A 50903-nucleotide genomic window follows, 5' to 3' on the forward strand; every position below is an offset into this window, starting at 1 on the left:
TGTCTCCTTCAATCTAGAACTGTTTCCCAGTCATTCATTTGTTTAATTAATGGATTGATTTTGCCTTTCATGACATAGATCTGTTTGAAGAGTCCAGACCATTTTTTGTTTGTGTCTTTGTTTTATAAAGAATGTCCCTCCATCAGGATGTGTCTGGGTTTTTCCTAGTTATTAGATTCAGGTTAAACACTTTGGGCAGGACCAAGTTCTTTGAAAGTGATGTTGTGCCCTTCTCAGTAACACATCACAGCAGGGAACACAGTGAGGACAGCCTGTTCCAGCAGTGGTGAAGTTTTTTGATCACTTGGTTGAGGTGGTGACTGCCAGCTTTCTCCGCTGTGCCTTTTCCAAGGTACCTTTTCGCCATTGAAATTAACAAGTAATCTGTGGGCTGGTTCTTTGAGACTGAATATCCACTTCCCCATTGACAAAGCACTGCCTGAATCAATCATTCATCTGGTGGCTGCACAATGGTGCTTTTCTAACTCAAACTTGCCTTCTGTATGTATTAGCTGGCATTCCAGAACTCTCTCCCTCCATCCCCCAAAAGGGACAGAGGTAGCACTAAAATCTGAGCTCCTCACCAGCTGAGGCTTCCAGCCTCTGAGCTATAAAACCAAGTAGAAAGGAGACGTCCGGTGTTGCTCTGTGCCCTTGGGCAACCCCTCCCCCCTCCCTGGGCACGTCCTCATCAGTCAACAGGTGGATTCAGGTGGATTCTGCTCAGAACTCTGCTGTCCCCATGTCCCACATACTGTCCTCTCCAGGTGTGTAGGAGGCAGCTCAGACGCCAGGCACAAGCAGGGCAGTGGACACAGTCCCACAGAGGGCACTGGCCTAGCCAGAGGCAACCGATCACTCAGTGGGGGTGGCAGAGGTCAGCAGAACAGGAAGAGAAAGACAATAGCTGTGCCTGTTGCCACAGCAGTTTCAGTATTTGCCAGCTGGGTGGGGCCGGCCGGGCAGCCCTCAGCAACTAAGCCCAGGGCCCACTCTCCCCTCTCACTTTGTCCCTCTGCAAGCCCTAGCGAGGCCTGGAAAACGCAGCAGCTCACCCAGGGAACTGCAAAGACCCAATCGTTCATTGAGGTTTGAACAGTTAGAGGTCTCCAAGAACTACAATTCCCAGAACACACAGCGAACTCCTGGTCCGGCCCCAGCTGTCTGAGTGGCTGGCTTGTTCCTAGAACAAGGCAATCTCACCTGTCCTAGGAACTGAGCCTCTCCGCCTGGGCAAGGTGCGTTTGGGTCTTTGTTTCTTGGACCTGCTCCTGCCGGAGAAATCCCGGTTTCAAGCCAAACCTGGAGATGGTGAGATTACCTAGTTCTTTCATTCACACATGTGTACTGAGACCCTGCTCTGTGCCAGTCTCGGAAGTGGGACGGGAGCAGGGAGGTTGCGGGGAGCGGGAACAGAGATGTAATAGGCTCATGAAAGTCAGCTCCCTGAGGGCAGAGGCTTGGGTTGGCTGGGCACCCTTTGTAATCTAGCACTTAGTATGTGCTCAATAAATATTCGTTGGTCAGCCAGCAAGCGAACAGGCTATCTTGCCCTTGTTTTCCGTTCCATTGCACCCGAAAGGTGCTTTGCTAGCTGCTTTGCTAGTTCCTACGATATTGTACTCTCCTAAAGTGTGCTGTATCGCTCTGTCCGACCTCCAAGCCTTTAAACGCCCTGTTCCCTTTACCAGGAACACATTCAGTCAGCTTATTCGTCGATGTGTCTGTAGAGATAGGACAGAGCCTGGCACGGAGCAGGGGCACATTAAATATTTGATGAGCGAATGAATGAATGAATGCCCTTGTCCATTGTCCATCCAGGACGCAGGGACACTCGGGACCCTCCCTATTCATCTCAGTGCCCCGCCCGCCCAGAATGAATGCATCTTTTTACCGCCCCGAGGACGGCCGGGCTGGGGCATGTGCAGGCCAGGCAGAGGACTGGATTGGGGGCTGCCCTTGGCCCCCTCCAGGGTCTCCTAAAGGGTCCGTTTTTCTGGACTTTGGGAGTTTGCATCCCCTCCCCGAAACTCAAACTCGGTCAGCTGACTCCCACGACCAGCCTCCCGCCCTCTTACCACCCAGGGCACCCCACACGGACACCCAGCCAACAGCACGTGGTCAAGGGGCTCCAGCTTCCCATTGGCCGCTGGCCTCCTTCCTTCCCCGAGATTGGCCCGGCCCCAGCCGCAGCTCCCCCCTCCACAGCCTTGCGGTGGTACAGCCCGCCGCGGCTTAGGAGGGGCGGGAAGGTCCAACGCCCCGCGGCGCGGGGGAGGTGTCACGAAGAGCAGGGATCCCTCTGGAATGTTTCCTTCGGGTCCCCCGGGGCGGGGCGGCGCGGCTTGGAGCGGATTGGCCGCGAGCGCCGGGCGGCCGCTCCTGATTGACCGGACGCGGGCCCTGGCCCCGCCCCCCGGTCGTGGCTGAGGGAGAGGCCCCGGCCTGAGTTTGCGGAGGGCCGAACCCGGCGCTCACAGGGCGGTAGCGGCGGCGCCGCAGGTGAGTGTCATGCGCGGGCGGGGCGCATCGCGGCCGCTTGGGGGATCCCGGCGCGGACCCGCGGGATCGCGGACCCGCGGGGATCCGGCCGATTCTGCGGTATGGGGCCGGCCCCATGGACGCGGCTGGAAGTCTAGGCTGAGCGGGGGGATGCCCGAGGCCCCTTCCCAGAGGGCCGCCTGCCTTCCCGCTGGGGGCAGGGGTAAACGCCTCCCGCCGCCGGGATGGGGTCTCCAGCCGCACCTCAGCCCCCTGCACCTCTGGACAGTTCCCATCCCGGCGGGGACAGGCTCAGGATCGGTATTTCTGAGCCCTGCCCGGGCAACTCCCCGAAGCTGGCCCAGTCCCAATCCTCCAGGGCCTAGGGGGACCTTGGGAGGACCGAGGTTCCGAAGATAATAATGAAAAAATCACCCCGGCTAGCATTTATTGAACACTTCCGTGTCAGGTATTTACCACATATTTATCATTGATTCTCAATACCTCATGGAAGGTGCTGTTACTTCTTTCAGAGCTGAAGCAGCAGACCCAGAGAGGTGGAGTGACTTGCCCAAGGTCCCACAGCGAGTAAGTGGCAGATCTGGGACTCAAACCCATGCCTCAGAGTCCAGAACTGGAGTCTCCACCACTATACGAGATGCCCGGTGGCTCCAAACCTCAGGTGTTTCTGACCAGCTCCTTCCATTCCACTCCCTCCAGCCAGACACGCCATCTGGGGCACACCTGCTGGTCTTTGCTTTCACCAGCTGCTCAAACAGCAAGCTGTCCCCATGGCCCTTGTGCTCTGAGCTGGAAAGGCAAGGCCAGAATACCTGGGTCCTGAAAAGAGAGTGACATCTGCGGGAAAGATAGGCAGGGGTCCAGGTTCTGTGCCTCTTGGGCCCCCCTGGTAAGCCTGGGCCCAGGATGGTAGGCGTTCTCCCTGGAAACACCCAGGAGCCGGTTTTTCAAGACTGATTCAGAGGCCCTCCTGCCCTCCTCTCTCAAGCAATACCCTGCTGAAAGAGGAGCCTGGGCGTGGTGTCCCCCCACCAGCTTTTGTGAGCTCCCAGGAACCCCCTTCCCCACTTTTTGCTCCCCTCACTGCAACTCTGTATGGCTGTGAGCTTGTTGAGTTTCAGGCCCTTCCCAGGGAAGAGAGGGTGGGGATGCTGGGATTGTAGCCAACCTGCTCGATGCCCGGGGCTGAAACTCCGTTTCTCCGTACCTGTGTTCAGGTTTGAGGGGAGACTGGGAATGTGGTGGGGAGGTGGCAGTTAGCAGGTCTACAGTGGGCATGTTCTGAGGATAGGGGAACTCAGAGAGTAGTCAGAATGAGGGCATAAGACACATTCATTCATTCTACACATATTTATTAAGCACCAACTATGTGTCAGGTACTGTTCTTGGCACAGAGGATACAATAGTGAACACAACAAAAATCCCTGCTCTTGGGAAGCTGCCATTCTAATGGGGGGGGGGGGAAACAGGCAACAAACAAGTTAACAAGTAAATAAAGAAAATACTTGCAGAGGGTGATAAATGTTATGAATAGAATATGAAGGAGTGGCATGGTAGAATCTGTGGGCAAAGGGGGAATCTCAGAGGAGGTAACTTTGGAGCCGAGATCTGAATGACAGAAAGAAGCCAGCCTTGTAAAAATCAGGCAGGGGGCACAGCCAAGGCAAAGGCTCTGAGGATGGACCAATCTTGGCATGGTGTGCCTGGGGCAGGAGAGGACCCAAAGTGGTGATTCTGCAGGGGTCTGGGGGTTTCCTCCATCAGGTGGGAAACCGTTGTAAGATTTGAGGCTGGGGAGTGACGCTATCTGGTTTATGTTTTAAAATAGAGACATGAAGTTAACTAACAACCTAAGACTGGAAGACAAGAGTTCTGCCAGGGCAACATGTAATTAAGTTCATGGGCCTGAGTAGTTTGGACCACAGGGCCGGTTCCAACAGGCTGGGGCAAGCTGGGGAGGCTTCCTGGATGAGGTGGCCTGGAGTAGGCCTTGGCAGGCAGAGAGGACTGGGATGTTCCTGGGCAGGGCAAGGGAAGAAGCAATAATAACAATAATAATAACAGCTTCCTTAGATTGATGTAAGGCAAAGTGATAATTGAGTTACTTGCATAATCTCTTTGGATTCCCATAAGCACTCTGAGAGACAGGAATTCTGCCTGTTTTTCAGATGAGGAAACTGAGGCCCCATCAAGTGAAGTGACTTCCCCACAGCCACACAGCTGGTAAGTAACAGGGGTGGGAGTTGAACCCACACTACTGTGCTTCTTCTGGCCTGGAAAGCAAATTCATTAATCACCCACTTTCCTCACCACCATTATTACCCTCTCCCGGGTGAGGACACGAAGCCAGCATGAACCAGGGCATCAAGTGTAGGCAGAGTAAGGATGTTGGGAATTGGTGATCAGGATGTAGGGACCCTGGGGAAAGGAGGGAGTTTGAATCTTGGCAACTAACTGAAAGATGATACAGATGGAAATAGTAGTAATTGTCACCAGCATTTATGGAACTCCTATTGTGTGCCAGGAACTGTTCCAAGCACATGTATGATTTCCTTGGAACTCAGAGAGGTTAAGACACTTGCCCAAGGTCACACAGCTAGTAAGTGGCGAATCCAGGTTTCAGATTTATGTTCTTAGCATTCTGCTAAGATGTATGGGGGGTGGTTGGAGGGAAACCAGAGGAGGTGCTGATGTGGGGGAGTTTTTTTGGGTGTTTTTGGTTTTGTTTTGGTAGCATCATTGAGTGTAGTAAACTAACTTGACAGAGCAGTACTGGTTTATTCATTCAGAATTATTTTATTTCTAGTATCTAGAACATACAGATTGCATTGCAATTAAAAACAAATTCAGTCCCTGATCGGAGAACTAAGATTCCACAAGCCATGCAGCGTGGCAAAAAAAAACAAAAAAAACACGCAGTTTTTAAAAATGGGTAAAGACTTAAACAGGCAGTTCACAGAAGGGCAAATCCAAATGGCTAATACATGTATTAAAAGTCATTTAGCATCGTTGATTAGGAGGGGAGTGAGAAACAAAATGACAATATCTTCGTTGCTAAATGAAGCACTTATTCTGTCCAGAGTTATGCTGGGAAGCAAGGGATGAGGGACTACAGAGTTAGGACTCGTACTTTTGCCAGGGAGACAAGACCCTACTGAGGGCAGATGCTACAGCCTGTGCTTCTGTGGCTCCCCAGAGCTGCAGAGAAGCTGGGCACAGAGACTGGTGGGCTGGTGAATATTAGGATCATTCGTTCATCCATTCCACAAATATTTATTAAGCAGCTGCTATATGCCAAGCACTGTTTTCTGCACTAAGAAGAGAGGAATGAATAAGACAGGCAGAGTTCCCTGCCCTTTCAGAAAACAGACAATGAACAAGCTAAATGAATGAAATATGTTTTCCACCTGAAAGAGGTGAGAGAGTGAGTTGTGTGGATACCAGAGGGCACAGCCAGTGCAAAGGCCCTGAGGCTGAACTTCGCCTAGTGTGTTGAAGGAACAGGGAGGAGATCCATGTGGCTGGAGGGAATGAGCTGGGGGAAAGTGGGAGGAGATGAGGGCATGCAGGTCATGTGGGCAGATCATTTGGGGCCTGTGGGCCAAGGGGAGGACATTGACTTTTACTCCAGGTGAGGTAGGAGCCCTGGGAGGGGTTGGAGGAGAGGACAGATGTGATATGAGTTATGTTTTACAGTATCACTCTGGCTGCTGGATTGACAAGAGACTGTTGGGGGCAAGGGTGGAAGTTGGGAGACACAGAGAAGGCAACTGCACTGATCTAGGTGAGTGCTGATGGGGCTGGATCAGTGATATTAGAGGAGGTGTTGGAGAACAGATGAATGAATGAATGAATGAATGAGGAGAGGAGGTGTTGGAGAACAGATGAATGAATGAATAAATGAATGAGGATGGTGCAGCCCTGGGGCTCATCTGAATCCAGGACGGCCCCCTGGAAGAGGAGCAGAAAGTCCCCTTTACACAGAAAAAGGTAATTTGGCATAATTTGATCCTCATCACAACCAGGCGGATGGAACGTCCCCATTTGCAGACCAGGCATCTGAGGCGCAGAGAGATTGAGTCACTTATGGGACAGCGTCACAGTGACGAACTTGGGCTTGGGAATCAGACCTGAGGGTGCAGCCAGCTTCTGTGACTTTGGACATGTGTCTTAAAAATTAAATCTGGACTCTTTCCCAGCCTGCAAGCCCCCCCCACCCCACCCCGCCCCGACTCACCTCTTTTACCTGCCGTCTTCGTGTTCTCCCATTGCTCCCTTCACTCCGATCAACCACACTGGTCTCCAGCTTATCTGTGAGTCTGCTCAGAAACCCCCCTGACTGCCACCTCACTCAGACCAAAAGCCCAAGTTCTCCCTCTGGCCTACAGGGCCCTGCACAGTCTGCCTGTTACTTCTCTGCCCTCACCTTTTCCTGTTGTCCCCCTTACTCTGATCCAACCACATATGCCTCCTTGCTGCTCCTCAACCATGCCAAGCACATCCCCACCTCAGGGCCTTTGCACTGGCTGTTCTCTCTGCCCGAATGTTCTTGTCTCATATCCTCCTATGGATATTTCTTCCTGTCTCTCGAGTCTCAGATTCATCCTCACCTTCTCAGGGAGGCCCTCCCTGGCCTTGTCTGTAGAACTTGTCTTGTTTTATTGTCTTCATAGCATTCTTACAAATTATATTAGATATTTACATGTTTGCTTGCTCACTGTATATCTTCTCCTCTGGACTATGCTTCTGCACAGCATGGACAGAGCCCCAGCTAGCTAGCCTTCTGCAGCACCTTAGGCATGAATTAGAAAAATGCCATGCTTCCTCCCATCAGACACATCACCAGACCAGGGTCTGGTGCTTTTGCACAGTGAACAACCAGTGTAACTGCTCATGGTGGCCCTACTCAGGGACCTTGTTGCTTGTCTTTTTTTTTTTTTCTTTCTTTTTTTTAATAATAGAAGTTTTTAAAATATTGCCAGCATACATTTTGTGCAGTGGTTCAATAATAAGCTTGAGTTATTCAGAGATTTTTTTCTCACCTTCATAGGTACATTTGGTAGCACACTTTTATGAAATTATTAATTATAGCTTTGAATTATAGTTTTTTTAATTAATTGATTAATTAATTTATTTTTGGCTGTGTTGGGTCTTCGTTGCTGCGTGTGGGCTTTCTCTAGTTGTGGCGAGCAGGGCCTACTCTTCGTTACAGTGTGCAGGCTTCTCATTGTGGGCTCCAGTAGTTATAGCTCATGGGCTCTAGAGCACAGGCTCAGTAGCTGTGGCACACGGGCTTAGCTGCTCCGCGGGATGTGGGATCTTCCCAGCCCAGGGCTCGAATCCATGTCCCCTGCATTGGCAGGCAGATTCTTAACCACTGCGCCACCAGGGAAGTCTGAATTATAATTAATTAAAGTTTTTTTTTTTTTTTTGGCTGTGCCATGCAGCTTGCAGGATCTTAGTTCCCCAACCAGGGATTAAACCCAGGCCCGGCAGTGAAAGGGCTGAGTCCTAACCACTGGACTGCCAGGGAATTCCCTAATTAAAGCTTTTTAAAGCATATACACACACGTGTATGTATCTCCTTAAACACATACACATATTATATATATACACATACGTATGTATGTGTATTTGTAAACTCTCAGGATTTATCCATATAGGGTTGTTTTCTTCATCCATTAACCATTCATCAGAGGCTCCTTATTTACTCCGGGTAAGGAAATGTGGAACCTTGCTTGTCTTATTGAAGGCAATATCCATACTGGTGCATGGGATATAGTAAGTGCCCAAAACATTTGTTAGAAGGGAGGGAGGGAGAAAGAGAGAAAGAAAGAGAGTAGAGGGAGAGGAAAGAGAAAAGTGTGTCAGTCAGGACAGGTTTTGCTGCAATAACAAACATCTCCAAAATCTTAGTGGCCAAACTCAACAAAGGTTTATTTTTTTTTGTTCCTGCTACATGTCCATTGCAGCTCAGTGGGGGGTTCCATTCATTGTCATCACTCAGAGCCTGGCCTGATGAGGCCACCACCACATCAAATGAGGCTGGTCACCCTACCAGGAGAAAGGGACTTCTGGAGGCTCTTGCTCCAGTAATTAAATGCTTTAGCCTAGAAATGTCATGTGTCACTTCCTCTCACAACTCACTGGCCAGTACTGGTCACATGCCTGTCCAGTCACGAGGAGGCCAGTGCCATCTGCCTACATGCTTTGAAGGGGGGAGTCAGAAATTTTCAGCACACAGCATTAATGACTGTGACCAGTAGAACAAAAAAGAGAAAATGTAGGCTGTGAGTTTCCATTTTCGCATCTGTTAAATGGGCATAATCACATATTACGGTATATTACATAATCACATCGTGGGGGTGATAATATGGTCCCCATGATGTGGTGTGAGGGTTAAGATACAGAGCAGTTAGCATGGGGTTATGATAGATATTAGCTGATATTATTACTTCTGTGCAAGTGCTGGGACCGGATTTTTTTTTTTTTTTTTTTTTTTTTTTTTTTTGCGGTACGCGGGCTTCTCACTGTCGTGGCCTCTCCCGTTGCGGAGCACAGGCTCCGGACGCGCAGGCTCAGCGGCCATGGCTCACGGGCCCCAGCTGCTCCGTGGCATGTGGGATCTTCCCGGACCGGGGCACGAACCCGTGTCCCCTGCATCGGCAGGCAGACTCTCAACCTCTGCGCCACCAGGGAAGCCCCCGGATTTTTTTTTTTTTTTTTTTTAAGCGAAACAAGTAAAGTGTTTATTAGGAGGAAAAAGAGTACGTGTAAATAGGTACACACGGGCGGACTCAGAGAGAGTCGTGCCTTCGTGGTAGTTTGAATCGCTTATATGGGGCATTTCTTCTGGGTTTCCTTTGGCCAATCATCTTGCTTTGCCTGGCTCTGAGCTGGGACCGGATTTCGAACTGAGGCCAGTCTGTTCTCTAAATATTTCATTGGACCTGTAGGGGCGAGGCGGCCCGAGGCCACTGCCCAGGCCCTGAGCCCCTTTTCCTGTCCTGCAGATCTCCTGGGCGTGCCCTCTCTTCTCGCTGCTCATGCCGCTGGGACTGGGGCGGCGGAAAAAGGCGCCGCCTCTGGTGGAAAATGAGGAGGCAGAGCCAGGCCGTGGTGGGCTGGGTGTGGGGGAGCCGGGGCCCCTGGGCGGAGGTGGGGCAGGGGCCCCCCAAATGGGCTTGCCCCCCCCTCCCCCTGCCCTGCGGCCCCGCCTTGTGTTCCACACCCAGCTGGCCCATGGCAGCCCCACTGGCCGCATCGAGGGCTTCACCAACGTCAAGGAGCTGTACGGCAAGATTGCTGAGGCCTTCCGGCTGCCAGCTGCTGAGGTACCCACTAGGGAGCCGGGCACCAGGGTCCCTGATGGTGAGCGAGAGAGAAGCCTGAGCGCGCATCCTGTTTGTGAGCTGTGGCTCAGGTGGTGAAGCTGCAGATACTGAGGCCTTACCCCAGTGAATTATGGGGAACTGGAGGCCAGGGCTGGATGCTGAATTTCATCAGGCATTGGGAGGCCTGTACCCCATTGGTTTGTGGCGAACTGGAGGCCACAGGCGGAGGCGGCATTCCCATCAGGCATTGAGGGGCCTGTGCCGCAGGGGATTGTGGGGGCAGGTGGCCACAGCTGGATGCTGAGTTCCTATCAGGCATTAGGAGACCTGCAGCCCAATGTATTGTGGGGAACTGGAGATCAGGACTGGATGCTGAATCCCCATCAGGCACTGGGAGGCCTCTGCCCTGGTGGATTGTGAGAATGGATGGCCAGGGCTGGATGCTACATTCCCATCATACATTGAGAGGTTTGCAGCCCAGCGGATTGTGGGGACTGGAGGTCAGGTGCAACATTCACTTCTCCATGATTCACTGGGAGGTCCCACCCCAAGGACGTTGGGTGCCAAAGGAAGGGAAGCAAGGAAGGTGACAGTGGGACTGAGCAGGAAGTAGATGCAGGGGTCTCAGTAGGCAGGATGGGTATCTGTGCCCCTTCATTCATTCCACAAGCATTTTCTGAGCACCCACTGTGTGCCAGGCTCTGTACCCCAGAAACAGCAGGGAGTTTTTGCTAGGACAGAAACCCAGCCCTAGTGGGGCCCTGCCCTGGCTCTGGGGTGGTCAGACACTGTGATGGGGACCCCCAGGCCTTTCCCAACTCTCCTCGCTTCCCCCTCAGGTGGCGATTAGCAAAGGGCACAGGAAGGAGGCGAGGGTTGAATATCTCCCACCCCTGTAGGTGATGTTCTGCACCCTCAACACCCACAAAGTGGACATGGACAAGCTCCTGGGGGGCCAGATCGGGCTGGAGGACTTCATCTTCGCCCACGTCAAGGGGCAGCGCAAGGAAGTGGAGGTGTTCAAGTCGGAGGAAGCGTTGGGGCTCACCATCACAGACAACGGGGCTGGCTATGCCTTCATCAAGGTGCCTGGGGGTGGGGTACCCAGAGTCCTGAGGGTAAGGCCTACCCACGGGACCCAACGGCACAGCCACAGGGGCTGACAGCTCCTTTCCCCACAGCGCATTAAGGAGGGCAGCGTGATTGACCACATCCAGCTCATCAGCGTGGGTGACATGATCGAGGCCATCAACGGACAGAGCCTGCTGGGCTGCCGGCACTACGAGGTGGCCCGGCTGCTCAAGGAGCTGCCCCGAGGCCGCACCTTCACGCTGAAGCTCACAGAGCCCCGAAAGGCCTTTGGTGAGGAGCTGCCTCCTGCAGCCTGGATGGTCCCCTTCACTTGGGCCCTGGTTGCAGTGCCAAGGGCCACCAGCAGGTGGTGCTCAAGCCCAGCGGGTCACAGTGGAAAGGGGGTGGGGGCAGCTCCACCCTGCCCTGGGGAGGGGCTGCTGGCTCTCCGCCCAGCCTGGGAGGAGGATGGAGGCGAGGAGGAAGCTGCCCACACACCCAGCTTCCAGGAGCCATTAGCCCAGCCAAGCGCCCCCAACCCTGGCCAGTTCCCCACCCCGCAAGAAGCCAGGCTTGGCTGCCCAGTGCCAGTGCCCCCACTTCTTTGTCTGGCTTCATTAACTCTCAGGAATGGGCCCAAGGCCCCTGGGGTGGTGGTGGGGGACTCTGACACACTTCCCCAGGCAGATAGGGCTGGTCTGTGGCCCAGCAGCTATACCCCCTTGGCCTTGGGGAAAGCAGCTGGGGACCCAGGACCCACCCCGTTCCTGTCCCTCAGGCCCTGGGAAGAGAAGTGGCCCCCTCCAGTCTCCCCTCCAGCCTTTTCCATTCCTAGCCCCTGGCTGCACCTCCTATACCTATGCCAAGCCTGAGTCAGGAGTCATGCCCTCCTGGGGTCACCTCAGCCTCCAATTCCCCCAAAGCCTACAGAAGCTTGGAGAAGGTGGAGGATTGTCTGAGGCCGGGATGCCTGGGTTCCTGCCCAGAACATGCTGGAATTGGGCTTCTGCAGCCCTCACCCCTTCCCTGTCTCCCACAGACATGATCAGTGTGCGTTCAGGGGGTGGCCGCCCAGGCTCTGGTCCCCAGCTGGGCACTGGCCGAGGGACCCTCCGGCTCCGATCCCGGGGTCCTGCCACAGTAGAGGATCTGGTGAGTTGTTCCAGCTGGGCCCCAGCCCCGCTTCCCTGTGAAATTCATAGGCGGCCGCATCACCTCTTAGTTGAGGGGCTCTGGGCACTGGATGCAAACCCACCTCTGCCACGTCCCAGCTCTGGGACCTTTCTTGGGCAAGTGGACCTCAGTTTCCTAATCTGTAAAATGGGGATAGTGATACTGACACTTTCACGGTTGTCACGAGGATGAACTGTGTGTTTCTATACCGAAAGTGGTAAAAATTGTACAAGGCACTTAGTAAGTACAATTACAATTACATTCACATTATTCTGATGTTGTTGTCCCTCTTCCCGCCCCCCAGCCGTCAGCCTTTGAGGAGAAGGCCATTGAGAAGGTGGATGACCTGCTGGAGAGTTACATGGGCATCAGGGACACAGAGCTGGGTGAGTGGGCGGCGCCTGGGTCTGGGGATGGGTGGAGTTTAGGGGAAGGAGCTTCTAGGTCCTGTGGGGCTGGGTCCACCCTGAGCACCTCTGTCATCTGTGCCTCCATTCTGCTGCCCCCCCCCCCCCCCCCCCCGCAGCGGCCACCATGGTAGAGCTTGGAAAGGACAAGAGGAACCCGGACGAGCTGGCTGAGGCCCTGGATGAACGGCTTGGTGACTTCGCCTTCCCGGATGAGTTTGTCTTTGACGTCTGGGGAGCCATTGGGGATGCCAAGGTTGGCCGCTACTAGGCCTCCCGCTGGACCTTGAGATGACTTGGGCCAGGCCTGGTGGGAGCCTCTGTGGTGGAGACACCATGGGCTGGACCCCAGCGTCCAGCTCGGGCCCAGCTCAGTAGCCCGAAGATGATGCGGAGCGGAAGTGGGGCCCGACCTCTGCCCACCTCCAATCGGTACCACCCCCTCAACAGTTCCCAGTCTGGCTGGGGTCCCCAGCCCCCCACCCCACCCCCGCCCTGTTCCCCACCTACCTCAGCCGGGTCAGGCGCGGGGAGGGACCAGCCAGATTGGGCGGCCACCCCCGCCCCCAGTACTTTCCGCCTCAGCTGCCAAACTGGTCCCTCTGTCTCCCTGGGGCCTTGGGTTCTGTTTGGGGGGTCGTGACCTCCCTACTTTCCTGACGCAGGGCATGCAGAAGGGGGGGTGTCCCCCTCAGCAAACGCAATAATACCCTCCCCCTGCGCCACCTCCGTCCCCCCAAGGGAGCCCCCACTGTGGAGTCTGTTACCTCTGCATTTGAAACATGAGTCTGCTGTGAAGCCCCCAGACGCCCTCCCTCTCCTGCCCCCCTGTGTCTCCCTCCGCTCAGCCCCGGACAGAAGGGGCAAGAGGGATGATGGTGGTGGGCTTTCATATCTGAATTTGCCGTCTGGAAGATAAAGAATCTGCTGTTGGACCTGTGTGGCGGCTTCGGGATGGGAGAGGGGGGTGGGCCGGGGCTGGGAAAGAATGCAGCAGCTGAAATCCATCCTCTTTGGGCTCCAAACTGAATTAGGAGCTGGCCCCAGCCGCCCGCCCCCTCCCACCCGTTCCGCCTGAGGAAGCTCTTGGCCGCAAGCCACCAGGCTTCCAGGCAAGGCTGGAGCTTCTCGGCTTGCTGAGGGTGCAAATCTTGCTTCCTCTCCAACAAGGCTCTTGCCACCCCCGGCCTGATGGGAACGGTGGGCAGGAGGCTGTGGGTCCTTGCCTGCTCCAACCCAGGGCCCTGGAGAGCCCCAGGGCCTTGGAGAGCCCCAGGGCCAGGAGGCATGGACAAAGAAAGATGGGGTGGGCTGAAGATGGAGTCTCAGGCCTGCCCCGCTGTGTGTTGATGGAGAGGAACCCCACCCCGAGGCTGGGGGGGAGTCACGATGCACCCCGACCTCAGCTGACTCTGGACATGGGGGGTCCGCCAGCGCCCGTGGAGCGCCATACTTTGTACCGGATGTGCTTGTTTTGACAACCCGCTTCATCCTTAAGGATTAAGGCAGGGATCAGGGAAGGGCGGGGGGGGGGGCGGGGGGGTGGCGTCCTGGCCAGACCTGGAGGGAAGGGCAAGGATTGAAGTGGAGGGAAGCAGGCCAGAGGTCCCCACAGGAATGTTTGGGGGCAAGTTGAGAGGGGAGGTCTAAGCCCACCCGCTCCCCATTTCCAACATGCAGGCAATGGGCCGTGGGAGGCGGCAGTGGGGAGGACCACCTGGACGGGGGCTGGGACAGGTTACTCTGGGCATCGCGGGGCACCTGTGGGCACTTCGTGTGTCTGTGCTAATATACAGTTCTGGTTGTGAAGGGGTGAGGCTGTGTGAGTCTGGGTGTTGAGGAGGTAGGACTGTGTCTCTCAGAGTGTTGGTGGTTTGTGACTGTGTTGAGGGAATGGGGTGTGATGACTGTCTTCGCGTTCCAGGGTGTTTGTGGATGTCACTGGCAGGGCTTCTGTGTGGAGTGTGGCCGTGTGACAGCATGTGTGCCTCTGGGTGTTGCTGTTGCTAGGGTCGGGGGGTGACCGGCTAGATCTCGGGGTGTCCAGGGGGTGCCACTCCTTGTGTCTTGGGTGTATGTGGTGTGTACCTGTGGGGCCTGTCTTGGACTGTTAGGGGGCGTCTCTGGGTGATGTTGGGGTGTGGCTGGGGGCTGTGTCAGTGGTAACAGTTGTGTGCACCGCTCAAGGTGCTGAGTGAGACTACATTTGCCAGCACTAAGGGGTGTGATGGTCTCTCTCACAGGGGGCTCTATTTCAGAGTGTTAGCGTCAGTAACTGTGGGCCCATCTCTGGTGCTAGAGGTGAGACTGTCTCAGTGTGACGATGGCTGAGCCCAAGGCACGTGGCTGCTGCTGAGCTGGGAACAGGCCATGACGGTGGGGGGGTCTCAGGGCGTTAAGGGATATGATTGTGTATCTTCAGGTGTGTGACCGTGTGTGTGCCGCTCAGGGATGCGATCCTTCTTCTCAGGGCAGGAGGTGAGGATGCAGCTGAGTGCCCACAGGTGGGGCTGTCTGTGGCTTGGGACGTGTGTGTGCTCATCACATCCTAAAGCAGGATCTAGGAGACAGTCCCCTGGTCACCGATCTTCCCGGTTCCCCTGCCCCCCTTCAGCCTCCTCCCTCTTCCCTCCCAGAGTTTGACTCGCTGCCCTTGCCTAGGCTTTAAGCCCCTGTGTAAATAATGGGCAGATCTCCTGGTCAGGCTGGGCATGACCCAAGCTGGTCCACCCAGGGCACTGCCCACCGCCACCCACCCAACATGCATGAAGGTGCTGGCAGGGCAAGGGGGTGCTGCTGTCCCCACGCAGGGCTAGCCCTCCAACCTTGCGGCCCCGGTGGGGGTAGTAGCACCACTAAGCCGCCCTGGCCTGCCCTGGGCGACACTCAGGTTTTCCACTGTTTAGATTTTATCCGCTTTATTAATGAGGTAGGCGAGAGGCCCACGCCTGGGAGGGAATGGGGCTGCTCCCGCCCCACCAGTGGGAGCGGGTCACGGGGGCCAGGCCAACTTCCCAGAGCCCCCCTTACTCAGGGGAGCTGGGGCCTGGAGCGGCCCATGACCATTGCCAGGAGTACAAAAAGGGGGTGTCTGTCACCCCAGGCCCCCTGAAGGCGTGCGCTGGGTGGAACGGCCCCTGGAGGCTGGAGCGGGCAGCGGGAGGAGGCTGGGAGCGAGGAGCCGCCCGGGGAGGGAGGGAGGGAGGGAGGGAGCGGCCTGTCGGAGAGCTCGGGCGCAGCAGGCTAGGGCGCAGCAGGGCAGCCGGTGCAGCGGGGCAGCAGGGACCAAGCGGCAGGCGATGGGGACCCTGCGTCCCAGGCAGCTCCGGGTAAGAAGGCTGGGGCACGAGGATCTCCAGTGGGGGAGGAAGGCATGAAAGGATGGGGCCATGGCTCCCCCAGCCTGTCCTTCCTGTGTTCCTTGACTCTCAGCCCATCTCTCTGTCCCTGTTGATCTTACTGTCTGTCCAGCCTCCCTTCCCATATGACCTAGCAGGCAGTTCTGACCTCTCAGCCCTCACCAGGGGCTATCAAGGAGTGGGTGGTGACGGGTTAGCCTTGAGGCCTCTGGGGCAGGGACATGAAGCTGGCAGGAGCGGAACTGTGGGCATCCAGGCTGAGGCAGCAGTGGGCAGAGGTAGGGCCTGGGTGAGAGACAGAGATGGGAGTGTGGGAGACAAGGATGGGGCTCTGGGGACAGGGACGGGGCTGTGTGGACAGAGATGTGGCCAAGGGGACAGGGATGGGTTTATGGGAACAGGGATGTGGCCCTGGGGAAAGAGACAGTGTGGCGGGGAGAGATGTGCCCAAGGTGGCAGAGGTGGGGTTGTGAGCATCTAGGATGGGACTGGAGTAAAGGTGACATAGTGATGGTCAAAGATGGGGCAGTGGGGTCAGATGGTGCCCTGGGATTAGAAATGGGTCAGTGGGGGGCTTCCCTGGTGGCGCAGTGGTTGGGAGTCCGCCTGCCGATGCAGGGGACACGGGTTCGTGCCCCAGTCCAGGAGGATCCCGTGTGCTGCGGAGCGGCTGGGCGCGTGAGCCATGGCCTCTGGGCCTGCGTGTCCGGAGCCTGTGCTCCGCAACGGGAGAGGCCATAACAGTGAGAGGCCCGCGTACCGCAAAAAAAAAAAAAGAAAGAAAGAAAGAAATTGGTCAGTGGGTATCAGATGGGGCCGGGGGCCAGGAATTGGCTGTCAAAATGGGAGGTGGGTGTCAGAAGTGGGTGGGTAAAGCCCAGAGGTGGGGTCAGAGACAGGTGAGGCTGAGGCCAGGTGACCCTGGTGGACAGGGCAATGAGGGGAGACTGAAGCCTGGAGCAAGAGATGGGCTGGTAAGAGGAAGAGGACAAATGGATCAGGAATGGGGCAGCCAGAGTCATTTGGAGTTGCCATGGACAGAGGGTCCATAGAAGAACTCCATGGAGGGTGAGATGGGTCCTGATGATCTGAGATGGGACCACCAGCTGGTCCCAGGCCAATGGTGGAACCTCACCTTCCCCTCCTCTCCTCTCCCCAGCCCCACCCCCGGCACCTGACATGAGCCCTTACGGGCCCCTCAACCTGAGCCTGGCGGGTGAGGCGACCACGTGTACAGCACCTGGGGCCTCCAACGCCTCCGCCGGACCGCTGTCGGACCTGGCGGGCGCGTCGCCCGCGCTGCCCATCTTCTCCATGACGCTGGGCGCCGTGTCCAACGTGCTGGCGCTGGCACTGCTGGCGCAGGTCGCGGGCCGTCTGCGGCGCCGCCGCTCGGCAGCCACCTTCCTGCTGTTCGTCGCCAGCCTGCTGGCCACCGACCTGGTGGGCCACGTGATCCCGGGGGCGCTGGTGCTGCACCTGTACGCGGCGGGGCGCTCGCCGGCCGGCGGCGCCTGCCACTTCCTGGGCGGATGCATGGTCTTTTTCGGCCTGTGCCCGCTGTTGCTGGGCTGCGGCATGGCCGTGGAGCGCTGCGTGGGCGTCACGCGGCCGCTGCTGCACGCGGCCGGCGTCTCGGTGGCCCGAGCGCGGTTGGCTTTGGCCGCGCTGGCCGCCGTGGCCTTGGCCGTGGCGCTGCTGCCATTGGCGCGCGTGGGCCGCTACGAGCTGCAGTACCCGGGTACGTGGTGCTTCATCGGTCTGGGCCCGGCGGGAGGCTGGCGCCAGTCGTTGCTCGCCGGCCTTTTCGCCGGCCTCGGCTTGGCCTCGCTGCTCGCCGCGCTCGTGTGCAACACGCTCAGCGGCCTTGCCCTGCTGCGCGCCCGCTGGTGCCGCCGCTCTCGACGGCACTTCCCGGCTGGAGGCCCCGACAGCCGCCGTCACTGGGGAGGGCGCGGACCCCGCCCGGCCTCCGCCTCGTCCGCCTCGTCCGCCTCGTCCGTCGCTTCGGCCTCCGCCGCCCCCGGCGGCTCCCTGGGCCGCGGCTCAGCGCGGCGAGCCCGTGCCCACGATGTGGAGATGGTGGGCCAGCTCGTAGGCATCATGGTGGTGTCGTGCATCTGCTGGAGCCCCCTGCTGGTGAGGGGCGCACATGCCCCTCCAACCCTGCTCCTTCCCACGCCCTCCGTGACCTCTCCCACCCTTTTCCATCCTGGGATACCTGGGTCCTCTCTCCCTGACCCAGCCAGGGCACTGCCCCCTCGAGGCCCCACCTGCCAGAGTCCACCCTTTGCCCTCTTCCTCTGACGTCCCACTCCTCCTCCCAGTCCCCGTATCTTACTCCTTCCTGGGGTCTTTGTAGTTCACCCGACCCAGGCAAGGTTCTCTTCCAACCCCACCCACCTAAGTGCTTCCATTCCCTAGCTTCCTTCCACCATCACCACCCCTTTTCTCTTCTCCCCTTCAATCCCCTGTCCTTTGGGATACCTGGGACTTCTTTCCTGCCCAAGCACACACCCACTGAAGGCCTTTGCTTCTGCCACGCTAAGGCCCCCACTTCTCCCCTCTCTCCACGGCACCTTCCCAATTAGATTCCCATTTACCCTCCCCGTGACGTTCCGTCCATCCTCACAGCCTCCTTACCTTCAGACACTCTCCCATGCATCTCAGCCCTACCCTTCGCCGGTGCCCTTTTGTTACACCACCCACCGCTCACACTGTCTTCTCCCACAGGTGTTGGTGGTGCTGGCCATCGCGGGCTGGGGCTCCAGCTCCCTGCAGCAGCCACTGTTTTTGGCCGTGCGCCTCGCCTCGTGGAACCAGATTCTGGACCCCTGGGTGTACATCTTGCTGCGCCGGGCTGTGCTTCGCCAACTGCTTTGCCTCCTGCCTTCAAGGGCAGGTGCCAAGGGCAGCCCCAGGGGGCTGGGCCTAATGAGGAGCGCTTGGGAGGCCAACTCGCTGCGCAGCTCCCGGCACAGTGGCCTCAGTCACTTCTAGGCGCGCCCGGCGGCTAAACCAGACCACCCGGGGCCGGCTTCTGGTCCGCAGCTCGGAGACTTCGGGGAATAAACGCTTTTTGCGGACAAGCCCGGGGCGGTGCGTCCCGTCGGGGCTGCAGCATCCTCGCGGCCGCGCCGGAGCGGCAGAGGTGCTGTGTACGCCTCCGGGGTGTGCAGTTCCGGGACTAGCCACGCGGTGGCGTAGAGACGCAGAGCCGGAGTCGCAAGAGCACGCGCACAACGCCGTGGCCGCAGTCTTGGGGCGGAGGCTCGGCTGGGAGCAGAGTGGGAGGGTTGGGGGCCGCTTTTCGCCCCTGCTGCCGTCATGAGTGGCTCCCGCAACCATTCGCTCATTGTGGCCCTGAGCTCCCCCACACAACCCCAAGTCCCTACCCCCCAAACTACGCCCCATCACTGGCCTCTAACCCCGGAAGTTCCTCAACACAGCTCCGAGCCCCCCTCCCATGGCGGCCTGCCCATGCTCCCCACCACAATAACAGCCCCGAGTCTCCACCATCCCTTGGCCCCTTCAAACGATCCCCCACCACAATCCAGGGCCTCTCCCCATCACTCCCTACGCCACCGGCCATCCATCACATCCCCTCCCAACTCTCCCCACCTCCAAGCACGCCCCCCACCCCCATTACTGCACAAGAACGGACGGAGATGCATGGATAGAGCAAATCCCAAAGGCCTTTTTAAAAACTGACAGCTCGGTGGGGGCAGAAGTGGGGGAGGGGGCTAGCAGCCCCCGGCCACAAAGTCGAAGTCCCGGAAGGCTGCCTGCTCTGTGGCCGTGAGGGGCCGAGCGTCGCGGGGTGGGCTCAGCGTGGGGGCCTCCCCTGTGAATTCCTCGTCGAAGTTGCTGACATCAGTGCGGCCCGCCAGCGTGGGTACGAAAGGCGGCGGCAGGCGCCGGGCCAGCAGGGCATCCCAACCCAGTGTCTGCAGGGCAGAGAGGGGAGAGGTCAGCAGGGGAGGCTCAGAGCAGAGCGCAGGAAGGCTTTGCTCCTTGCACCCTGTCTGGCCTTGGATCTGTGGGGATCAACACAGGGAGTCACAAGATAGAGGGAGGGAAAGTGGCGGGCCTGGGGGCTCAGGAAGGATCACCGTATGAGTGGGGGGAGGGGCCTGGGCTCATACACAGGGCAGTGCTCCCCCACCACCACCCCGCAGGCCAGCCTGGAGTGGATGTGGGTGTAGGAGGGCTAGTGAGGGTAAGGGAGGGGGAAGGAAAGGCAGGCAGGTGTCAAGGGGAGGTGACAGTGTTGGAGGTGAAGCCACTAGGTCTTGGGTGGGGGGGGTGACTGGGTCCTGGGAGTGGGGGACTTCACCCTGAAGAAAGGCTGTTTTTTCACATCCTCTGCATCCCTCTCGCTGGATCCCAGCCTCCGCTCTGGATTCCTCCGCAGCAGCTGGGGGGAGGGAGTTCTGTGTCAGTGTTCCTCTTCCTAGTCCCAGAGCCACTCCCCTGGCCCACCCTAAGTTGGGGGGGTCCTCACCCTGCGCATGATGCCAATGGCTTCAGCTGACAGGAAGCGGGGGTAGCGAACCTCATCGTTGACGATGCTGTCGAATACCTCCTCCTCATCGTCCCCTGGGAATGGGGACTGGGGACAGGAAGAGCCAGGGTGGATTAGGCCCCTCTAGCCACACCACACCCAGCTCCACCCTGGGCTCCCGTTGCACTATTACAAGGCTCACTTGGGAGGGTAAGTACCCCATTTACAGATGCAGAAACCGAGGCTAGGGAGGCAAAGCCACCTGTCCTCAATCAGACAGCACATAGTGGAGGCCAATTCTGACCCCCTCTCCCCCACCGGGCATATATATACAGGTTACCGGGGACAGGCAGGGCGGAGCGGCCTGGGGCCTCACCTCACCGACCAGCATCTCATACAGCAGCACGCCCAGCCCCCACCAGTCCACCGCCCGAGTGTACGATGTGTCTGTCAGCACCTCAGGTGCCAGGAACTCCGGGGTCCCGCAGAAAGTGCTGGTCCGGTCCCCATAGCCCATCCCTGGGGGCAGCAGGGCCATGTGAGGTTATGGGGGTGGTCACAGCTCTAGCCCAGCCCAGCATGGGGTGGTCCAGACAGCCAGCCCCATCCCAGGACCAGGGTAGGGGATAACCCAGGTAAGGCTGGGGACTCCACTCCCTCCCCTCTCTGTCTAAACCCCAGAGGCCAGCCCCTCAGATCCCAGTCCCCCCCCGCTCATCACCCTCCTTGCAGAGGCCAAAGTCTGCAATCTTGACATAGCCCTCGGTGTCCAGGAGCAAATTGTCCAACTTCAGGTCCCTGTGGGGGAGGGGACGGGAGGATGTAAAGAGGGATGAGTGGGAATCTGGGTCCTGCCTGAAGCCTCAGGGTCCCCCAGTGGGCAGAGCATGCATGCACGGCCATGTGCGCGCGCGCGTGCGCGCGCACACACATACACACCTGTAGACAATCTTGTGTTCGTGGAGAAACTGCAGCCCCAGCACCACACAGGCCGAATAGAAGCTGCAGAGAGAGGCCGGTGTGAGGGAGCTGGGCTTCCAGGAAAGGCAGAGGGTCACATAAGGCTTCCACATCCTCAAGAGCCCCCCATTACCCCATAACTCCAGGAGCTGGGGGGAGGCAGGGCCTGTGGGTGGAGGGGTGGGGTGGGGGACTAGGCTCACACGGCACGGGGCTCCGAGAACACATCACTGTGGATGTGCAACATCAGGTCCCCGCCGGCCGAGTACTCCATCACGAAGCACACGTGCTCTGGTGTCTGGAAACAGCCAAACAGGTTCACCAGAAAGGGGTGTCCCGCGCTGGTCACGGCCGCCAAGATCCGCTTCTCACACATCAGGCTGGGCGGGATGGGGGTGGGGCAGGGGTCAAAGACCACAGCAGCTCCCTACCACCGACTCGCCCACCCCCTAGAGTCCTCAGTCATCAGCTGTTTGTCAAGGGCCTTGCATGGCTGTGCACACTTGGGCAAGTTGCTTAATGCTTCTGAACGTGCTAACCAGGCACCCAGAATCCATCCATTGTCCTAGTAACAGTCCTAGTAACTTCCCTTTGGGAAACCACCAGAGGGACTGTTCTTTCCCTTTGGAGCACCCCATCTCCCCGGCCAGGAATTGGCCCACAAAAGGGCAAGCCAGGCCAATGGGGCTCAATCTCAGGGTTTCTGCTGGAATTATTAAGGAAGAAGAGCTAAAGTTTGCAGATGAGCCTTAAACTGCTAGGGTGGGGGGCATCTCTGTCCCTGTGAGGGGACTGCAAGCAAAGCCCACACAGACAAAAGCAGAAGTGAGAGATATCAACTGAGCACCTGTGTACAGCCATGCCTGGAGGTAGGCCACCCCTGGACTTTTCTGATGCAGAGCAATGAATTCCTGTATTTGCTTAAGCCTAAATTGGGTTCCTGGTTAATAAAAGGATGTCAAGAAGATTGGGGACAATCTCAGGTATCTACAGGGGGCAGGGCACTGTGCAGAATGCTCTAGAGTCATCCTCTCATTCATTCCACCCGGCGACCCTGCAAGAAAGGCATTATTACTCCCCTTTTCTAGAAGGGGAGCCTGAGGTTCAGAAGGGTGAAATGAACTCCCTAAGGTTTCTAAGCACATCTGTAGCAGAGGCAGGATCTGAACTCAGGGTCCTGACCCCAGTACAATGGCACCATTAATAGCACAGGCTTCAGAACTCGAGTCCCTAAGTTCAAATCCCAGACCTGCTGCCTACTGCCTATGTGACCTTTGGGCAATTTGCTCAAACTCTCTGTGCCATCAGCAGAATGGGGACAGTAACAGTCCTTACCTCTTAGAGCCGTTGTGAGGAATTCGTTACTACATGTAAAGCACACGGTGGGTGCTTTCTAGGAGTCGTTATTATTGGAAGTATTGGGGTGGCCAAAAAGTTCGTTCGGGGTTTCCTGTAATACAGAAAACCCCGAACGAACTTTTTGGCCACCCCAATACTAGCTTAATAAGTACAAGTGACTGTTACGAATCACTCTCACAGCAGCTCCAAGGAGGGGACTGCTCTGTCTCCCATCTCCCAGAAGACCAAAGTTCTCAGAGGGCCTGAGCAGGGTCCCCACCTCTCCACCTCGTCTCGGGCCACAATGTCCCCTTTCTTCAAAGCCTTGATGGCAAACAGCTCCCCGCTGGGCCGGAATTCGGAGAGCAGCACCTGGAACCACAGTGGGCAGGGGTGGCCTTAGTGGCCAGTCCAAGGACCTGGAGGTCTGGACCCCCCCAGACCCCCAACTCCTTGACCCCTGCCTCACCTTCCCAAAGTGACCCCGGCCCAGCACCGCCAGGAACTGGAAATCCTCGAGGGTCAGGGGTGATTTCCTCAGAGGGCTGTGGAAAGAGGAGGCTGGTGGGGAAGGGACAGTGGGCAGGGGTGGTGGGTGATGGCCAGGGGAGGGGTGTCACCTGCACAGAGTGGGGCCTGGGATCTCCTGGGTCTCTGAAGGCAGCTCAGGAGTGGTGGTAGTTTCCTGGATCAGAGACGTCTGTGGCAGACAGAGGAGGTCAGAGTACAATAACCCATAACCACAAGAGCCACCAAGGCTCTTGTCACCAATGTGACCTCACCTCTCCTCCCCCACCCCTCCTCACTCCATCCCCCTTCAGCCACACTGTTCCATTCACTGTGCCCTGAACACACCAGGCGTGTTTCCACCCAGGACCTTTGCATGGGGCTGTTCTCTCCACCAGGAACTCTCTTTTCCCAGCACCTGCACTGTTCCTCCCTCACCTGCTTCAGGCCTTTATTCAAACGTCACCTTTGAAGGTGGCCAGCTGACCGCCATATTAACTAACTAACAGAAGCTCCAACACTCCCTGTCCCCTTCCTCTGCTTTATTTTTCTTCCCAGCACATTCTATGCTGTATTTTATCATTTATCTACTTATTCCCTTTATTGGCATTAGGGAATACCACGGAGTGACCTAATTCTTTCCATCATAAGCATATATAACTTTGAGAAGAATCAAAATTAATAATTTAAGTGGGAAAAATTTACCTACTGGTCCATCATTCTCCACTATAGAGACAGTTCTAAAGATTCAATCAGCGCAAACAGGTGTACAGTAGGAAACACAGTCCTCTCCTGCCCCAGCCGCCCTCCCCAGAGCCAGCTGCTGTTCATGATTTCGTGGGTACCTTTCTAGATGTATTTTATACCATTCAAGCATTTTGGTGGCCGTGTGTGAATGTCCATCATAGATGTCCTGGACTGGAACTTCTAGGTCAAGGTAATGCCCATCTTTTTAACTCAGCCAGCTGTGCCGTCCGAAGGAGATGCAGTGATTCTCATGCTTTTCCTGCATCCTCCCCAGCGTTCAATGTTATTCAACTTTTGTATTTTTTTTGGACAAACTCATCTAATTTAATGAGGCCTCTCGTTTTAATTTAATGCCACGAAGCATATATTATTGTTTCCATTTTTTTAGCAAATGAGGTATAAAGTGCACTCGGTGAGGTGGGCAATGGAAAGAGCTCTTACATACGTATCTACCCAGATGCCCGTCGCCTAGACCAAGGGTCGGTAAACTCCATGCTTTGTACAGTCTGTAAACTAAGAAGGATTTTTACGTTTCTAAAGGGTTGGGGGAAAAAAATCAAAAGAAGACTAATAGTTCACGATCCATGAAAGTGACAGACATTCAGTAAGGCTTCCTGGCGCACAGCAACACCCCTTCACGTCTGCTTGTATCAGGTGTGGCTGCTTTCTACGAGAGCAGCATTGACTAGTCATCACTGTGACCTTCTGGCCCACAAAGCTGAAAATACTGCCTATGTGGCCCTTTCCAGAAAAAGTGTGCTGACCTCCGACCTAGATCAAGATGCAGAACGTTTTTATCATCTTTGCCAGGCTCTCTTGTGTCCCCCCTCCTATCAATAAACCCCCGCCCAGAGAAAACCACTAACTGGACTTCTGTCATCGACATGAGTTTTAAGTGTGATCATTTTACAGGGCAGTGTACTAAACACAGAGAGGTGAAGCTGCTTGGCGTGAGTCACACAGCTAGGAGGCAGCAGAGCAGGGACGGGACCCAGGTGGCCTGGCTCCCAAGCTCATGTTTTTATCCGGGATAGAGAACAGGACCCCGCTTCTGGCAGAGGTGTGCTGTGTGACCAGGGAAGTTCCTGGCGATCTCTGGGCCTTGAGTGGCAGTGGAGGTCCCCTAACACTGCCCAGGCCAAGGGGGAAGCTCACCAGACTTGATGGGCTGGAAGGAGGACCCAGAGGGCTCTTCTGGGGTGAGCTGTCCAAGTCAACCCCGAGGTTCAGCTTCTCCACAGATATGTCGCTGCGGCAAAGGGAAGAGGGTGCATCTAAGACCTAGCATTCCGGGAAGCAACCAGAGGCAGCCGGAACTCCGGGGCCCTCCCTCCTTACCCTGTGGACCGAGCCTCGGGTCCTGGAGAAGCCCCAGGGCTGAAGGTGCCTGTGGCAGTGGCATTGGGGATGAGCCTGCGAAGCAGCCGCACCCAGGTGGCGACGTCGATGTTCATCTGCCTAGCGCGCTGAAATGCCTTCCCTGGGGAGACAGGGGCGGGTGTCACCCTCTGTGACACTCCCGGGACCCCTGGTCTCTCCCCTGCCCCAGCCCATCCCCTCACCTTGCTGCTTGGAGAAGATCTTCTTCTGCCGTCGGAGCCGCGGTATCCTCTCAATGACAGGGTTGCGGAAGGTGACCTGAGGGAGGGGCTAGCGTGAGGACCCTCGCCCACCTCCAGGCAGCTTGGTGGGGAAGCCCTTAGGATCATAGGTGTGCACGCCCATATGTTTCGGGGGTTCTGATCGCTGTGGCATTGCGTCCAACCACAGAGTACTAGGCATCGTATTAAGGGGTCATAAAGTCAATCCATCCTTCGACGGGACCACCTCCTGAAGTGCTACCTTGGAAAGGCAAGAAGGAGGCAAGCAGGCCCTCCTCCAGGGGTGGGGAGTGGGTCTGGTCCAACGAGATGCGCATACAACTCCAGCAAACAGGTCCTACACTTCACCTAGTGTCCCGATCGCCCGAGTGTGGTCCCAGACCAGCAGCATCAGCATCACCTGGGAACCTGCTGGAAGGTGCAGATTCTCAGCACCGCCACCCCAACCTGGACCCACCGAATCAGAAACCCTGGCGGTGGAGCCCCGAAGTCTGTGTTTCAACAAGCCCTCCAGGTGATGCTGGCGCCCACCCAAGTGGGGAAACCACTGGCCGAGTTGAATTCTCCCGACTCCAACGCATCTTCTAGAAGGTGCCGGAGTCACAGAACTGTGTGGCTTTACGGGTGTCCAGTCTGGTCCCCTCTAGCCACATGTGGCTATTTCAATTAAGTAAAATGAAAACGTCAGTTCCCCCAGTCACACTAGCCACACTTCAACGGACTAGCAGCTACTGTATTGGATGACACAGATATGGAACATTTCTACCTACAACGGAACTCAACGATTGTAGGCTCACTGACAACAGAACTGCAGAAAGTCCTACAGGCTGGCGCTTCGGGGAGAAACAAAATAGAATGTTATAAGTAAACCTTGAAGGCAGGAAGGACAGCCTCAGAACTTGTCCCCCGGGCCGCCCACCTCTATCGTCCACTTGGGTTTTGGACAGTCTTCCTAATAGAAGAATAGTTTCGTGGCCCTACCATCTGAAGTCTGCCCTTCTCTGCTCCTTTCCTTCAGGAGTCCTCTCGATTATGAGATCACATAAGAATTTCCACCTGGATAGTAAAACAGCCCTTGAATGTTTTAAGAATTTTTCTAGATACTTTTTCAAGAAAAAACTACGTGTTGGGAATTAGTGAAAATGTACTAATGTTTTTTTTTTTAATTTTGAAAGCACTTTTTAGTGAAAACTTAGAGTAATATATATTTGGTCTCTGGCAACCAAGGAAAAGCTTCTTTCAGGTTAATCTTTAAACTCACTTGAACCCAGTGACTCACTTGGTATTTATCCCACTCCCGAAAACAGAGTTCATTATACGGCTGTATTTTATACTGTGCATTGTGAGCTGTTTCTCTTTCACATTTCTGATCTCTTTCACATGGTCTGATCTTCTTGCAAAGAGAAGCGGTATTTAAAAATCTAAGCAAGTAGCAAAAAAAAAACAAACACACACATTTCCTCCTGGGTTTAAGGACATGGGGAGACACACACACACACACACACACACACACACACACGTATACATATAGACAAAAAAACAGAACACATGTATATGTTAGGGGCAAATGTGAAGAATTTTTGAGGATGATTCTGGTTAAATGAGGGCGCCAGTGACTTTCTTTCTCTGTGGCTCATTTCCTCCTCTATCAGATGTGACTAATAATGGTCCTGTTTGCACTGGGTTATTGTGAGGACTAACGAGCCAATGCCAGTACAGCACTGCGAACAGGGCCCAGCCGTACTACAAGGGGTCAGCTAGGAATGTCATTTAGACTACGGGCTCTTCATCAGGGGACCCTGGCCGTGTCTGGAGACATTTTTGGTGGTCACAACTTGGAGCGGGGGGGTTGCTACTGGCATCCTGTGGGGGGAGGCAGGGGGTGTTGCTCAGCACCCTGCAGTGCACAGGACGGCCCCTGCAACCAAGAATGATCCAGCCCAAATGTCCATAGTGCCAAGGGTGGGCTACCCTGATTTGGACCCTAACCCTGATATCACTGTGGAAGGAATCTCTCTGCTCAGCTGTGGCTCTGGTGGCAATCTCTGTAATATGTTGCTAGGGTTTGCTTTTCTTTTCTAGCTTGACAAAATTTTATTGTTGTTGTTGTTGTTTTTCTTTTTTTAATATCTTGTTTCAGAACAAAACCAATCCCAGCTTCAGTCATGCATTGATGTGACTAATTATATGTACTTTTCTATCGAGATTCAGAGACCAGTGGAAAACGCATCTTCCCCTTCCAGAGCAGGAGATGCCCAAGCATTTTCTCAGGGTCGGGGTCAGGCTGTACCTCAGCCACCAGGCAGCCCTGAGGTTCCATGTCCAGCTGTACTTCATGCCTCTCGTTGTCCAAGAAATCCTCCAACTTCAGGAATTTGAGGGCACACAGGCCCCGCTGGTCCCGCCAGAACACAGCCAACTCCAGCTCCCGTGCCTCAAGGGACAGAAAGAGGGCCGTCATTTGGGGCGCCCTCAAACTCCTCCTCCTCCAAGCCCTGTCATCCCCTAACCGAACTCACCCTCTCCAGCTCCAGGGTGAAGCTCTGGTCCCAGGCGTGGGGACCACACGGCTTCCAGGACGTCTGCCCCACCACCGTGTTATCCAGCTTGAGCACAGTGCCCACCTCACCTGGAACAGGGGTTGGGGTAGGCCGTCAGGAGATTCTTGCAGGCCGAGGGTAATCTCTTGTATCTTATTAAAGACATCTTCTCCCCCCCCACAACATTCTGCTGTGCTATCTGACAAAGCTTTACAGTTCTGCCTGTCACAGTAAGGCCTTTAATCCACCTCCAGTTGATTTTTGCACGAGGTGTGAGGCGGGGATCCAAATTCACTTTTATGCTGTATGCAAGTTCCGGCAATATATTCCTAAGTATTTATCCTAGAAAAATGCAGGCAAGTATACATCGGGAGATGCATAAATATAATGCTTATATAACAGCCCTAAATTAGAAACAGCTCACTGTCCAGGAATTAATATATAAATTGTAATATAGTCTCTTTAGCTAAACCATGAAATAGCTGAATTCAACTATTTTTTACCTAAAAAAAGACAGCAATCTGACATGCCTCATGACATGGCAAAATGAATGAACTACAGTTTCATGCAACGATAGGGATGAGTCTCCCAAACAATGTTGACTGAAAGAAGCCATTACCATAACATACATTCTGTATGATTCCACATATATGAAGTTCAAACACAGGCAAATTAAACTACATTGTTTGGAGACGGTACATGGGTGCTAAAACTACAAAGCAAAACAAGGAAATGATAACCGTGAGAGGCAGGAGAGTAGCCACCTCTAGGACAGAGGAAGGGGCTGGAATTGAGGATGGGGCATGAGGGGGCTCAGAGAATTCTACTTCTTGACCTGGGTGGTGGCAACACAGATGGTTACTCTATTGTCATTCTTCTTTTATTCATACTTTTAAACATGTACGTATTAGCTTTTTTCACATTGTGGTAAAATTCACGTAACATAAAATTTACCATCATAATCCTTTTTAAGCGTACAGCTCAGTGGTATCAAGTACGTCCACACTGTTGTGTAACCATCGCCACCATCCATCTCCAGAACTCTTTTCATCTTCCCAGACTGAAACTCTGTCCCCACTAAACAATAACTCTCCATTCCCCCCTCACCCTCAATCATTAACTCTATGAATCTGACCACTCTGGATCATATAAGTGGAATCATGTACTGCTTGTCTTTTTATAACTGGCTTATTTCACTTAGCGTAATGTCCTCGAGTTCATCCATGTTGCAGTATGTTTCAGAATGTCCTTCCTTTTCAAGGCAGAGAAATATTCCATTGCATGGATGGACCACATTTTGTTTACCCATCCATCCGTCAACAGACACTGGGTTGCTTCTACCTTTGACCATTGTGAATAATGCTGCTATGAACATGGGTATACCAATATATCTTCGAGACCCTGCTTTCAACTCTTTTGTATATTTACTCAGAAGCGGGATTGCTGGATCATATTGTAATTCCCTGTTTAATCATTTGAGGACCTGCCATACTGTTCTCCTCAGTGGCTGCACCATTTTACATTTCCACCAACAGAGCAGAAGGGTTCCAATTTCTCCACATCCTCCTTAACAGCTGTTGTTTGTTTTGTTTTGTTTTGCGGTATCCATCCTAATGGGTGTGATGTACTAATTTTTAAGAATGTTACAAATGTGGGAAATCCAGGACCCCCCACCCCATCTCATCCCTCCAGACCCTCAATGCCCACTCACTGGTGTTCTCGGATTCCGCTTTGAGACTGCTCCGGCCACTGAGGCTTCCACTTCGGCTGTAAAGGCCCCGGGCTGGGCGGCTCAGGAAGGGGGTGCGGCTCTCAGGGGTCCCAGGCACCCCCACTGAAGGTGAGGGGTTCCAAGGGATGGTCTCTGGAAGGTCTCTGCAGCCCACTACACGCACCTCCAGGGTCCCTGAGAGAGGGGCAGGCTCATGACGGGGGAGGGGGGGGTCACATCTGGGGCAGGACGAGGGGAAGGGCCTGCAGGTAAAGTGGGCATGTGCAGAAGTGGCCAACGTGCAAGTGGGAGGTGGTGAGGGACTGTCAGGGTGAGGCAGGGGGTCTGATGCAGGGATGGCTGTGTCCGGAAGTGAGAAACATGGGACAAGGGGAGGGGTGGGTCAATCTGGGGAGGGGGTCTGGATGCTGGGGTTTAGTGACAGAAGAGAGGTTCAGGGTGTAGGCTGAAGGTCCAGGCGGTGGTGAGCCAGGTAGGACTAGGAGTCCAGGCTTAGATTCGGCGGGCTGATCTGAGGTCTGACACTGGGGCTGGGGTCTATGGTAGGGCTAGTCTGGGGAGGTAGTGGCTGAGGGATCTAAGGAGGGAGGGGCTGGCTAGCCTGGGCGTTGGGGGACAGAGGTTCAGGGCTGAGGGTCCTGAGAGCAAGGGACTGTGAGACTGGGCTGGGGGACTCTGGCTGGAGAAAAAAGGCAGGGCCATTTGGAGAGGGGTGGCGAAAGTGAGGATGGGGATGGGGACAAGAGTCCCTCAGAGGGCAAGGCGGGGTGGGAAGTCCAGGTGCATACGGCTGTCTGGCATGGGAAATGGGGCCCAGGTCCAGAGGGCTGGGGTGAATGGAGAAGGGAGGGAACAGTGGGATGGGAGTCCAGGGTTGGGGAGAGTGGAGATCCCGGTTGGGGGTCTCGGGGCTGGGGGACTCAGAGGGGTCAGGAGTCCAGAGCTGCGGGAGGTAGGGTCCGGATTGGGTGGGGGACGTCGGGACCCACCTGTGAGTGGCGCGGGCTTGCACAGGGTGCTATAATGCATGGCGGGGAAGGGCCCGGCCAGGCGGGCACTGAAGGCTGAGGACGAGGCCGCAGCAAGCTCCTCGCGCAGCAGCCGCCCCTTCGGGTGGTCAGCGGGCAGCTCCCCGAGCCGCCGCTCCAGCGCCTCCCGAAGCAACCCCAGCTTCTGGTTGGACTCGGTCAGCTTCTCCTGCGCCTGCGGTGGGAGGAGCCTGGCCGGGCTGGGGGCGGGATCCAGCACGCCCCTCCCCAAGTGCAGACCCAGGCCCCGCCCCCAGACTGGCTAAGTCCTACCTGGAGCTCCTCCCTGGAAGCCCAAGCCCTCAGCCATTTGGGTCCTACCCCTGGGCTCCCTGAAAATGAGGTCCCACCCATTGCTGAAGCCCCACCCCTCTGGGTCGACACCGCGTCCCTCACCTCGCTGACAGCCTTGCGGTCTGGGGCTTTGGCAGCGCTGAGCAGGCGCAGCACGTTCTTGGCGCCCTCCGCCACCGCGTGCTCGACTCGGAAGTGGTGCCGCAGCTCCTCGATGCGCAGCTCCATGGCCCCCAGGTCCGGACTCCCTGTGGGTGTAGGGCACGAGGCAGTGAGGCTAGCCTGGGCCCAGGTCCAACCAGCCCGGTCCCAGACACGCAGCCATCTGCAGGAACAAGCACTGGCCACAGACGGCCATCAATATGCATCACTTTCTCCCAAGGTGAGGGGTCATGGTGACACAGTCACACTGTCACCCACAGGCAGACGGCCACACTTCCACCCAGATGCTGTCCCTCTTTTATCCAGACGCTCTCACACCCACATGGACGGTCCCAGGGATGTAGTTAAGCTGTCACCCGGGGACAGTCATATATACAGGCACACCATTAACAAAGTCTTAGGGACAGATACATGTCAGGGTCCCACTCCATCCCCAGGGACTGTCGCAGGGATACCATGGCAACTGGATAGGATATAGTCACACAGACACAGGGACACTTAAAAAAAAAGAGTAACTTTCATTCATTGCTAACGGGAATACAAGTGGCTTTCCAATGGAGGCAGTTTGGCCATTTCTATCAGAATCACAAATATATTTACCCTTTGATTCAGCAATCCCAGTTCAGGGACTTTATCCCATAAAAAACACCTCTGCAGGGACTTCCCTGGTGGCGCAGTGGTTGAGAGTCCACCTGCCGATGCAGGGGACACGGGTTTGAGCCCTGGAGGAAGATCCCACATGCCGCGGAGCAACTAAGCCCGTGCGCCACAACTACTGAGCCTGCACTCTAGAGCTCACGAGCCACAACTACTGAGCCCATGTGCCACAACTACTAAAGCCCGCGCGCCTAGGTGCTCCACAAAAAGAGGAGCCACCGCAATGAGAAGCCCGAGCACCGCAATGGAGAGTAGCCCCCGCTCACCGCAACTAGAGAAAGCCCGTGCGCAGCAACGAAGACCCAGTGCAGCCAAAAATAAATAAATAATTTTTTTTTAAAAAACCACCTCTACACGGTTATTCACAGCCTTCCTTCTAAGAGCAAAAGATTGGAAACAACCTCATTTCCTTCAGCAGGGGTCTGGAAAAATGCATAGTGACCACCCACCCCATGAAATACAATGTAGTTGGGAGAACAGGAACAGTGTCACACAGACGTCGTCACACTGTCACTCACAGGGTGACAGTGGCATTATCACTTTGTCACCAGTGTAGGCACTGCAACACACACACACACACACACGCTGAGGAACACACACTCTCACAAAGATGCCATCACACTGCCACATAGGGACATTGTCACAGTGGTGAGGCTATTACATAGATACATGCCTTGTCAACCCCCAGCAAAGGGACACAGTCACAAGGGCAGAGGGAAATGGTCACAGAACATAAATACCCTTATAGGACACAGTCACAGAGTGGCACAACTCCCAGGGCTCTATCTCCAGCCCAGGGAGAATCAGAGGAACACCGTCACACTGCCACACGGATAAGGCATAGGGACAGGTAAAGAAATGCCACCATACTGTCACATAGGCAGGGCAGCATCACTGATACCCACAGACACAGAGGCCCAATGGCACAGGGACAGGCACAAGGATACACTGTCACCCAGGTGCAGGAAACTTGTCACTCAGAGAAACAAGGCCACGGTCACCCTTATCCAAGGCTGTAGATTCCAAGGACGGTCTCGCTGTCCTGCACAACGACCTAGACTCAGACGTGGGCACTCAGACAGCCACAGTCACCCACAGCTGTGTGGCACCCACCGGGACTGCTGTCACATGTGCCCAAACAGTCATCCAGGCTTTTACACTTATGGGGACAAAATCAGGCTGTCACCAAAAGTTACAATGTCACCCCAAAGCACAGGGACGTGATCATACCATCACACACTGTCACTGAGAAGCCCACAGAGGCATTCCGAGTACAGACGAACAACCACACAGTCACGCCGACACCTCCCCGCTACAAAGACACACACATTGTCACCCGAGTTCCAAGCCCTATTGCTATGGACTGCATGTTTGTGTCCCTGCAAAATTCGTACGTTGAAACCCAACCGCCAATATGATGGTATTAGTTGGTGGGGCCGCTGGGAGGTGATTAGGTCATAAGGGCGGAGCCCTCATGCGTGGGATCACTGTCCTTATAAAAGGGACCCCAGAGAGCTCCCTTGCCCCTTCTACCAGTGAGGATGCAGTAAGAAAGCAGCTGTCTATGAATCTGGAAGAGGGCTCTCACCAGACGCTGGATCTGCCGGCGCCTTGATCTTGGCCTTCCCAGCCCCCAGAACGGTGAGAAATAAATGTCTGTCGCTTACATGCCCCCACCCCCAGTCTGTGGTATTGCGGTACAGCAGCCCAAATGCACTAACGCCCACCAAGAGCTGACACTTACCTCTCGTGGTGACACAGAAACTACCATAGTTACAGGGCAGGATATTATTACGGAGGAGCTGCGGCACCATATTATTACGGAGGAGCTGCGGTACCATGATGTTATTATGTATTGTGTCCCCATGGTCAGCATCACTGACACACATCAGTAGCTGATACACTGACACACATCAGTAGCACAGATAATCTTCTCTGCACACAATACATCAAGACCCTGTGACAAATTCAGGCTAACAATGGGGTTGAGACACCCCCAGGCATTCATACACTGAGACACACAGAGGAACACACACACACCGTGGACACCCACAGGGGCCAACGTGACAAGGCAACCACCTAGTCCAGGGGTCCGCACGTTATTTCCGTAAAGGGTAAATATTTCTGGCTTTGTAGACCACACGGGCTCTGTTGCCACTCCTTGGCCCTGCTGTTGCAGTGCAAAAGCAGCCTTAAGTGATAGTAAATGAATGGGCATGGCTGGGTGCCAATAAAATTTTATTTGAAAAAAAAAAAAGGCGGCAGTAGATTTGGTCCAAGAACCGTAGTTTGCCAACACATGATCACATGCAAATCTGAAATAGGACAAAATGGGAAACTGAGGCCTGGCAAGGGTCAGGAATGGGCTCCAGTCACGTGGTGAGTCACAGCACCCACCTCCCTGCCTCAGAGAGGGACCCCTCGTGGGGCTGGGAGCCAAACTCTCCAGGGTGGAATGCAGGTGAGGCTTGTTCAGGGCGAGGGACTCACCTTGGGCCTCGTCTGCGGCCGCCTGGCTCTCCAGCTGGCAGGCCTGCAGCGCCCGGCGGAGCTGCATGCGGATGATGTCAATCTTGGTCTTACTGTCCTGCAGCATCTGCTGGGCCGTCAGCAGCAGCTTCCGGTCCTGGAGGCAGAGATGGGCCATGAGGGAAAGGCTGGGCAGATGAGGGTCTGACCACCGGTCCTGCTGCCCACATCGTGCAGGCCCTGGGTGACGCTGTGACAGAGCATTCACGTGTGGGTGTGATAACACGTGCCTCCGTGTGTTCCCGGGTGCTGATGGGAGATGTCGCCCATGGCATTTGAATCCTGGCTCTGCCGCCTAACAGCTGTGTGACTTTGGGCAAGCCGCTTGACTACTCTGGCCTGTTTGCTCATCTGCAGGAAGGGGAGTACTAACAGCGCCAACCAACACTGGGCTGAGGATTAAAGGAGCTAACCTGTGTGGAGGGCTCAGAGCCGTGCCTTGCACCAGCAGGCACTGTGTTTGTGTCAGCTGTCAGAATGGCGTACGTGTGTAAGTGTTCCCCGTGGTGGGTGTAGCCTTGACTGTAGCCACGTGGGTGAGTCCAAGGGTGACTGCATGTGAGACAGTTGCAGTAAGTGGAGTCCCGATGTTTGTGTGTGCAGGTCAAGGCACAGCGATGACTGGGCATAGCCAAGGACCCCGTGTTGTGTACAAGCACTGGACACTGGTTGTGGATTTTTCCATCTACATGGTGCTGTGTTTCAAAACCAGGCACTGCTAACCTGTGGTCAAAGAAGTCTGTGTACTGACTGAAGGGGGCAGGAGGGAACCCTTTCTGGGTGACAGGAAGTGTTCTGTATTTCGATGTGGGTGATGTGTACCTAGATAAAAATTCATTGGTCTGTACACTTAAGTTTTCTGCGCTTTACGTCCATTTGTTACACATCAATAAAAGTAAAAAAAAAAAAATTCTGCATGGCTTGTGCCCTCCCACATAATATTCGCATTTGTGTGTGCACACAGGCATGGGTGCTCTCTGGGTCTCTAGCTGTTGGTCTGACTATGCTGTGGGTGTATCTCTGGGTGTTGGTGCAAACCTGTGACTGTGTACTCAGTGTTGGTACAACTGGGGGAGCGCCTGTGTGACAATTCTGGTCTCTGAGTGTGAATTTAATAATGTGTGTGTCTGTGTGTCTAGGCGGTCCGTTGGCCTGTGCTGTGTGTCCGGGCGTTATACGATGGTGTGTGTCTCTCTGTATCTAGAGGTTGCTCTGGTGGTCATCCTCCACGTGCTTATGAGCGTTGTTACTGATGTGACTCTAGACCTTATGACGGTGCATGTGTGTCTGTGAGCCTCTAGGTGTTGTCGTGACCATGGCTGTGTCTCTAGATGTTAGGATGATGATGTGTGTGCACCGAGGTGTTGATCTGCGTGTACAAGTGTCAGAGAGAGACCGCCAGCAGTGAGAGGCTGCATGTTGCCCTGACCATCTCTGGGGGTAACTGAGTTTGGGGGGGACAGTCTCTGCCATGTGTCTGTCTGACATCACCCACAGTTACCCTGTTTCCCATATGCCCCCATGAGCTGACCGCACCCCAGTCCTGCTGCAAAGCCACCCATCAGCCCCTCTGTCCCCAACCCAGAGGACCCCAGACTCCCAAGGGAGCAGATGTAGGTGCCACCCTGCCCCCCCCAGACTGTATGCGCTTGCGGGTGTACATGCACACGGGGCGGGGTGCACTCGCGCTGCCCCCACCTTAGTGTTGCCGTTGCTGTACGTCTGGATCATGTTTTCCGCCCCCTGCTTCACCTTCAGCTCGATGGCCAGCTGCTTCTCCAGGCCGGCCACGCGACTCAGGTTGGTGGCTGAGCAGGCTGGGCCGCCTTCACAGGGGGACTGGGGGGCATCTGGAGGGGGTAGATGGGGCAGAGTCACCACGGCCCTCACCTCCATCTGCCCAGGTGGTTCTGCCCCAGCTGAGAGGATCCACCCCCAGGGCCAGGGAGAGGAAGAGCTGGGGACCAGGGTCCAGAGGGCCCAACCACCCCAGCCCTCGTAGGGAAACCCCTGCAGGACTGGGGCAGGACCAGCATGAATGAGCACAGGCAATTGTCCAGGTGTGCGCTGGGTCCTTGGTGCTGGTGTGACTGTATCTACCTTCGTACGGAAGTCCCCAACTACTTACACAGCTGTGTGGGCATCCGTGGGTGTGGCGGTGGTTAGGTCTGTGACCCGCAGGGTGTTGGCATAACTGAGCGAGTGTGTGTCTCCCCAGGTGCTAGTGTAACTGTGAGATTCGAGGTGTTAGAATGACTGTGTGAGATTCTGGGTGCTGGGGGTGACTCTAGGCATATGCTTCCGACTATTGGCACAACTGTGCTTTCTGATCTCCCGGCACTGGTACAACTGTGTCCACGTGTCTGGGTGCTGGTACAGCCAGACATGCGTGTCTCTGGATGCTGGCATGGCTCTGTGAGTCTCTAGTGAGTGGTGTGACTGTCCAGGTCACTCTGGGTGCAGCTGTGACCGGATGAGGTTTTGGGGGTCGGCTGAACTGTATCTCTGAGTGTTGACATGACAATGTTGGTCTCTAGCTGTTGACACACCTAAGTGGTATATGGGTGTTGGGCTAAGTGGTGTTGAGTCTTCAGGCCTTGTCCGAGTGTGTGTATAAGTCTCAGGCTGTTGACAGGTCGGTGGACGTCTGTAGGGGTTGGGCAGTTCTGTGTGTGTGTGAATCTCTGGGGGTTGGCGTGAGCAGGTGCGAGTCTCTCGGTATTGTCTGTGTGTCGGTGTGACTGTGCGTGCATTTCTCTGGGTGCTGGGTGCCAGTATGCAAGTCTCTGGGTATTCATATGATAGTGTGTATGCCCTAAGGAGTTGTCTGGGTGCTGGCGTGACCGTGTATGAATGTCTCTGGCTACTGATGTGATGTGTGTTACACCTTTGTCTGTGGTTGCAAGGTGAAAAAGTTCTGCAGATCCCTTGCACGATAATGTGAACCTACTCAACACCACTGAACTGTACACTTAAAAATGACGAATTTTGTTATGTGTTTTTGATCACAATTGAAAATTTTTTTAATCAATAAAAATTAAAGATATTTTAGAAAGAGTCTTGGGGGTTGTCCGGGTGCTGGTATGACTCTGTGAGCCTAGATATTCGTGTGACCCCGTGTAAGCCCTTTGGTGTTGTCCAGGTGTGGGTGTGACTGTGTGTACCTTTCTCTGGGTGTTGCTTTTGGCCTTTGGTCTGCCTGTATTTTGAGGCTCGGTGCTGTTGTGACCGAGTGTGTCTCCCTGGAGGTCAGAGGCGATGGGCTGGCCTCGCTCTAGGACACAGCGGGTGAGCCCTGGGCAGTGGAACCCCCTGCTGTCCCGCATCCCCGGGGAAGCCTGGCTTACCATGCACGCCAGCCGCGGGGTCGGGCAGCACCACATGGGCGTGCAGCTCCTGCAGTTGCTGGTGCAGCAGGTCGAGTCTGCGCGAGGAGCCGCGCAGCACCAGCTCCACGGGGCCGAGGTTGCGGCCCAGGTCGGTGGTGGCCCGCCGCAGGTTCTCGGCGCCCTCCTTCAGCTTCAGCTCCTTGCGGATCTCCCGCCGCAGCCGCTCCCGTTCCAGCTCCAGCTGCTGCTGCACCCCGGGGGCTGCCAGGTCGGCACCCGCCAGGCCCAGCTGCTCCAGCAGGGACCAGCTGCGCGGCTCGCTCTGCGGAGGACGGAGCAGGGTCAGCAGGGCCAGGAGGACTCTGGGGTGCAGAGTGCTCAGCCGTGCTCAGCCGACCTGGCCTGGTCCCCTCCCAGACTGCAACTCCTGACACAGGGCTGCTCTATGTCCTCTGATCGGCACCCCCCCCGCCCCGCCACCAAAAGTGGGAGGTGAGGCGAGGCCCTGTCCCTGCTTTCAGACATCCCCAAACCGCGAAGTCCCGAGGGCAGGGGCTTCTTCCTTCCCTGTCCCCTCAGACTAGGGGACCACAAATACAGTTCAACCTCCCTTCATCTGTCCTTAGGCAGTGCGATTCTTCAGGTCAGATCCCATCACCCCACCACTGTGCCCCCCAAGCTAGGGGGTCCCCAAGGACAGGCCCTATCTCCCTTCCCTTGTCCTCCCAAATTAGGGGGTCCCAAGAACAGGCCTTGTCTCCCTTCTGTTGCCCCCCCAAATGACAAGATCCTGAGGGCAGACCCCTTTCTCTCCTCTGCTGCCCCCCTAACCTAGGAGGTCCCAAGGGTAGGCCCCATCTCCACTCCCCTGTCCCCCAAATTATGAGGTCCTGAGGGCGGGTTTCCTCTTCCCTCTGCTGCTCCCCAAACAAGGAAGTATCAAGGGCAGGCCTCTGATGCCCCACCGAACCATAAGCTTGGGGTCCCAGGCCCCCTCTCCTCACTGCTGTGCCCTCAAACTAGGACAGGAGGTACTGAGGGCAGGCCTCACCCTCCCTCTGCTATAATCCCAAACGAGGAGGACACGGGGCGAGGCCTCATCTGTCCCCTGCTGTACCCCCAAACTAGATCCCGGGGACAGGCCCCATCTCCCCTCCTTTCATCCTCTACAACCGGCACCCTAAAGAGCAGAGGCCTCTCCCTTTCCTCCTCTATCTCCCCAGCCTGGAAGCCCAAAGGGCCCCAAACAGTTTCATCTCTCAAACAGAAAACTCCAAGTCGAACACCTCATCTCCTCCCTTCAGTCCAAAACCGAGAGGTACCGAGGGCAGAGCCTCTGGCCTGTGCCACTTGGGGTCCTCTTCTGCTGGCCCCCCACCAGGACCCCAGCCCGCACCTCCAGCTCCCGGTCCAAAGGGGGATTGGCCTCCGCCATCCTGGGTCCCGGCTGAGGGCCCCGCCCTCTTCCTGAACCTCAGCCCTGCCAGGGCCTCTCGCCTGCTACTTCCTCTTTCCTGCTAGCTCCCAGCAACCCCTGCAAAAGGCCAGCTCTGGGCCTCTGGGGCATCTAGAGGGCCTTCCTCTCAGGCCCCACTCCAGGCCTGAGCCGGCTTCTCTGGAGGCACCCCAGGGATGGCCCCTGCCCCCTGTCCCAAGAGGATGCCCAAGACGTACACAGCGCGCACACGTTCACAGGCCCACTAGTGTGGACGTGAAGAGCAGCCTCCCCCATGTATACAGGCTCCAGGGGCTGGCTTGGGTGTGCACACGCTCTCATACACCTATAGGCATGTGCACGCATCGCAGGCTAGCAAGCGTGTGCACACCCCCTGCGTCTACCCCTGTGCACACTTATATGCAAACACCCATGAGTGCTTATATGGGTGGCCCAGCCCCCTTCCTGCAGATGCAGCCTGTCCCAGCTTCCGGATTCTTCTCAGCTCGGTCTCTCGCTGCCGCTGACCACAGCTTGGAGGCCTAAGGGGCCTGGCCAGCCCAGCGGCACCTCCTTGAGGCCCACATTGTGAGGAGGCAGCGCTGGAGGGTTGCGGTGAGAGTGTCTCTATGAAAGCTCAAGTATGGTAGCAGTTACTGCAAGCTGCTCCCAGGTCAACTAATGCAACCCCAGGAGGTGCTATCATCACCCCATTTTCTTTCTTTTTTTTTTTGGCCATGCCGCATGGCATGCCGGATCTTAATCCCCTGACTAGGGATCAAACCCATGCCCCCCCTGCAGTGGAAGCACAGAGTCTTAACCACTGGACTGCCAGGGAAGTCCCTATTATCACCCTATTTTCAAGATGAGGAAACGGAGGCCTGGAGCGGTGATGTAACTTGCCCAAAGTCCTACAGCCAGCAGAAGGCAGAGCTAGGACTTCAAACGGGAATGCCCAGAATCTGAGCTAGGTGTCAGCGTGGCATGAAGAGCCCCACACACATTATCTGCCGCCGCCATGAGAACCCACTTCAGAGATGAAGAAAGTCATGGTTGGCTCCCGACCAACCTCAAGGGCAGCTGTCCCCCAGGGAGGCTTTACTTCAGGCCAAAAGCGTCACTCCCATGATCCTCCTGACCCCTCACATTTATCCTGAGCAACTGTCATGATTCTCCCCCACTTTACAGGTGAGGAAACTGAGGCTCAGAGCGGTGGCAGCAGCAGTTCTCCATGGGGAAGGGGATCGCCTCCACTACCACCCCACTTCTGGGGGCCATCTGGCAATATCCAGGGACATTTTTGGTTGGTTGTCACAACTGGGGGTGTTACTGGCATCTACTGGGTCGAGTCCATAGGTGCCGCTCAACATTCTACAGTACACACGACAGCCTCCATCTCAAAGAATGATTCAGCCCCAAATGTCAATAGTGCTGAGGCTTAGAAACCCTGGATTAAAGGACACAGATGCACACGCTGAGCTGCTGACCGTGACCCAGGAAGGATTTCACAGCAGCCCCACCTGCAAGGTGCTGGCCTGGTCTACGTCTTTCCCCACCATGAAAACCCTCCAGCTACATTTTTTTGATGGCAGAACCAAGGCTCAGAGAGGGAAAGGCACGGGGCCTAGGACACACTGTTAGGAAGTGACAGCTCTGGAATTTAAACCCAGGCTCACCTAATACCACCTGCTACCAACCAGGCCCCACCTGCCACCCAGCCCCGCCCTATCCCCAGCAGGCAGAGCAGGGGTACAGCCAGGAGCAGGGCCAGGTCAAATGAGGGAAGTCCAGGCAGGCTCCCTCAGCCCCACCTCCTCCAGCAGCTGAGGCCTGAGAATATGCAGAGCAGGGAGGGAGGGAGGGAGGGAGTCCCGCCCTCCTGGGTTCTCCTCTCTTGGGTAACTCACTCCTACCTAGGGCAGGGGTCAGCTGAGGGCCAGCATGATGAACCCATGAATCAGGAGCCTGGCCTGGCCTTGGAGAATCCCTGCTCCCCCAACTCCCACCATGAAGCAGGAGACCCCAGGTCCAGAGGGTCCATCTTCCAGAATTCCCCTCTTCCCAGAGTGGCCAGGGACCTAGACCCCATGTCCGGAGATTTCAATGCTTTGGGCGTTTCCGGAATCTGGACAGGACATCCGTTTGCTGGACACAGAACGGACAGGCACACACTGGGACAGACAGAGGGACAGTTTAGCAGACCCAAGCAGCCACGAGAAAGGAATGACCAGGACAGGGGAAGAGAGCAGGAAGGAGATGGGAAAGGGGACCAGGGCACAGGTCCAGCCTCGTTCCAGGAATCACAGCCTCCGTCCAGGTCATGTTTGCTACACGCCAAGCGCATGCATGCGCCAGGGGATTCCTACACAGCCCTCCCAGGGCTGAGGTGTAGAGGCAGAGACCCCAGCCCTCCCCAGCCCCCAAGGTCTGACCTTGTGTGATCGGCAACACCAGATACGCCCAGCTCCTCGGCAAGGCTGGCAGGCCATCAGCAGGACTGGGATGGGGGATGGGGGTCATGGGACAGACACAAAGGGGATGTGGGGGCAGGTGCAGAAGGAGACGAGAACCCAGTTACACAGCAACCACAGGACGACGGAGGGATGATGAGGTGCTAATGGGGGCACCAGAGGTACAGGACATGTCTCAGATTTGGGTCACTGAACGAAAGAAGTGTCAGAAGTCACCCTGGCCCTGCTAGCCACAAATAGGGAAGGTGGGTCCAGGGCTGTGATGTCCACAAGGTGGCACAGGAAGAACCTGGCTGGCTGGGCGGCAGGTTGGTGTCAGTCAGCTGTGCCTCTGCGTGTGTGTGTGTGTGTGTGTGTGTGTGTGTGTGTGTGTGTGTGTATGTATGTTGTGGGGTGACCCAGCCCATGCCCAGGTGGGATTCCAGGTATAAGAGAATCCCCAGTCTGTTGACATGGACACTCCCCACCTGGGATAAGGTTCCATCTGGCAGCCGGGTGGCCGTGTGGGTCCCCCAACCCCCGACCTAATGAGGTGAATCTGGCACTTCCGGCAACAGGTGACAATCTGGGTGGCGTCGGGACCATCGTAAAGCTCAGTCTGGAGGTGGGGGCGGCTGGAGCTTTGTTGTGCGGGGGAGAGGAACGGGCCGGGCGGCCTCCTCCCTTCCCGGGGCACCGCGCCAGGCACCTGCTCAGGTGGAGCTGCACCTGCCCGGAACCGAACGCTGGGAGGGAGAACGAGTGGCAGGGTCGACAGGCACCGGGATGCACAGCCAGCCACAGACACCTGAATTCTAGCCTCCGCCGCGCCCCCCTAATTCTTGGGGAAGGGCGGAGCTTGGGGGTGCTTCAGGACCTCCCCGCTCCCCCCTTGTGCGTACCTCCACCAGCCGAGAAGGGGACTGTGCTGGCTCCACGGTGCCGGGCCAGGGAGGGGGCGCCCAGTGCTCGGGGGAGGGGGGGACCCGCCCTGGCCGCCCCGATCCCGGGGGCTCCGGCAGCGCGCGGGCGGGGGTCCCCGGCGCCGGCTGGCCGCCAGGGGGCTGAGGACGCAGGTGCGCCTACCTGCAAAGCATCGCTGGCCATGTCCACGCGCCGTCCGCCAGGGGTCCCCGCGCGGAGAGAGGGGCGGTGAGAGGAGCGTGCGTACGCCCCACGCGGGGCGGGGAGGGGGCGGGCGCGGCGCGACCCCCCCGCCCCGGGCGCACGGCCCTCTCCGGCCTGCTCGGCTCTAGCCCCGCCTGGCCTGGCCGCCGTGTCCGCGCGCCTCGCCCTCCGGCCCCAGCTGCCGCTTGGCTCGGTCACGTGACCGCCTAGGTCGGCGCCCGAGGAGGGGGCGGGGCCGAGGGGGTGCGGCTCCCGGCGGCCCCCGGGGCTGCGGGGTCCTGCCTGCCGGACGCCCCCCTTCCCGGCCGAGAGCGCGTCGTCCTCTTCCCCAGCCTTTTCCTCTTTCTGAATCCTCCTTCTGCCCACGGGTGCTCCGTTTGAGCGCGCAGGAACCCGAAGAAAAGAGTGAGCCACGTTAAAGCGGGGAGCTGTGGAGGCCTTTGGGCCTCCCGGGATCTCTCAAAAAACAAAACCAATTCATCCCCGCCTGTGTTTGCAATTTTAGGCCTCTTGGAACGGTCCGTCATTCTAAGGCACCGGAGCTTCCCCATAGGCTGGAGACAAGCTCTGAGCAGACTTGTGTTCAAATCCCCGCCTGCCTTGGGGGAGTCCCCAAGCCCTAAAAGCCCCTCATCTGTAAAACGGGAAGGATTTACCTACCCACCCCTTAGGTGTTGGCAAAATTAAATGAGACAATACATGCCAAGTGCTGTGAACACACAGCTCAATAAAGTTTAGCTGCTGTGATTTTTAGTGTTTTTGCCGTTGTTATGAAAAGGGATTTGAACCCTAAATCCGTCACGGACTCGCTGTGGGCCCTGTGGCCGCTGAGTCCTCAGTTTTCCCTGCTGTAAAATGGGGGCCCGCCTCTTCTTCGGGGCTGCTGCATGCAGGTGGCGCTCCACAATGCAGACTCCTGCCCTATCGGAGGCAGAAGGTGGAGACCTTTGAGGAGCTTCTCAGGGTCTCCGGAGTCTCTGTAGCACGCAGGCGGGCTCGTGGCCGACCCCGCACTCCCTTTCAAATCCGGTGACTGGGCCAAGCCGCGGTCCCTGGGGCGCGGGGCGGGGAGCGTTCCCTGGCAGCGCCGCCTCATTGGCGCCCTCCTGGGACCCGCCAGAGCGTGGAGGGCTGCGGGTACCTTGGTTACCCGCAGCTGTGAGTGGTTTGCACCGTCCCAGAGGCCGGGGCGGGATGTTTTCTTTCTCCCTTTTTCCTTTGGGCAACTCTTTGGGGCTGGTTGGTGGTGGTGGTGGTGGTTAACAGAGAAAGAACGAGAAGGAGGAGGAGGAGAAATTATACCAATCCAGAATCCACCCACTTCTCACCCTTCCACTATCCGCACCGGGTCCAGTCTTCATCATCGTTTGCCTGGACCAGTGCAGTCACCTCCTCCCAGGTCTTTCGGCTCTTCCCTCGACCTCGTAGTCTCTTTTCCCCACAACACCCCAAGGACTCCTAGGAACACCTGAGTCAGGTCATGTCCCTCCTCTGCCTAGATCCCTCTTTGGCTCCCACTTTCCTCAGAGTAAAAGCCAAAGTCCTACCCGCAGCCCACAAGGCCCTGCACGATCTGCCCCCTTCACCTTCCCTCTCTCCTCTTCTCCCACCTCTTTCCCTTGCTCCCTCCCTCCAGCTACACCTGCTTCCTGGCAGTTCCTCAAATATTCATCCATTGAATTAAAGAAACCTTTGAGCTAGTTCTTTTTCTCTTGATTTAAATATGAGGAAACTGAGGCTCAGAGAGAAGCCCCTCACCCCAATTATAAAGTCAGGATGTTTATACTCCTTGCCCTGTCTTCCTCTAATTCTCCAGCCCACCCATTTTACAGATGGGGATGAGGGGGCAAAGCAAGGCTCTCAAGCCAGCCCAGGAACTGGGTCACCTTATCCAAGGATGGGCCCTCTGCTGCCTGCCAGGTTTCCAGGCTGCCTCCCCGGATGGAGCTGGGGAACCCTGCCAAATTCTCTCTCCAAGCTTCCGGCATTCATTTACTCAGTGAATATTTATCAGCACCCACTGGGGACTTTGGTAGCACTGGAAACAGAGTCGCACTCTGGGCTTGAAACAGGGAGACCAAGGACTTATTGTATAATCTCAGCCAAATATGATAACTGCACCAGCACCGCCCTGTAGCTCCTCTGGCCTCTCTCCAATCCTCTCTGGGGCCTTGGAAACCCTAAATCACACCCACCCCCACAGCTCTGCCTGCTGGAAAACCTGTTTCTGGCTCTCTGGAGCTCTTAGGAAAAACACCACTCCTCACCTGGCCTGCAGGATGGTCCTGTCAGGCCTCTGCCCACCTGTCCAGCTGCATCCCCCTCCACTCTCCTCATCCCCATCTAGCAAAACTGGCCTTCTCTGTGTTCCTCAAATATTCTCACCTTATTTCCAACCACAGGGCCTTTGCACTGGCTGTTCCCTGGTCTTTAATGCCCTTCCCTCACATCTCCCCAAGGCTGGCCTCTTCTGATCATTTAGATCTCTGTTTAAATTGTCACCTCCTCTGCTTCCCAGAGCACCTCCATGCCCTGTCATCTCTGGTCCATGGCTCTGTTTTATTTATTTTAAATATAACTCCTCTCTGAAATTTCCCAGTAACTGGCCTAAGCTCGTTCAGTCTTTGTGGAATGAGTGAATGCATACACTGTGAGCTGTCAGGAGAAAGGTATCCCAGTCCAGTGAATGCCTTGAGGACATAGGTGCCCCACTATAGAGGAGGCAGAACGGCTGGCACTAAGGGATAAATTAGGAAATTACAAAATAGTTAAAGAGGAAGGGCTTCCCTGGTGGCGCAGTGGTTGAGAGTCCGCCTGCCGATGCAGGGGACACGGGTTCGTGCCCCGGTCCGGGAAGATCCCACATGCCGCGGAGCGGCTGGGCCCGCGAGCCATGGCCACTGAGCCTGCGCGTCCGGAGCCTGTGCTCCGCAGCGGGAGAGGCCACAACAGGGAGAGGCCACAGCAGTGAGAGGCCGGCGTACCGCAAAAAAAAAAAAAAAAAAAAAGAGGAAAAGGGTGTCTGGTGGAAGAAACAGTCAGGGCAAAGGCCTAGAGGTGGGTGAGGTAGAACTCGGCATGTCCTACTTCCTCTGCCTACATCTCCCACCCCAATCCCCTCACTCACACTCTGGCTGCATGACCTCCTCACTGCTCCTCACACATGCTGATTCCTACCTCAGGGCCTTTGCTCTGGCTGTTCTCACTGCCTGCAGTACTTTTCCTTCTCATCTTGGCATTCCATCTTCCTCACTTTATTTCCATCTTTACTTAAATGTCACCTTCTTAGAGAAGTTTTCCCTGGCTGCATCTCCACCTAAAACAAGGCCCACCCCATCCCTAGCAAACTCTATTCCTCACGTAGTTTGGTTTTTCCTCCTTGCAAATTTTAATAAATTTGACTTTACTGTTTTCTTTCTTGTCTGACTTCACCAGGAAGATGTCAGCTCCCAGAGGGCAGGGATCATTGTCTTGTTCACTGTTGGGTCCCTGGCTCCTAGAACAGGGTACTCAAAAAATAGCTGCTGGATGAATAGATGGGTGAACAAGCCAGGTATCATAAAGCATGGCTGGATTTTTTTTTTTTTTTTTTTTTTTTTACTGCTGATGAACCTGGAGTAGAGGGAAGGCTCCAGATGTTGCAGATGGTGGGAGTGGAATTCAGACTTGACCCTGAGGACTGTGGGAACCACTGGTGGATTCTTAGAAGGGGAGGAACTGAGTGAGGGTTATCTCTCAAAAGATAAGTTTCTTTGCAAACCAAGTCTCCACCAGTCAAGGCCAGAGAAAAGAAATGGGAGTAGATTCATCTGACACCAGAAGAAATAAATGTATCAACAAGACTAAACTCAAAAACACCATGTGTGTGGGGGGTGGGGGGGTGGGGGGGTGGGAGGGAGGGATAAAAAAGCAAGTTTAAAAAATGATACAGTTTGATATTGTTTATATCAATTACTAAAAACCAGAAAGTGAAACTGTGTATTAAGTTTGTGGAATGTTCAGAGTAGCGGGCTTGTAGTATGCCTGGCATCCTGGCTGAGGCCCGCCAGGCTACCTGGGTTCAATTCCTGACACCACTGCCTATGAACAGTGAGACCCTGAGCAAGTTACTTCACTGCTCTGTGCCTCAGTTTCTTCATCTGTAAAAGGGGACGATAATAGTGGCGCCTACCTCATAGGTTGCTGGGAAGCCTAAATGAATTAATTCTTGTAAAGCACAGAACAGGCGTTCAGTAATTGTTCAGTATCATTATTTTTATTGAGGATGTTTCTGTAGTGGGGGAGGGGAGGGGAGTGAGGGAAGTGAACAGAAGTGACTTCCACTTTAACGATAAGGTGTTATGTCTTTTATTTTGATCGAGGTATAACTTACATATGGTAAAGTACACAAATCTTCTGGTGTGCAGCTCCGTGAATTTGTACATACATACACACCCCTGTGGCACCACCCAGGCCACTCGCCTGCTGCATAAGTTTTGCTTGTATTCTTTCCCAAGCAACCTCCTCATGTAGATTCTATCACCATAGACTAATTTTGCCTGTTCTCGAATTTCATACCTGATGGAATCATTTAAAAATTTTTTAAATGTCTAGATTCTTTCACTCAATACATTTGTTTTGTTTTCTATTAGAATAAAATTCACACACCATAAAATTCACCCTTTTTAAACATACAGTCCAGTGATTTTTAGTATGTTTGCAAAGAATATGATGTTTTTGGTATGCATCCATAATGTTGTGTATATTGATAGTTTATTCCTTATTTCTAGTGTTATTCCATGGTGTGGATGGAGCACAGTTTCTTTATCCATTCGTTTGTTGATGGACATTTCGGTTGTTTCCAGTTTGGAGCTCTTATGCATAGAGAATGTTCACTGTTCGTATCTTTTTGTGGACAAAAAGGGTTTCATTGATTGTTAAGTCTATACCGAGGAGGACTGCTTAGTCATGACATAGGTGCCTGTTCAATCCAATGGGTCTGATCTGGGATGATCCCCTCCCCCGCCAGGGGCGGGGACATTACCAACGTCAGGAGGCATTTTTGGTTTGGAGACACTGAGGCGTGGGTGCTACTGGCATTGAGAGGCCAAAGATGCTAAACACCCCATAATGCACAGGATGGCTCCCACCACAAAGAAGGATCCAGCCCAAACGTCGAGAGTGCTGGGGTTGAGATACCCTGCTTAACCTTATCACAAACTGCCAAATCGTTTTCCAAAGTGGTTTTCTCATTTTACAAGCCTGCTAGCAGTGAGAATTCTGGTTTCTCCACAGCCTCTCCTCCAGCCTCAGTACTGTGAGTCTTTTCCTTTTTAGCCATTTGGGTGGGTGTTTTCAAATTTGCTGTATCTTAAAATAATTCTGAAGTGAATCAAGCCAATGTGACAAATGTTACTATTTGTTCATCTTGGGTGGTGGAAGTACTTTAGCTGGCTCTGATCTTTTCTGGATTTAAAGTTTGTGGGGTTTTTTGTTTCTTGTGTTTTTTTGTAATTGTTTGTTTGTTTGTTTTGAAGCATAGAAACCCGCCCCCCTGCCCCGCCCATGGCTGCATGGATGGTGGGTGTGCTGGGCTTTTTTTTTTTTCCTGTTTTTCCAGACTTCTTTTTTTTTTTTTTTTGAGACTTCTTTACTGGACTCAACTAGCTTCGGTCTCCTCCTCCTCCTGCATCATCTCAGATGATCTAATTACTCCAAGCTCACCTCCCACCTGCTTTCCTGGAGTACCTCCTCTGTCCCTGGGGACTGGTTTTCTCCAGGCTTCCAACTTACCTGGCTTTGGCCTCTATCTCCACCTGTAGAGGTTTTGGCCATGTCTAATGATGAGAGATGGCCTGGCCTTGAATCCCTGCCAGCTGTGTGACTTTGGGACTGAGATTAATCCTCTCTGGAGCTCCTGTTAACCACCCGACAATGGATATGGACAATGGATGTGCTAATACACGCACCCCATCTGCTCCAGGTGGTGATTAGTCTGTTCATATATTTAGATTTCTTAGAACAAGGCTGAACAACCAGGACAGGGACTGGGGTGAGGAGGGGAAGCACTTGCCTCAGACACAGAATTTAAGGGGGCACCACTAAATTCAAGATACACGTTTTAGCACAATTTTTTTTAAATGTATTTATGTATTTATTTATTTATTTTAGGTTGTGTTGGGTCTTCGTTGCTGCACACGGGCATTCTCTAGTTGCAGCGAGCAGGAGCTACTCTTGGTTGCCATGCATGGGCTTCTCATTGCGGTGGCTTCTCTTGCTGCGGAGCACAGGCTCCAGGCATGCGGGCTTCAGTAGTTGTGGCACGCGGGCTCAGTAGTTGTGGCTCACGGGCTCTAGAGCACAGGCTCAGTAGTTGTGGCATTAGGGGCTTATTTGCTCCGCGGCATGTGGGATCTTCCCGGACCAGGGCTCGAACCCATGTCCCTTGCATTGGCAGGCAGATTCTTAACCACTGCGCTACCAGGGAAGTCCTAGCACAATTTTTAAAAAATCAAAATAATGCAGAAAATCCAAAGAAAGACAGGATCAGTAGATCTGATCGTTTCCTTTTGCCTCAGGTGCCAATATGGCTCGGCTTCACGCAGCACTGTTACTGACCCTGTGTTTATTTAAAATGTTGATATTTTGTTCATCATAGATTTTAAAAATTAATTTTGATTTTATTTATTTATTTTTTTAATTAATTTTGATTTTAAAACAGTCCATTCAAATATAATTTATCTTGATGACTGAGTTTTTTGGGTTTTTTTTGTTTGGTTTGGCATTTGGTGCCCCCCCCTTTAAAAAATTTACTTATTTACTTTATTTTTGGCTGCGTTGGGTCTTTGTTGCTGTACGCAGGCTTTCTCTAGTTGCGGCGAGCAGGGGCTACTCTTGGTTGCGGTGCATGGGCTTCGCATTGCGGTGGCTTCTCTTGCTGCAGAGCACAGGCTCTAGGTGCGGGGGCTTCAGTAGTTGTGGCACGTGGGCTCAGTAGTTGTGGCGCACGGGCTTAATTGATCCCTGGCATGTGGGATCTTCCCGGACCAGGGCTTGAACCCGTGTCCCCTGCACTGGCAGGTGGATTCTTAACCACTGTGCCACCCGGGAAGTCCCTGGTGCCCCCTTAAATTTTGCATGCGTCACCCTCATCCTGGCCCTGTTGGGTACACAGGAAGTGCTCTATAAGTATTAGGATGTAATTATTATTGTACATACAATATTTACCTTATATTATGTAAAGCCTCCCTCTGGATTGACTGCTTTCTCTTCATTGGGCTTTTTGGCTGAAGTTACATACCTCTGATGACTTTAGCTCTGAATTTGTCTAGAACATGGACCCTGAGATAGCTTGTACTAAATGAAAATGAAATGCTTGAACCTCTTTGGAAAACTGTGGAGGAAGATTTAATTGTGTCAGGGGCTTAGGGAGACTGGAATGCTGGAGCAGGCTTATTGAGTTTGTCCTACTTACTTTCCCTCCTTGTCCCCCCACCCCCCCGCCAAATCCCCCAATCCTAACATAGCTGAGAAAAGACTGAGGTATGGGCAAGAACTGGGAGTAATTGGAAGTTTCACAGGGTGCTAGTGAGAGTGTAAAGTGGAACAACCACTCAGGAAAACTGTCAAGATCTACTGAAGCTGAACACCCACATGATCTTCCACCCATCATTCCATTCCTAGGTATTTCCCCTAGAGAAGTAAATTTGTGTTCACAAAAATACCTGTACAAGCTTTATTAATAATGGCCAAACACTGGGAAAAAACAAATGTCCATCTATAGGTGAGTGGAGAAACTATACCAGCTATATTGGTATAGCCACACAGTGGAATACTACTCAGGAATGAAAAAGAAGGAATATTGCTATGTGCAGCGATGTGGAAAATCTCAAAACATTTTGTTGAGCAAAAGAAGCCAGACACAAAAGACAATCTACTGCATGATTCCATTTATATGAAATTCAAGAACAGACAAAACTATAGTGATAGAAATACTGGTTGCCTGGTGGGGGCAGGAGGAAAGGGGTGTGGTTGACTTCAGAGGGACACAACAGAACTTTCTGGGGTGACGGAAATGTTCCATATCTTCACCAGGCAATTGTCACTCGGGTATCAATCATCAAAACTCATGGACCCG

The 50903-nt window shown here is 54.9% G+C and overlaps 3 protein-coding genes across 5 annotated transcripts; 2 read left to right on the plus strand and 1 right to left on the minus strand.

The window, feature by feature from the left end:
- Positions 1-1241: 1241 nt before the first annotated feature.
- On the plus strand, positions 1242-13318 carry GIPC1 (GIPC PDZ domain containing family member 1). 3 transcript variants are annotated; one of them, XM_082835481.1, is made up of 10 exons: positions 2468-2502; positions 3015-3069; positions 4671-4725; positions 6199-6286; positions 9516-9836; positions 10736-10921; positions 11018-11198; positions 11947-12059; positions 12385-12466; positions 12607-13318. In XM_082835481.1, the coding sequence occupies exons 5-10, from the start codon at positions 9549-9551 to the stop codon at positions 12756-12758; spliced, it is 1002 nt and encodes a 333-aa protein (XP_082691607.1). In that variant the 5' UTR covers positions 2468-2502; positions 3015-3069; positions 4671-4725; positions 6199-6286; positions 9516-9548; the 3' UTR covers positions 12759-13318. The 3 variants fall into 3 exon arrangements, with proteins under 3 accessions (XP_082691609.1, XP_082691608.1, XP_082691607.1); XM_082835483.1 differs by lacking the exons at positions 2468-2502; positions 3015-3069 and adding an exon at positions 1242-1311; XM_082835482.1 differs by lacking the exon at positions 3015-3069 and having other exon boundaries at positions 2422-2502.
- A 3707-nt stretch (positions 13319-17025) lies between these two features.
- On the plus strand, positions 17026-18846 carry PTGER1 (prostaglandin E receptor 1; the record flags this gene model as incomplete). Its single annotated transcript, XM_082836937.1, has 2 exons — positions 17026-17985; positions 18580-18846. 2 exons carry the CDS (start codon positions 17026-17028, stop codon positions 18844-18846), a joined length of 1227 nt encoding a protein of 408 aa, XP_082693063.1.
- A 677-nt stretch (positions 18847-19523) lies between these two features.
- Positions 19524-42957, minus strand: PKN1 (protein kinase N1). The gene is made up of 22 exons (XM_082836025.1): positions 42746-42957; positions 37793-38096; positions 36144-36295; positions 34407-34542; positions 31200-31345; positions 30765-30978; positions 29755-29949; positions 28023-28132; positions 27794-27937; positions 25465-25540; positions 25241-25382; positions 25058-25151; positions 23269-23348; positions 23118-23193; positions 22929-23020; positions 21514-21690; positions 21290-21352; positions 21072-21148; positions 20727-20869; positions 20351-20458; positions 20183-20263; positions 19524-19793 (listed from the first exon to the last, which is right to left on the minus strand). Exons 1-22 carry the CDS (start codon positions 42764-42766, stop codon positions 19590-19592), a joined length of 2835 nt encoding a protein of 944 aa, XP_082692151.1. The 5' UTR covers positions 42767-42957; the 3' UTR covers positions 19524-19589.
- Between the last annotated feature and the right edge of the window lie 7946 nt (positions 42958-50903).

Source organism: Leucopleurus acutus, assembly GCF_964270905.1.
Source record: "Leucopleurus acutus genome assembly, chromosome: 3".
NCBI lineage: Eukaryota > Metazoa > Chordata > Mammalia > Artiodactyla > Delphinidae > Leucopleurus > Leucopleurus acutus.

Bases quoted from the DNA above. Each gene is read 5' to 3' on its own strand.
- PKN1 (XM_082836025.1), bottom strand. From the start codon at position 42,766: ATGGCCAGCGATGCTTTGCAG. The intron at 25,152-25,240 runs GTAAGGAGGGAG...CCTTTGCCGCAG, and splicing joins CCCGAGGCTCGGTCCACAGG to CGACATATCTGTGGAGAAGC. The intron at 21,691-22,928 runs GTGGGGACCCTG...CATCCCGCCCAG, and splicing joins GCCCGAGACGAGGTGGAGAG to CCTGATGTGTGAGAAGCGGA.
- GIPC1 (XM_082835483.1), top strand. From the start codon at position 9,549: ATGCCGCTGGGACTGGGGCGGCGGAAAAAGGCGCCGCCTCTGGTGGAA. The intron at 11,199-11,946 runs GTGAGGAGCTGC...TGTCTCCCACAG, and splicing joins AGAGCCCCGAAAGGCCTTTG to ACATGATCAGTGTGCGTTCA. The intron at 12,467-12,606 runs GTGAGTGGGCGG...CCCCCCCCGCAG, and splicing joins CATCAGGGACACAGAGCTGG to CGGCCACCATGGTAGAGCTT.